The sequence below is a fragment of the Artemia franciscana genome, chromosome 14 (genome assembly GCF_032884065.1).
Source record: "Artemia franciscana chromosome 14, ASM3288406v1, whole genome shotgun sequence".
NCBI classification, from domain to species: domain Eukaryota; kingdom Metazoa; phylum Arthropoda; class Branchiopoda; order Anostraca; family Artemiidae; genus Artemia; species Artemia franciscana.
The window spans coordinates 31,095,512-31,167,600 of NC_088876.1; the positions used below are offsets into that span (position 1 = coordinate 31,095,512).

The following is a 72,089-nucleotide window of genomic DNA, read 5'->3' on the forward strand; positions in this document are numbered from 1 at the left end:
AGATTTGATCTATTTATTTTCAATTTTTTTCAACAGTCCCCTCCCTTTAATTAACCAACTTATAAGCTTATCTCAATTACCAAACAAAGAAGTAGTATTACAGTAAGATCACAAAATACATGAAGTAACCCATCATTGGGTTTTGCTGCCCTCTTACATTAGGAAGGTTTCTTTCTTCTAGGTGCACCTGGCGATTTAGTTGGTTTTGAATTTTAATAAATAGCAAATTCACATGAATTGTAATTTAATCAAAATTGTATCTGTCTAGTCCTTATGTATATAATTCTCGTTTAATTTTTTTTGTACATGTAAGAATGCCCTGGGACAGTTGCATGAACACAGTTGTTGAGATAGTTGTAAGTTAAGATAGTTGTAAGATAGAGACAGTTAAGATAGTTGATAGAGATAGATAGTAAGATAGAAGATACTAAGATAGTAAAATAGAGACAGTTAAGATAGTAAAATACCACGATAGTCAGATACTAAGATAGAGACAGTTAAGATAGTTGATAGAGATAGACAGTAAGATACTACGATAGTCAGATACTAACATAGAGACAGTTAAGACAGTTGATAGATAGTAAGATACTAAGATAGACACAGTTAAGATAGTTGATAGAGATAGATAGTAAGATACTAAGATAGAGACGGTTAAGATAGTTGATAGAGATAGATAGCAAGATACAAGATACTAAGATAGTAAGATAGAGACAGTTAAGATAGTTGATAGAGATAGATAGTAAGATACAAGATACTATGATAGAGACAGTTGATAGAGATAGATAGTAAGATAGAGACAGTTAAGATAGTTGATAAAGATAGATAGTAAGATAGAAGATACTAAGATACTACGATACTAAGATGGTTGTAAGATAATTGTACACACACACAAACACTAATACTTCAGACACAATCTGATTGGAGAATTAGCTGCTAATACTTTTAGAGGGCATTATTAGTTTCATTTTAATATAACAATAAATGTATGAAATTTCATAACACCAAAAGTAACAAAGAGTTATATATTATATAAATATTTATTGTTTTAAGAATGAGCTGCAAGTACTTTCAGAGCCCATTATTAGCTTCTTTTTTAATAGTGAAATTTTAGTGCACCAAATGTATTCTTGGATTTAAGTTATTATACTTAATATATATATATATATATATATATATATATATATATATATATATATATATATATATATATATATATATATATATATATATATATATATATATATATATATATATATATATATATATATATATCGTAATATTTTAGCCCCTATTTGTATGAAGAATTAACTGCCAGCAGTTGCAGACATACAATTAGTTTTATCTTAATAGAATAATAAATATATAAAATTTGAGTACATCAGATGTATTTTTGGATTTAAGTTAGTATATATATATATATATAATTGGTTACATATAAATGTATATGTAAATGCATTCTTTGATTTGAGTTCTTACTCTTGCTTGTTCCCTTTGGTTGTATGCGTCCTTTGTTGTTAGAATTTGCTTCAATGAGATCCTATCAACTTGACGACAGTTCTCGGAGTCGAACCACAATTGCTTATCAAATTCCTGACTTAAGTTAAAGCATCAAAAAAAAACGTATTTATTAATAGCTCAATCCTTACTATCTGATTTTATAAAAATGACATCAAGAACAAAAGCCACAAAGATGGAAATACAACAGATATTAAGAACCGCATCTTCGTCTGTATCGAGATTCCCGACTCCAAAGCCAGGTTGAAACTCGAGCGATTACAAAAAGCCAAAGAAAATTGCTTGTAAGAAATATTAGAAATGTTCCTACTTCGACTAGAAAAGAAATTAAACAGTAGTTAAACAAGCTAAAAATAGTTCCACTTCTTTTAGATATTCGTTAGAAATTAGAAATTTCATAGGATTACTTAATAAAGAAATATTATTTATGCCCTACTGTAATCTGTAATATAAACTAGAAACTGTAAAAACAATAATAATAATAATAATGAAAAATATTTTTATGCAAGGCCGTATCCAGGAGGGCGAGGTACCGGGTCCGCCCCCCCCCCACCGAAAAAAAAACGTACCCAATTTGTAAAAACATAACCATGATAAGTGAGTGTGCTTCTTTTACATATTCATTAGGAATTTATGACAATTTACAAATTTTGATGTTATTATTTATGGATAGATATTATCTATGTCCTACTGAAATATGTAATGTATATTAGAAATTATAAAATCAAATAATTAATTCGATGAAATGCTTTAATTCAATTCCTGGCAAAGTCTTAAAAACCGCTTTGCATACTTCTGGCTTTTATTATTTATCTTGAGTTTATTTAAATAAATGATCTTAGCATGAAAATGAAGAATCTGACTTGGGGGGTCAACAGATGTTGTTTTACAAATCCGAAGACCTGATTAAACAATCTGCACATTCTTAACATAAATTAGTAAGGTTAATAAAATTTATTCTAGTGCAATTGGAAATTCCTTAACAGATATTCTTTTAATGATCTTTTCATAAAGATATAACGACCACTTTTTTTGTAAACCAAGAGAAAACAACCCAAGAAAGATTAAGCACAAATAACGAGTAAATAGAAGAAATAAAAAAGAGAAATACTGCAAACGACTGTCGTTCATATTTGAAAAAATATTCATAAAAAAACTACTGCAATCCATCCTAATATATAACACTTTCACACTTCGTTTCCACTATCATCATTATCATCAATATCGTCATCATATTCATCGACATCATCATCATAGTCATCATCAAAGAAATCAAGATCGGCACATTCGGGCACAGTCTCTGGTTTTTTCGTCTTAATGCAATATTCTTCCCTGGTTGTTGGAACTTTAACACCATCTTTTACTGCCTCAGCTATTGATTGTTCAACTTGCTTTCTAAACACAATTAATACTTTTATATGCTTTATTATGCAGGAAAAATATTAAAGAGAAACTATATTAAATAAGATACGTAATATGTCTTAATAAAATATATTATAGAGAAATATGATATAGAGAAAACAAATGAGAAAGAAATATATTAAAGAGAATGAATTTTATTTCCCATTAAAAGTCATTAGGCCAATGTGGAGTAATATATCTACTCTCTTTAAGCGAGCAATTGTGTATGCATGTATTTATATAATTTTCTTGAGAACAGCTCAATTTTAAAATAAGCGGACTATTAAGATTTTCTGGCCTGAAAATACGATCTAGATAGGTCATGAGTTCGAAAAACTTTGGTTATAGCCATAGTTTTGGACAAAATCATATAAATGACGTCGTATTCATCGATCTTCATATATTGAAAATCTATCTTCATATTCTTCGGATATCGCAATTTAAAAAGTAAGTTACATAATTTTTTTCCAAGGATGGAATCATTTTTGGTATCTGTGACACATGCGAAATTATAGAAGATCATGAATGACTCCAAACAGCTAAGGTAAAAGGCATGGAATAGGCAACAACAAGAATAATATTGAATTGTGACCGATAATGTTGCACATCACAATCTGTGATTAAAAGATAATTCGAAGAGCTAAAAAAAAAAACATAGAAAAAGGTCTGAGGTAAATAATAAAAGAAAATGAAGAACAATAATATCAGTCGTTAGGAGACATGTAATAATAAGCATCACCAAAAATCACAAATAAAATTATGGATAAGGGCATCTGCAGCTAAAACGATGGACAACGACAGCTGCTGTTAAAAGAGAAGCGACAGCGAGAATCACATCGAATCGTAAATGAAATCTGCGGTTAGAAGAAAAGCAACAATACAATCATTACGAATTCTGGGATAATAGAAATCCTTTAAAATGAGTGATTCTCAGGAAGGATATACAGGAAAGAAGAAATGAATTCACCCGAGAATTTCTTAATTCAACTAAAATTGCTGATTTGCGACCTCATGACTTAAAACTAAAGGATAACCTGATAATTATGCCAATAAGCGTGCTGTTGGCAAGTTGCCAGGGTCCGTGCGAAGCTCGGGTGCTAAAAAATACTAAACGCATTACTAACTTATAGAGAATAAAAGGGTATTAATTCAGAATATCACAAATTCAGTTGGGAAAGATAGGAGACGGTATTTTTGATACATTTACAAAAACAAGAGAGAGAGAGTAAGAGAGCAAGAAATTAAGAATAAAAAAAAAATAGCGACGAAGACCACACTGCCTTTCCATAACAAACAAATACAAAGTAGAAACAATAGGGAAAATCTTTTCAAGTCACTGGAATCTTCCACTGTCTTGAAAAGATTTTCCCTATTGTTTCTACTTTGTATATGTTTAAAATTAAGAATTGTGTTTCAATTAATGAAGATGTGTACAAAAATTGTGAGAAGATATTGGGATGACGCAAAATATTACAACATTGCTTGCCTGCAAAAACAATGATAAATTCATTGATAAATGTCTAGAAAACAAAAAGCTATTATTCTGCTAATACCCAATGATACTAATTCGTTTTTTTCAACAAACTACTACTACTACTACTACAAACCACTCACTGCAGAACCAAGACATCTGCGGCCAACACAGCTACCAACGCTCCCCCATCTATTCAAAGCCACCCTCTTTACAACCTCCCATTAAGTTTCCAGTTCCCTTAAATCTTTCCCTACGACATCTTCCCAACCCATCTCCGTTCGGGGACAACCTGCTTTGTGTTTGGCCCTAGATAGTCGAAGGCCGATCTTGTGCAATCTGTCATTCTTCTTCCCCAGAAAAGTCCTAGCCATCTCAGCCTTTCTTTCATTAGTCCAAGAAGAAAGCAGGATTGAGCCAACATATTCTGAAGTTCGAGAATAGGAAAATATAGGTGTAGGGATTGAAAAATTGTGATATTTATCGTCCAAAACACTTCACTGGATGAGTGGAGGTTTATATTCTGATGTGTGTAAAATCACATCATCAGATTCAGCGTATCGGAGAACCCTACTGTACAAGTTTCAAGCTCCTATGTACAAAAATGTGGAATTTTATATTTTTTGCCAGAAGGCAGATCACGGATGCGTGTTTATTTGTTTTTTTTGTTGTTTTTTTTCCCCAGGGGTGATCGTATCGACCCAGTTGTCCTAGAATAATGCGAGAGGGCTCATTCTAACGGAAATGAAAAGTTCTAGTGCCCTTTTTAAGTGACCAAAAATTGGAGGGCACCTAGGCCCCCTCCTACGCTAATTATTTTCCCAAAGTCAACGGATCAAAATTCTGAGATAGCCATTTTATTCAGCGTAGTCGAAAAACCTTATAACTATGTCTTTGGGGACGACTTACTCCCCCACAGTCCCCGTGGGGGGAGGGGATACAAGTTCAAAACTTTGACCAGTGCTTACATATAGTAATGGTTATTGGGAAGTGTACAGGCGTTTTCAGGAGGAATTTTTGGTTGGAGGCAGGGGTTGAGAAGAGGGAGATATGCTGGGGGAACTTTCCATCGAGGAATTTGTCATGGGGGAAGAAAATTTCCATGAAGGGAGCGCAGGATTTACTAGTATTACTTAAAAAAACAATGAAAAAGTTTTTTTTCAGCTGGAAGTAAGCAGCAGCATTAAAACTTAAAACGAACAGAAATTATTACCCATATGAGGGGCTCACCTCCTCCTAATACCTCGCTCTTTACGCCAAAGTATTGTTAGTAATTTCAACTATTTATTCTGCGGCTTTTGTGATTCAGGGGTCATTCTTAATGAATTGGGACAAAATTTAAGCTTTAGTGTAAAGAGCGAGGTACTGACGAGGGGGCGAACCCCCTCATATATGTAATAAAAACATAAGAATACAAAAGTTCTTTACGTAAGCTAATTTATATGTAAGCTAAGTTACGATTATCTTATACTTATAAAAAGATTCGTAAAAAAATTTACGCTAAAGTTTTTTACTGTTTTAAAATGTAGAATTAAGAGAAAGAGTCAAACTTTAGCGTAAAGAGCGGGGCGTTGAGAGGGAAAAGCCCCTTTCATATACGGAGTAATTTCTGTTCGTTTTAAGTTATAACGTCGCTCCTTACTTTCATTTAAAAAACTTGTTTTTTTTAATTTAATATTATTTAGGGATCAAATGAGGGCACGCAGACAATATTCCTTCATTATACTAAAAATAGATAAAAAGCATCTTTTTCGACAATAACATCGAATTATCTGAGAGCCTCCTCCTCCCCTAGATGTAACTATGAATTTTTTTATATCTTGTACAAAGGGGTTTGGAAAATGAGAAGAGGTCTATATACTTGTCCTGAGAAAGTATTTTGAGGCGCATATCAAGTCTACTTTATCACCCATCAAAGAAATAAGCGCATAACTTTGCATTTTAGATTTTGGCCTGAATGTCAAATTCTTGGCCTGAAACTAAAACACTAAGATTCTGAAACGAGCGAATAATGGCCAATTTTTCAAAGCATTTTTTTATTCTCATTAAAACTCCTTCCAAGCTTAAATACTTGCATGACAGGTTAAGTTGAATATGAAGGATTTTCTAACATCGATATAGAAGGCGTAAGTTTAAGTGGGGGGGGGGAGCAGGTTGAAAATAGGTTCAAGTTATATGGAAAAAGTGCAAAACATGTGTGAAGAATAGATTTCCTTTACTATTTTATAGCAAGAATAAAAACCCAAAAATTTAATTGTGGTCAGTGATATTGACCAATTCAAATTTTTCTGCCTTATTAAGTTTAAGACAGTTGAAATTCCTCCTAGAAGAAAGTGGTTTACACATCATTTGCCATCAATAGTCCCATATCACTACGAAATTTGTTTGGGACACCCTCAAGATGTGTGAGGGGTGCAATAGGGCCGAGTTAAATTTAAGCGGGGGAGATCTTGAAAATAAGATGTAGTTTTTCACGTCATAGAAAACTAAATTTAATTTCTTTTTAAGGAAAACCCTGACCAATACTCTCCCAAAAAAGGGGGCGAGGATTATGCCTAGCGCCTAAGAACTATTCCCATTACAAGAGGAGAATGCTACCCAAAATGTGCTCCACATTCCAGAAGATAAAATCGCCTGGCCTTAAAGACCTGGGCCCCATGACAGTAAAGCTGCTGGACCCCCCCATGCAAGGGGGTGATACTGCCCCTTCGGCCCCCCAAGCCCCATGCACGTGAGGCTGTCGAGCCTTCTATGCTCCCCCAGCCCCATAGCGAAGATTTTGGGTCTTCTACTCCTAAACAAGATGGAGCTGTTGACCTTAATGTACGTATAAATTTATTAATATTTCTCGAAAAACTTACCGCTTTTTTCTAGCTAATGTATATTCCTGTTCCAACTAATACTTTCATATTAGGATCTAGCACAAGGCAAGAACCTGAGATAGTAGGACAATGAGAGAGTCCTTGTTCGATGCCTCTAAGAGAGGGGTTTAATGGTATAAATTTGTCCTAAAAATACACCATTCTTTTCAGGGTTAATAAAGGAAAAATAATTAGGCTTTTGCCGCTCCTTCAAGAAATAGCTAAAATAACAAATTCTTTTCAGATTAATAACGAGCAGAGGGGAGAGCCTGGGCCTGTTAGTTCTGAAGGGTTTGAAGCGCAACTGCTCCTCAGATTAATAACGCATTATTTTAGGGTTTAGAAAAGGGGAGCCTGTCAATGTTGCTCTTGCCGGTCCTAAAGGAAAAAGCTAAACATATGACATTCCTTTCAGGTTAATAAAATAGGAAATAACTTAGATCTTCAAGCTTCAAAAACAATGCATTGCACTGTTGAAGAGCGTTTTACTGTTGTCTCTACGAGAAGATTTGAGCATTCAAATCCCAAGATTAATAATGGATTTATTTTTTTCAACTTCATAATAAGAAAAATATCAGGGGCCCTAACTATAGTTTCGAGGGGAGACCCCAGGAAAATAGATAAATATAAGACATTCCTTTCAGGTTAATAAAAGAGAAAATAACTAAGATCTTCAAGCTTCTAAAAATAATACATAATAGTGATGAAATGCGTTTTACTATTCTCTCTAAGAATGAAAATACCGGGTCTAAGATTAATATTCCTTTTCAGCACAATAACCGGCCTCTGGCCCCTAGATTGACATTTTTTCACATCTTAAAATCATAAATGCATCAAGAGAGTAATTTTTTTCCAGGCAGCACCCGGAAAGTATTCAAATCAGATTATAGAGGATTTATTCACCGACCTCCTTGGAGGTCGTAGCACCAATGAATTTCAATACCCCATTAGTAAGACTCTTTAGAACATTAGTAGTAGCTGAATCGTAAAGAGACCACTTACCAATATTTATGTGGTAATTTCTGGTCATTAAATTTATAACTGATAGTGTTGGGGCAATGGACCCAAAGGGTCACTTTGGAGGCCTATGTATGCCCATTAAATTTCCAACTGGTAGTGAGGTGTCAGTAATTCTGAAAGGTCACTTTGGAGCTCCATTTATGATCAATAAACCATTAGTTGGTAGTGTGGTCTCAATGGATCCGAAGGGTCCACCTTTAAGTGTGCAATTCTGTTTCAGCCGAATATAAATTCTTTCAAAGAATGAAATCAAAAGTGTTTCAATCAGCTAACACCTCTTATTATTTTCTAGGTTCACATACTAGCATTACCATCGGAATTCCGCTAAAATCTGTGTACGGCCGAAGTGGAAAAATAAGCTGAGGGGAATTATGGTTTGGGTTGAGCTCAATTAGTATACTTTCCTCACTTTTGACGTAGATAGCTTTGTCAGGGTTCTCAGGCTCCATGCAGAATTTTTAGGCAAACTCTCAGCGCAGGTACTGCCTAAGAAGGTCGAGAGGGTGCTAGAAGAACAGGCGCCCGTCCTTTCGAAAGATATGGGGGAATTAGAACAAAATTGTGCCGACTCACCCCCTAAATTGCCTGATTTTAACCATGCCGATACCACTTAGCGCAATATTTATTTTCTTAGAGCTAGGTTTGGAGACATATACAATACTCTTACGAGTGGTAGTATCCATATGGATCCAGTAGACATGGCACACTCTTATGTCGTCAAGATTCGGACACTTTTCGAAAAAGCCTTTGGGAGGCAGGCGGTCGGGATAGCGTGAAGGCATCCTCGCCAAAAAATTTTTTTAATGAAAAGACGGGTGATATGTACTCACATTACCTACAAACGAAAATGGGGACGCTCCATCCAGACTTGCATAATTTGAGAGAGTTTTATTCAGATTGGGTGGGTAGTTTTTTTTAATAGGGTAGAGAATCATAATGAAAATGGGAGCAGATCAGTTGTTTTATTTATTGAAAATTTAGATGCTAATGTCACAAATTTGAAACAGAATCCGTTTTAAGAGGCGAGAGGGAGAAGAATTAAAGAAAACATAATGCGGATTTAGAGGGTTGCCAAGGTCTACAAAACTCCAAGAGAGTTTCAAGTATTCAGTCCTTGTCGCAGGCCATAAACCCACGGAAATGATGCTACTAAGACACATTTGGACGATTTGGCAGTTAATGGGGATGAGGAGAGGGCAGAGTTTCCTAAGATAGATTTCAATTGTTTGAAGGGCAATATACTATAACACTTCAGGGGATAGACATTTTTGAAAGGGCTAACGAACATTTAAAGATTGGGTTTTAATGTTAAAGTACGATACAGAGTATGAAGAGGGACAACTTGAAGATGAAAAAGGGCTTTTATATCCAGTAAGTCAATTGAATCAGTGAAAACTGAGTATGGCTTCTTTACGAGTCTGCCAGTGAGCCTAATGCAAATGGAATTTTCTTTCCAATTCCTAGTATTAGTTAGGTTTTAAATAAGAATAGAAAGGGACAGGAGCTGAATGCTATTATTGCCCAATGTGTCTCTCTAGATTCCGAACCAAATTGAAACTTCACCTGAGGCACTGCAAGCGTCATGGATACCAGTCCGTGGGGACGGTTTCGGGTGACAATGCCATCTTGCAGTTTAAGAATTTTCAGACTTAGCTCCTGCAGAGCGATAAGGTGGCATTAGATGTCGAGGCCAAACTCATGGATGTGTGCGATCCATCAAGCTCGAATCGTGTTAAAGAACATGAAACCATTGGGGCCTTTTTACTCATAGGCAAAGAGACTCAAGTAATACAATGTAATCAGGTAGAAGTATTTGAAATATTGGGTGTGGAATATTGTGTAGGTGCAGCTATGGCTGCACTTATTATAACAGCTAATAAGTCATTTTCTCAGCTGTGCAATACAAATTATCCAATGACTATCACCAAAAGATGCGTTGGTAATTGAAAATAAAGATATGTGTTGGGCTTACGAGAAAAAATTGTTTAGGGTAGTGGGGATATGGCAGTCCGCAACCATGTTTACTTCACTAATCCTATTTAATTGGGAGGGATAGCTTTTGGGGAGTAGCAAATAAATCTTGTGATTTAAATGTCAGGCAGAACATTTTCTACCGGTTTACATGCACAATACCAACTATGATTTAAAATTCATATTACCAGCGATGGTACGTTTGCAGAAAGATGAAGTTGTAGATGGTACATGGGTAAATGGTTCTTTTTCTTATAACTTCATACCCAAATCATCTGAGAAGTTGCTGCTCTTGGAATTCAATTGGATAACAAATGAAAATAATAATTCGTACTTGAATAAAATCTGTTTTTAGATTCTTATGGTTTTTCCCCCAAATCAAGTTAACTCAATCAAGAACAGAAATACGATTATTTTAATAGCTTCCTCCTCTTAAACAGCAGTTTCCAGATGACGAAATGTATGATTTCTTAACGTGTAAAGGTATATACCCGTATTAGTACTAAAACTCCACCTCAAGGCTACCTGAGGAAAAATTGCCAACAATCGAAGCATTTTATGATTCACTTCATGATCGTCAATGTATCACTGCCGATACAATCGTTTTAATGTATCCCAAACGTTTTAGCAATGTATTTGCTAAAAACATTTGGGGCATGGAAGGGTGTACAAGGGGAAGGATTATTGTAAAAGACACCTGGCAAGTAATGTATTGACGTTGTTGGATATTGTCTGTAAAAACAAGGATAACATTTACAAGGAAGTAGGGATATTATGTTTCAAATCCTCATCTGGTAATGGATTTAATTCTCTAAATCACCGATGAAAAACTAGGTTCGATCACTGACGAGAATCAGCACTTATTTGTAGAGAGATCCATGCGGGGAGGGTATGATTTCCATGGAGATGGTATCCTGGAGACCAACCCCATTGGACAGCGCACCAGTGAAAAATAGAACGCGGTTTTCCTGGATAAGAACTCCCTTTATTCGTCGACAATGTCTCACTTCTCTTTGCCGTGTGGGAATTACAAATCGCTGGACAATCCTTGTGCTCCAAGCTTCCCCGACATATCCACTGTTGAGAAGAATGGTTCACAAGGATGGTTCTTCAAAAGTAATGGTAAAATACCAGTGGAACTTCATGACTCGGTAAATCACTTGGTTTTCCCGCGTGTAAATAGACCAGTGCCTAGGGATTCACCGAGTCCCTATAATTTATCTTTGGTAGAGGATGGGTAATTGCACAGGACACCTTCAAAAGCATATAGTCGACCTTCATTCAAAACAAAATATTGTTGTACATCACGTTCTTCTGCGGTGGATGCTGGCCAACGATTTCAAGGCTACAAAGATTCATAGAGCCCTCCGATTCGATCAAAAGCCATATATGAAGACGTTTATTGACACCTTTGTCAGTAAACGATTTTGAGGCAAAACGATGGTTGAGAAATCTTTAAACTCATTTTAAATTCAGCCTTCGGTAAGATACACGAAAGTGTGCGCAATAGGAGTCGTTGTGACGTTACAACCGACCCAAAAACTGTGCTCGAACCATTGTACACCCAAACTTCACATCGTTCACGATCAGAGCCTCCAATATGGTCCCTTTACATAGGAAAACAGAAACCTAGCATTAGATAAAACATTGCAACTGGCAGTGTCATATTAGAATTTTCAAAAAAACTCATTTTGGAATCTTATTACGATGTGTGTAAGCTCCAATGGCCGAGGGAGGGACAAGTTCAAATTTATTATGGTGATACTGATTTATTATTGTTAAAAGCTAAAACAGAGAACTTATTAGATGATTTGGAAATGGTATGCACATTAGCTCTCGAATGAACTACACCAACTAGGACGAGTCCATTTCCCGGAGCTAGTGAAGCGCCAGGCCCCAACTGAGTCATTATTTTTAAAATTCGAGATGGAGAGCGACTTGATATCTAATCGTGAGCTTGCAGGTCCGAAAGTGTACTGTGTATCAAAGAAGTCTGGAAAGGGGTGCCTTAACACTATGTAAAGGAAAATTTCGATATGAGTGTTTATAGGAACTGTGAAGAAAATAACTTAGTTCCAAGAGCGAGTGTCATGGCCATTCGCTCTTTAAATTTTAAAAATTATACATTTAAAGTCGAGAAAATGCCATGTCAGCCATATCGGATAAAGTCTATGTGCACGCGGACGGTGTGAGAGCAATAACAAACGGCCATTACCTTACTTCAGATCAAGACGCATGTGTAGATTACAGACGGCGTCTCGGTCTGGAATGAGCTTAATAATTGCTGGGAGGGGGGTCCAATCAGTCTCCAGCTCAGCAATGTATGTTTTCTAGTGTTTTTACAGGTAGTGTTTTGTGGAGTTTTTTTTTACATGTTTTTATTTATTTTATATTTGTATATTTTTGCACAAAGCAGAATCAATGTCTGAAAAATTATACTTTGAATTCACCATCATCGCCCTAGTCCGCAGATGGCGGATATATTTAAAATCAGCATTAAAATACAATTCTTTTGATGTAACTATTGTTATAAAAATTCCGCTTTTTAAAGTTTCGGTTACGTTTGACGTTAGACATTTAAATTTGGGAAAAACCTATGTTATTGTTATTTAAATTTGCAAAAACCACAAAATTCGTAATCACGAACTGTTTGATAAGCAAATAGTCACCATTCATTGAAAAGCAAGGAGACTGAAAGTAAATTTATTCTGATGTAAATAAATGAAAATTTTGTTAAAACTTGGCCTGAAAATTTTTGGGAGACAGGGAGGGGGAGGGCACTAATCAAGATTTTGCCTCGTGCACAAGAGAGACCAGAACCACCACTAATGGTTCGAACCATTCCATCTGTATATAATTACGTTGGGCACCTCATCGATTAGCTTAAATCCTAAATTATTTTTAAACAATCTGAAAGAAAACATATCCTCTTATTTCATTAGCAACCTTAATTTGGCTCCATAGTTAACTAGACTCATTCAAAATCTGATCTGGATAGAAAAGCCACACTTTGATATTGATGCAAGGTTGTTCTCGTGAAGGAAACATGTTAAGAAAACAATTCTTACTTCAGAATATGCAGAAAAATTGTAACTAACACATTTTTAAGGCGCTTCCATCATGCTTTACCCCAAAATATACAACAAAAAATAGAGAAAATATACAACTCACACTATACGTCATTGCGTCACTCTTGTTTCAACTTAATGCCCGTAAATTGAATAAACGCTGATGAAACTGATGGAAAAAAACAACACATATTTGGAAATACATAATATGGGCTGTATATTTGCACACCAGGGGGAAGGAGAGGGGTTAGCAGATTCAAAAAGTGTTAACTACAATTCTCTGGATATTATTAAATAAGAATTTCTTTTTTTATTAGCATGTTCCCTTCTCAAGATGCCTTCAAAAGAATCGTATTTTATGCTGATTTTAAATATATACGTTTCATCAAGTTTAGTCTTACCCATCAAAAGTTAAAAACCTGAGAAAATTTGTCTTATTTTAGAAAATAGGGGGAAACCTCCCTAAAAGTCATAGAATCTTAACGAAAATCACACCATCAGATTCAGCGTATCAGAGAATCCTAATCTCATATCTACAAAAATGTAGAATTTTGTATTTTTAGCCAGAGGATAGATCACGGATGCGTGTTCATTTGTTTGTTTACTGTTCCCAGGGGTGATCGTATCGACCCAGTGGTCCTAGAATGTCGCGAGAGGGCTCATTTCAACGGAAATTAATAGTTCTAATGCCCTTTTTAAGTGACCAAAAAAATTTGAGGGCGCCTAGGACCCCGCCCATGCTCATTTTTTTCCAAAGTCATCGGATCAAAATTTTGAGATAGCCATTTTGTTCGGAAAAGTCGAAAAACCTAATAACTATGTATTTGTGGACGACTTAATCCCCCGGGGGAGGGGCTGCAATTTACAAACTTTTACCATTCTTAATATATAGTAATAGCTATTGGGAAATGTACAGACGTTTTCAGGGGGACTTTTTCGCGTTGGGGGGGATGGGTTGGGGAAAGGGGTTACGCTGGAGGATATTTTCATGGAGGAATTTATCACGAGGGAAGAGAATTTCCATGAAGGGGGCGCAGGATTTTCTAACATTATTTTTTTTTTTTAAATGAGAAAATAAATTAAAAAAAATTCAACTGGAAGTAAGAAAGACCACTAAATTTCAAAACGAACAGAAATTATTACGTATATAAGGGGTTTCGTTTCCTCCTCAATACCTCGCTCTTTAAGCTAAAGTATTTTTAGTAATTTCAACTATTTATTCTACGGTCTTTGTGATTCAGGGTCAACCTTAAAGAATTGGGACAAAATTCAAGCTTTATTGGAAAGAGCGAGGTGTTGACAAGGGGGCGAACCCCCTCATATGCGTAATAAAAATATACAAACATAAAAGTTTGTTACGCAAGTTAATTCGTAAGTTACGTATATTTATTACTAGTAAAAACGTTCGTAAAAAAATAAGAAGTTCTAGTCGCCTTTTTAAGTAACCAGAAATTGGAGGGCAACTAGCCCACCATTTTTTTTTTATCAAAGTCGTCCGATGAAAACTATGAGAAAGTCATTTAGCCAAAAAAAAAAAAAAAAAAAAAAAAAAAAAAAAAAAAAAAAAAAAAAAAAAAAAAAAAAAAAAATACAAATTTCGTTTTAGTTATTCATGTGCAGTGAGCCAAAACCAAAACATCCATTAATTCAAAAACTTTCAGAAATTAAATAAAAAAACAAGTTTTTTAAACTGAAAGTAGGGAGCCATATTAAAAGTGAAAACAAACAGAAATTATTCCCTATGTGAAAGGGGATGCCCCCTCCTCAACGCCCCGCTCTTTACGCTAAAGTTTGTATTGTTTTAAAAAGTTGAGTTGTGACAAAGAGTCAAACTTAGCGTAAAGAGCGGGTCGTTGAAGAGGGGACACCTTTTCTTCAGTAATCTTGTGATTTATGTGTAACTTTAGTGATTTTTTTTTGTTTAAGCAAATCACTAGGAATAGTGATACGTCACTGGGGGTGGCGACCCTGATCATCATCCATATCTCCCTCTCAAGAAAAAAAAGAAAGCCAACTAAATTTAAAATAATATAAAAAATAACTTTATAAAGAAGGTGAACTCACTTTATAATGTTTTCATATTCTTTATCCTTTGACTCTTTCCACTTCCTGTACATTACAGAGGCATCTACATTGGCAGGAGATGAACAGTTAGGCTCGTTCAGTAAAGAGATGACGCTTAGCAGAACTGTCCGAACGTTTTGGGTGGGATTCCATCGCTCACAAGGCAATTCACCACTCTGTGGGTCATCCACTGGAGGATGTAGGATTGATATACACAAGTCACCGTTCTAAAATTTAATTTGACAAGACTGTTACAAAAATAGTTGTTATAGAAGGAATTTTTTTAGAGCAAATTTAGTTAAAAATTTACGGAACGCATATAAAATAACACTTATTTTTTGTCAGTTTGAAAAAAAAGAAGAACTATAGGAGCAAGGTTATTTGGACGAGTTTCTTTGCGCAGGTGGGATTCAGGATACATTTCAAATTTTGAGAGATCAGATAAAGATTATGACAAACAAAGAAGAAATCGCAAGAAAAATCTTACGAAAACACTCCCCAAATTGCACACGCATGTGTGTGTATGGGAGTTGTAGGCCTACCTCTAACATGTCCAATTTCTCCTCCATTCTACATTTTTTTTAAATTGTGTCAAATCATAATATATTAACTTGTAAAAATCATAACTACCAGTCTTTAAAAAGATACTGATATCTCTTTTGCTGGAATATTCAGTTATTGTTAGTAGTATTGCACACGCATGTGTGTGTATGGGAGTTGTAGGCCTACCTCTAACATGTCCAATTTCTCCTCCCTTCTCCATTTTTTTTAAAAGTGTGTCAAATCATAATATTTTAACTTTTAAAAATCATAACTACCAGTCTTTAAAAAGATACTGATATCTCTTTTGCTGGAATATTCAGTTATTGTTAGTAGTATTGCACACGCATTAGTACAATTTTTGTACTTGTTAGTTATTTGCCCCCTCCACATACACATTACGTATATAATAACGATATTATTTTTAAATTTGAAATTTGGTTCAATGCAAAATTAAACTAAGAGGTTCAACGCATATTAACGAAACTAACCAGGAGTGAGGGAAGTGCTTGTCATCCCGGACCGGATGCATGTGCCCGTTATAAAGAAGGGTACTGAATGCCTATAAATACTATTAACAACACCCGAATGTTAGTAGAATCACCGGAAAATGAATGGGAGAATCACCCAAACACTGGTACAAAGGATCCAAGAGACAAAACTGGAGTGCAAGAATATACCTGTTGTTAACTCCGGTCCCCACCACTCTTTGAGGGGCACACTTATGTGAACAATGACAAAATTTTATAGAACTTAATTATAAAAATATATACTTCTAGATATCTAAGAACTTTTCAACGATTCCTGTATTATTCTGATTGCTCAAAAACGAAATATAGGTGGAAAAACTAAAACTAAATAGTGGTGAAAACACTAAACACTATATAATAATGCTAACACGAAACAGTAAATAGTGGCGCAAACACTTAAATAGATTGTGCAGACACTAAACAGTCACTTTCACGATTTATTTTCACTTGCTTTCTGTCCAGTATATTGAACTAAAAATAGGTAGAAATAGGCGAAAAATGGCCCCTATGTGGACTTAAATCCAACAATAATAGCGAATAAAGTACAGATTTAAAAATCTGTTTAGGGACAATTTAAAGAAGACTGAAAAAAATTGATAAATTATTTTAAGGGTTACTTTATAGAAGTAACCGTTAGCTGTTTCTTTTTCATATCACTCAAGAATAAATATCGCCGTCTTATAAAAAAACACTTGACACATTCTTTGTACGATGAAAAACAAAAGTTAAAATCCGAAAAATTTATAAATAGAAATTATAAATTAAATCACAATGGCCGAGAGGCTTGGTTAGAGACCCGGGATACGTAAGGCCAGTTTCGAAACTCTGGTTCGATGACAGAAACGATTTGAGGAAGAAACAAACAATGCACATTAACTTAATTAATTGAAATTAACACAGATAAACCTACAACTTTAAAGCAAGAAGGAGATGGAGCAAATGACATTTTAGAGGACAATGTTCTTACATCCAAGCTCGCAAGCACGTACATGGAAATTTTTCAGGAGGGGGAGGCTATCAAAAAGACAAATTTCATTTGATTATTTGAATAGGAAGCACTCAGAAATCCAGCATAATTTACGATTTCCGATAGAGGTCCGAGCTCCCCTCCTTCCGTATATCTCTACAAGGTTATTAACATTTTTTTTCCAGAGTCTTTAGACAGAAGGGGTCCTTCAATTCTCCTTGGGAGAGGGTTTCCTACCCATCTATCTGCTTCAAAACCCATAAACAAACAGCTAGTTTTTATAAGCAAAGAAAATCTTTATCAGCTCGTGAGGGAAGGCAGGGGAGGGGGTTAAAGGGTCCATAGTCTTTCTGGAGTAGCAAAGGATGGCAAGACAAGTGAAAGCATTTTTACTCAAGCATGTTTTCATGGATGTTTAAGCTTTGGAATATATTTTTTTTTACATTTCGGGGGAGGAAGAGTCAAAGCCTTGATTAGTAAGAGCCTAATTCCCCCTTCACCTATCCCAAACGACATTCCTGCCATAGGAAACAAGCAGACTGGCTCATTATCTTGATGCCATCTCGTTTTTGCATTTATTACGCCATTCGACTATTTTGATTTTAGACTGGTAATCTTGATATTGTTCTTTTTTTCTTTCTATGGAATGGTGTCTATGTAACAAACATTTTGAGAAAAAAGGTGTAGAACTGAATTTTAGAGCCCAAACGATAAAAGTTAAATCTTAAAAAAAAAACAAGTAAGTAAGTATGACGGCACTAGACCCTTAAGGTCCAAACCAGCGGTGTGTGATCTTCGCTGCGTGGCCCTTCAGCCAGGAAGTCCAATTGGGGGGGGGAGGTAGGGGGTCAGTCACTTTGTGCTTTCGCACACCCATCCTTCTTACATTCCCTATATTTTTCCAGGTACCTCTTACTATTACCATAAATTATATAAGCATTTCTTTGAATTTTTTTAAGCGACATATGAGGCCAGATGCTTGTAAAGCCAGAAAAAGGGTTGTGAAAAAAGGGTTGAAAAAAGAAAAAAAGGTAGAAAAAGGGTTGCACATCATTTTACTAAATGAAGAGAAGGAAATTTACATGACCGTAGCATCAATGCTTGAAGTAAATGTATTTTGACTCTTGCCTGGCAAGACTAAAATGACTCAAGACTCAATGACTAAAGACTCAAAATGAGGAAAAAGGGAAGGAATGAAGACAAATAAATGGAAATAAACAAAATCCAAATAAGGGTGATTACCCACATCTTTTCTACTTCAACAATAAAGAATGACATGAAAACGGGTACTTACTTCATAAACATTGGGATGCCACAATTTAGTAACAAACCTTACATGTGGCGGAGAATAGGGGTAGTCTGCTGGGAACTTTACCACCACCTAAAACAAAACAAAAAATTATAGTTTTTTTATATTATCTAAAAAAATTGTTAAGAGTTAATATAAAAATGAAAATAACAATTTTTTAGATAAAATTAAAATATAAGATATAAAATAAGACAAAAATACAAATAAAACAAATACCTATAAAAAAATTAAAATAACATACAAAAATTAATATTAGTCGACTTAATACTCAAAGAAAAACATTGCGGAGTAAATAAAACTAAGAGAAAAGCATATCATAGGTAGTTTTTTTTTTTTTTTTTTTTTTTTTTTTTTTTTTTTTTTTTTTTTTTTTTTTTAGACCAGGGCACTTCGTATCGAAGGAGTTGTCGTAGAAACTTCAAAAAGGACTCATTCGATTGGAAATAGAAAGTGCTAGCGCCCATTTTAATAGTCAAAAGAAATTGGTGGGCAACTAGCCCCCTCGCACGCCCACCATTCCCCCAAACATGTTCAATAAAACTTTTGAGATAGCCATTTTGTTCAATTTAGTTGAATAAATCCGGAAATTATGTCTTCGAGGATGACCCCCCCCCCCACAGCACTCAGGGCAAGGGTTGTAAGTTATGCCCTGGAGGCATTTAGAGTATATATAGAAAAGGGTGATCGCATTAATGTCAGAGGGGGCTCATTGGGTTGCTAATCAGAAGTTCTAGTATCCCTTTTAAGATTCAGAGTGATCGGAGGGTGGATATCCCCACATACATATTGTATTTTCCCAAAATGTATCTGATAGAAGTTTTGAGATGACCATTTGTTGTCGTAGAAACTTCGAAAGGAGCTCATTCGATTGGAAACTGAAAGGGCCAGTGCCCTTTTTCATAGTCAAAATTAAATGGAGGGCAACTAACCCTCCTTCCATGCCCACCATTTTCCTAAACACATCCAATCAAAATTTGAGATAGCCATTTTGTTCAACGTTGTTGAGAGGTCCGGCAATTACATCTTTGAGGGTGAGTCTCCCTTCTACCAGAGCCCTCAGGGCAAGGTAAGTTATACCCTGGGGGGCATATAAAGTACATAGAAAGGGTGATCGTAGAATCTCCGGAATGGGCTCATTTGATTGGAAATCAGATGTTCTAGTGGTCGTTTCAAGATTCAGAGTGATCGGGGGGTGGATACCCCCCCAACCTTGTATTTTCCCGGAATGCATCTGATAAAATTTTGAGATGGCCATTTGTTGTCGTAAAAACTTCAAAAAGAGCTCATTCGATTGGAAATGAAAAGGGCTAGTTCGCTTTTTAATAGTTGAAAAGACTGGACGGCAACTAACCCCTCCCATGCTCAACATGTCCCTAAACACATTCAATAAAAAATCTGAGATAGCGATTCTATTCAACGTAACTGAAAGGTCCAGAAATTTATCTTTGAGGATGACAACCCCCCACAGCCCTCAGGGCACGGGCGGCAAGGGTTGTAAGTTATGCCGTGGGCACATACAAGGAATATACAGAAAGGGTAATCGCTTAAACTTTGGATGGGGTACAATGGATTGGTTATCAGAAGTTCTAGTGCCCTTTTTAAGGTTAAAATTCATCGGAGAGTGGATAATCCCCACACCTCGAATTTGCCCAAAATGCAATTTATAGAAATTTTGAGATGGCCATTTGTTGTTGAAGTAACTTCGAAAAAAGCTCATTCGGTTGGAAATTGAAAGAGCCAGTGCCCTTTTAAATAGTCGAAAGTGATTGGAGGGCAACTAACCCCCCTCCCAAGCCCACCATTTCCCCAAACACATCCAATAAAAATTTCGAGATATCCCTTTTGTTCAACGTAGTTGAAAGGACCAGAAATTATGTCTTTGAGGATGACCCCCACCGCCCTAAGGGCAAAGTAAGTTATGCCCTGGGGGCATATAAGGTATGTATAGAAAGGGAGGGGACTCGTTGCATTGGTAATGAGAAGTTCTAGTGCCCTTTTTAACATTCAGAGTGATCGGTGGGTGGATACACCTCCCCCCAAACCTTGTAATTTCCATACTTACATCTGATGAGAATTTTTAGACGGCCATTTTTGTCGTAGAAACTTAAAAAAAAAGATTCAATCGATTGGAAACTGATGTGATTGAGGGGCAATATGCCACCCCCTCCCCACACCCATCAATTCCCAAAACACATGTAATTAAAAATTTGAGATAGCCATTCTGTTCAGTCTTGTTGAAAGGTCTTGAAATTATGTCTTTGACAACCCCCATACCTTCTCAAGACCTGAACATAATTTGTACTTTACTGAAAAAAAATGACTGGATTGTCATTTTAGTATACATATACTGATATACATTCCTTAAAGTTTCAATAATTTTTAATTTATTAAAGTAAGAAACATTTTAAATGTATTTTGTTTATTTAAATCATACAATAAAAAACCGAGTCGAACTCAAAACGAGTAAAAATTAACATGAGTAGGGCTGACAGCCCCCATGCCTTCTCAAGACCAGAACATAATTTGCACTTTAGTGAAAACAAAATATATTTTAAATGTTTTTCACTTTGTTTTTACTTGTTTAAAATGTTTTTACAATTATTTATTTTAATGTTTTTAAACGTTATGAAGCGGGAAGTCCTCCCCCTTGCACTCCAATTACAGCGCGGGTGTCTGGTGCTCTTTGTAAGAGTAACAAGAGATGAGAGGGCAAGTAGCCCTTCTCTCAAGCCGACTCATTTTCTAAACGCACCCAGTGAAAATTTTGAAACAGCACTTTGGTTCAGCATAGTAGAACGGTCCAGCAACTATGTCTTTAGGGACATTATGCATGTCAACCCCCCACAATTATGCAATTGGCCCATTATATTTTAAAACTATATGTTGCTTTAAAATAAATCAAAAGGCATTGCGTTTATGGCTTCCGATAAGACACCTCAGCAATATATCGAGAACGACTCGGGCTATTAAGTTGAAAATTTTGGGATAAGTTGTAAAAGAGCGTAGATGTAATCTTTTTGGAATGATATTAAGTTTTATTTTTCAGATCAATTTCAGAAGCTATAAAATTAAATTAAAAAATACCGTTTGCGCCAGGATTAGGAATTTTTGAAAAAGTTTTTCCAACATACAAATAGCAGCCCATATTATGGATTCTTAGAGAAGATTAAAAAAAAAACAAGTTTTTTTTTAAACTGGAAGTAAGGAACGACATTAAAACTTAAAACGAACAGAAATTATTCCGTATATGAAAGGATTGTCCCCCCTCAACACCTCGCTCTTTACCCCCTCAACACCTCGCTCTTTATTGTTTTAAAAGGTAGAACTGTGACAAAGAGTCAAACTTTAGCGTAAACAGCGAGGCGTTGAGGAGGGGACAACCCCTTTCATATGAGGAATAATTTCTATTCGTCTTAAGTTTTAATGTCGCTCCTTACTTGCATTTACAAAAAACTTGTGTTTTTATTTAATTTCTGAAAGTTTTAAAGTTAATGCATGTTTTGATTTTGGCTCACCCACATGAATAATTAAAACGAAGTTTGCATATTATTATTCTTTTTATAAATGGCTTTCTCATATTTTTGTTCGGACGATTTTGAAAAAAATATCGTTGTCGTTAAAAAACTTGTTTTTTTTATTTAATTTCTGAACGTTTTTGAATTAATGCCTGTTTCGATTTTGGCTCCCCGCACATGAATAATTAAAAGGAAATTTGCATTTTTTTTTTTTTTTTTTGGCTATATGGCTTTCTCATAGTTTCAATCGGACGATTTTGATAAAAAAAAAAAGGGGTGGGGGAGGAGGCCTAGTTGCCCTCCAATTTTGGTTACTTAAAAATGCAACTAGAACTTTTTAATTTTTTTCGAATGTTTTTATTAGTAATAAATATACGTCTTACGAATTAACTTATGTGACGAACTTTTGTTTTCACCTTTCTTACTTTCATAAACGAAAAATTATCAAAACTTTAAAGAAAAATTGTCAGTACATGTCAATTTAATTGACAATCCACCGTCATTTGTTTGTTTTTTCAGTAAATTATAAATTATGTTCTGGTCTTAAGAAGGCATGGGGGTTGTCTACCCTACTCATGTTATTGTTAGCTCGTTTCGAGTTTGACTCGGCTATTTGTTCGTTTTGAGTTTCATTTATTTATTGATAGTTGGTTATAGGACGCCAAAAGGTTAGATTTTGTCTTTATTTTTCGTTTTTTTTCTGAGCACTGAGGACGACTTGGCGGGGGACCTCGTCGAAATACTTGCTTGTTTTCGTTTTCATAGTTTACTACTGGCTGAAAAACCCTCGTTTTTTCTCACCTATTTTATTTTATTTTTCATTTATTATATCCTTTCTTTTCTTTGTTTCATGCGTCATGTATGGGGAGAACTTACGCAAAAAAACTTATTAGTTAAAATTTTACTCAATAGTTAAGAAACAAATCTTTAATAGTTACAAAATCTTAAAGAACCAAAAGAAAAATCCGTAAAAAAGATTCCAGTTTCCAGTTGTGAATAGACTAAACAATAAAACCAGGGGCCTAAAATATTTCATTTTGATGCACTTGCTGATTTAAAGTTTTATTTTATGATTTTGTGATCTCTTCATTTGGTAGCATTTTTTGTTCTCTTTTTGAACCATTGTGGCGATCTCTAGATTTCGTCAACTAGTTTATTTCTGACAGTTATTTTTTACTAAGGAATGCTTGTCATTCTGATATTGTTCATTTGGCCTTGTTTGCTATTTTTTTTCATTGTCATATTTTTTTAATGAATTTTTTTGATTATATTGTTCTGTTACGGCTCCAAAATGTGAATTCAGCCTTTCCGGACTTGTGATAGGATTTTTTTTAATAAACATCTATCTATCTTATTTATATTTTGAAATGTGAATTTTTTTTCCTTCCTGAATAGACATAAAAACTACTTACAACCGTAAATTGTTATAGAAAAACTTGTCAAATTTATCTAGAAGAATCAACCGGTTCAAGCAGCTCAAGGTAATGAGACAAAAACCGGTTTGACAAGAAAAACTTGTCAAATTTGCCCTGAAGTATCAACCGGTTCAACCAGTGATATCAACCGGCTCTAGGTGATGCAAGGAGAACCAGTGATAAGAAAAACCTACCAAATTTACCTTCAAGTATCAACCAGTCCTACCGGTGATATTAACCGACTAAAGGTAATGCAACAAGAACCGGTTTGACAAGAAAACTTGTCAAATTTACCCTGAAGTATCAACTGGTGATATCAACCTGCTCAAGGTAATGAAACAAGAACCAGTTTGACAAGAAAAACTTGTCAAATTTACCCTGAAGTATCAACCGGCTCTAGGTGATGCAAAAGATCCAGTGACAAGAAAAACCTATCAAATTTACCTTGAAGTATCCCCCTTGATACAATGTATCGGGAGGACCAAATATGGCAACGTCCCATTCAAACATATTCTCTTCGTTCATTTTCACTCGGAAACCTTCAACCGGTTCTTCTTGCAGACTCCTATATTCCAACTGCAAGGCTCTTGAGGCGCTGCTGCTTGCCTCCATCTTCTTTCTCTGAAAATAAATTTATATATTAATAGTTACAATTCAAGGCTTACATTGTGTCTCTTGTTGCCTTTAGTATTTTCTATACTTATTTTTTTTTTTTTAAATTCATTCTTGATCCGTAACAGACCAACAAAAAGAAAAATAACATTACCAAGTTTCCTTCTCAAAGGTTTTGAGATACACAGAACACAAACAACAGAACCAGATTGGGCAAAAATAATCAAAATGGGGGTAATGGCGATTTTAGTTTTTTGATAAACAGTCAACAAATCTATTCAAAATTCATTTTGGATCTGTAACAGACCAATAAAAAGGTTTGGGTAGATTAGTATAAGAAAGGATCCACTCAATATTTCAAATATGACAGCATTAAAAGTTTCTTGAACTGAATATGGTTTTATTTATTTACTATTTAATAGATTTATAATATAATTACTTAATATGTTTTATTTAATTTTCATTTATTATGACTTATTTTGCAAGATTGAAATATCAGAAGATAGTTAAGATAACAGACATCCTATCTTGTGCGTTGTGATTAGCTAACTGAAATATATTATTAGACTTTGTTAGATATGTTTTCCTTCGTTTTCATTTTGTTTTTATATAGCATTTGAGTTTATTAAGTTTATATACTATTTGAAGATTTTAAGTTCTTTATTATTATTATTATTATTATTAACAAAAACTTTTTTAGGTACATAATTATGAAAAAATTAACCCGTTTCTCAATTTTTAAATTCTGTTTTAACTCTAAAAATACCAATTCCAAGTGTTCCTCTGATTTATATCACAGGTGCACTAACTTAGAGTTATGACAAGTTTGTACCAAATTACAATGTTTTCCAAACAGTATCTAGAAAACGCCATCTTTTATCTTTTGTCTTAAGAAGGTAGATCAAAGTTAGAAGATGACACCAAGAAAAATACCTCTGGCAACATAGAGCAACAAAACTCTGATATTTGGAGCTTCTATTAAGAAGCTAGGAACACATAAACTGAATTAGTTTGTCTTTGTGTCAATAAATTAATTGGGAGTTCCTCGAGTCCATTTTAATTTTTGAATCACAATTTAATCTAAAACAACATTGGAGCAGACCCAGATCGAATAAGTGCGGGGCCCAATTGGATTTTTTTTGCCCTTCATGTACATGGAATATTTAAATAAAGCGAAGTTCAAAATCTCAGATATAGGAGTACCCCGATCAAATTCAATAAATTTGTCACGAACATTTATGGGTATCAGTTTTCTATATTATAAAGTATATATTATTTGATAGTAAACAAATTAATAAATATTATCCTGCGATGCAAACTTGAGATAAATATATTATTAATTATGTGAATAATTCATAATTTATTCCACATCGTCAAAAACAATTTGTTTTAAATTTCAAACCTTTTTGTTCATTTTGATGGTAACATGGAGCCCTTTCAGATGCTAGGTCCGATTGGGCCCAATCGCTCAAAACACTCTTTATCCGGGCCTTTTTAATTGTTTTTAATTGTTTTAAAAAGTAGAATTGTGGCAAAGAGTCAAACTTTAGCGTAAAGAGCGAGGGATTGCGGAGGGGACAACCCATTTCATATACGGAGTAATTTCTGTTCGTTTTAAGTTTTAATGTCGCTCCTTACTTTCAGTTAAAAAAAAACTAGCTTTTTTATTTAATTTCTGAACGTTTTTGAATTAATGCATGTTTGATTTTGGCTTTCCGTACATAAATTATTAAAATGAAATTTGCACAATAATTCTTTTTTTGGCTAAATGGCTATCTCTTAGTTTTGATCAGACGATTTTGAGAAATAAGGAGAGGGGAAGGAGGCCTAGTTGCCCTCCAATTTTTCGGTTACTTAAAAAGGCGACTAGAACTTTTAATTTTTAACGAACGTTTTTATTAGTAAAAAATATATGTAACTTAAGAATTAACTTACGTAACAAACTTTTATATTCTTATATTTTTGATTATATATATGAAGGGGTTTGTCCCCTCGTTAATACCTCGCTCTTCACACTAAATCTTAATTTTTGTCCCAATTCTTTAAGAATGACCCTTGAATCAGAAAGGCCGTAGAATAAATAGTTGAAATTACTAAAAATACTTTAGCATTAAGAGCGAAGTATTTAACTCCTCCTAAATACCTCGCTCTTTATGCTAAAGTATTTTTAGAACCCCTCATATGCGTAATAATCTCTGTTCGTTTTAATTTTTAATGCTAATCCTTACTTTCAATTGAAAAAACTTTTTCATGTTTATATTTTAATTGTTTTTTTTTAATAGTAATGCTAGAAAATCCTGCGCCCTTTTCATTGAATTTCTCTTCCCCCATGAAATATTCCTCCAAGGAAAGATCCTCCCACATAGCCCACTCCCCTCAACCCCACACCCAAACCAATAAAAATCCCCCTGAAAACGTCAGTACACTTCCCAATAACCATTACTGTATGTAAACATTGGTCAAAGTTTGTAACTTGTAGCCCCTCACCCAGGGACTGTGGGGAGTAAGTCATCCCCAAAGACATAGTTATTATGGTTTTCGACTATGGGGAACAAAATGGCTATCTAAAAATTTTGATCCGTTGACTTTGGGGAAAAATTAGCGTGGGAGGGGGCATACGTGCCCTCCAATTTTTTTGGCCACTTAAAAAGGGCACTAGAACTTTTCATTTCCATTAGAATGAGCCCTCTTGAAACACCCTAGGACCACTTGGTCGATACGATGACCCCTGGGGAAAAAAAACGAACAAACAAATAAACACGGACCCGTGATCTGTCTTCTGGCAAAAAATACGAAATTCCGCATTTTTGTAGATTGGACCTTGAAATTTTTCTATAGGATTGTCAGATACGCTGAATGGGATGGTGCGATTTACGTTAAGATCCTATGATTTTTAGGGGGTGTTTCCCCCTATTTTCTAAATTGAGGCAAATTTTCTCAGACTCGTAACTTTTGATGGGTAAGACTAAACTTGATGAAACTTATATATTTAAAACCAGCATAAAAATCCGACTCTTTTGATATATCTTTTAGAATCGAAGTTCCGTTGTTTAGAGTTTGGTTACTATTGAGCCGGGTCGCTCCTTACTACAGTTCGTTACCACGAACTGTTTGATATTTGTCTTATGACTCTTTTTCACCATTCATGACGATCTGACTTTTAGATTTGACTTGACTATAAGATTTAACTTGACTTTTAGATTTGTGCATTGAAAATAAAACCAAAGGTTTGAGACAAATTGATGGATTTACAGAAATAGCAACAGAAAGTGCAGCACTAGTAGAAACATAACCCTGAATGCGTTTTCATAACTACCGGGATCGTGTGTGCATACTAGATTTTTCATGCACTTAAAAGATAAAAATAAAGAAAAAAGATGAGAGCAGGTTTATTGAAACAAAAGCTAGAAAGGTAGTGCCCTAAGAAAACAAGAGTCAAGAGCTCGTATGGCACATGTGACGGGGTCGGAACCAATAATGTGACGAAGTACGGACGCGGTACGTGACGAGGTAAGGAAACGCGAATTTTGATGTAACTTGGTGTGAGGATTTTTTGGGTCAAGAGTAAGGTCGACTTCGTAGATTGGCTTTTGTGGCCTACAGTTAGAGGTGGTGGGGGAGGGGTTTTAAATTAAGGGACAAACAAAACATTTTCAAACAGCTAATATGATACTCGTCCGATCCGAATTGAAAATGGGGCAGTTAAGACACGAGATCTTTCTATATATCAAGCTTCATTAAGATCCGATCTCCCATTCCAAAGATAAACATCCCTCAATTTTCGTGATTTCTCCTCCCTCCATCCCCCCCCAGGTGGCCGAATCTGGGAAACGACTGTTAACAGGTCAATTTGCGCATGTCCCTGACACGCCTATCAATTTTCATTGTCCTAGCACGTCCATAAGCACCGAACTCGCCAAAGCACTGGACCCCCCCAAGATCCAGTCCAGTTATGTCAATCACGTAACTAAAACTTGTGCTTATTCTTCCCACCAAGTTCCACCCCAATTCATCCGCTTATTCTTCCCGATCTCTCCACTCTAAGCGTTTTTTAAGATTTTCGGTTTCCCCCTACAACTCCCCCCAATGTCACCAAATCCAGCCAGGATTTTAAATAAGAGCTCTGAGACACGAGATCCTTTTAAATATCAAATTTGCTTAAGATCCTATCATCCGTTCGTAAATTAAAAATACCTCTTTTTTCTAATTTTTCCGCGTTTCGACCCCCCTCCCGGTGGGCGAAACGGGGTAGAGACTATTTCTAATTTATTCTAGTCTGTTCCCTAATATGCTGCCAACTTTCATCGTCCAAGCTTATCTGGAAGCGCCCAAACTAGCAAAACCGAGACCGATCGACGGACAGAAATTGCGATCGCTATGGTACTTGGTCGACGGGCAAGTGCCATAAAAAACAATATTTCAAATAAAATCTTTGTATCCATTTTTCACTCCTGAAAGGAGCATCCCATCTGTAAAACAGAAAACTAAGCATTTTCGGTCCGATTATTTTGGGGAAAAAGAGGGTATAAGGGCGCTAGTTGCCCTCCAATCTTTGTGGTCGCTTAAAAGGGCACTAGAACTTCTAAATTCCGTTTGAATGTGCCCTTTCCTGATTTTCTAGGACCATTTGTTCAATACGGTCTCCCCTGAAAAAAACAAACAAATAAATTCGCACCCGCGATGTTTCTTCTGGTAGAAAATACATACTTTTACGTTTTTGCAGATAGGGGTCAGAAGTTCTACAATACGGTTCTTTGATATGCTGAATAAGTTGATGTGATTTTAATTTGATCAAACACTTTTTGAGGGTGTTTACGCCATTTCCAAAAGTCAGGTGACTTTTCTCAGACGTGTAGTCCTTGATGGCGAACATTAAGGGGCGACCGGTTCCCACGCACAACAAGCATACAATTCAACTTTGATAAGAGGTGGATTCGGAAATGAACAGGTTTTAAAGGGAATGACGTACATTAATGGAGGCAGTGTTTTCATGTCTCTCTGTTATGGGTCGCTACTCTGCTGATTAATTTCCGGGTTACCGACTGAATTTTTTACAGAAAATTAAAAGCATAGAGATTACATAATCTAGTGGCAAGAATCTGTAATATTTTAGCAGGAAACTAACAATTACCAAACTCATACAGGTGACTAGTTGTCATCAAGAATTTGTGGTTTGATTAGTAAGAAGGGAGTAAGAATTGGTCGAAGTTTTCATGTGAATGTATTGGAGCAAATTTTTCTACGCAAAATGCCTCGTACCTTGACGGAGGAAAATAAAAAGAATGAGTCAGAGGTGATTTTAAATAAACTAGTAATTTGGCGAAACGAGGGAATTCTGATCGAGGAAAATCTTACGCCGGGGGAGTATTTTTTCATGGGGAACCGTATGAGAAAGAAATTAACTGACACAGTAAATACTTGAGCAGCTAAAAGAAACTTTGGCTAAAAACCGAATTCGAAGCTTGATTTTTCATTGGGTTTGCCCTACTCATTAAAAAATGAAATATGATTAAAAAATAGACAGAAAAGGGGGGGATGGAAAACACCAGCCCCGATGTTTCTCCCTAGACTGTTTTTTTCTAAAAACATTCTTATATATCTGATTCCTATAGGCTATGGTTCGCTCTTTACTGTGGTGTAGCCATCGCTGCAGCCACGATCAATAGAAAAATATATACACGTATAAATTACACGTATATTATTACGTATAAATATATTACACGTATAAAATATATACGTGTGAATTTAAATAGAAAGTGGAAAACTTTATACATTCTAAGAAATCAGCTCATGACAAATTTTTTAGATCCAAAGGATTTCCCTTTTTTGAACAAATGAGAAAACTGTTCAATGGCATTATTCTAATCCTAAGAACTAACTGATAACCTTTAGGGAAAAATTAAGAAAATTTGCAATTACTATCATAATTCTGATTGGATGAATGGATAGATTTTGAGAGTAATGAACCTAGGGATATTCGCAACTTTTCCCCTCTGATGCAAGTTTTAGGTTTTAGAAGATAGAACTTAAACAGTAGAATTTTTATATCAAATGTTTTTAAAGACAATCGGCGAAGGAAACGCCTTGCGATCACCATCTGGGTATATGGTTTTTTTTATACTACAAAAGACTTAAAGTTAAGCATTAATAAACCTTAGCGTAAAGAGCGACTTGAAGTTATTAGGTAATTTCAAGAAACAATGGTTAAGATTATGGGCAACGACCAGATCAAGGACCTCTTGGGTAACAGAAAGTCTTGTCCCCAGACTTTTAAGGTCGATAGCTTGAGCTTTTGGCTTCCAAATAAGTCTGTCCCAAGTTTTGCCAGTTTAGGCACTTACAGATAAGCTAGGACGATGAAATTTGGCAGGCGTATCAGGGACCATACAAGATTAAATTAGAAACAGTCGTTCCCCGATTTGATCATCTGGGGGGGGTGGGGGGACGGTTAATTCGGAAAAATGAGGTTTCCTATACGAAATTTCTTTGTGTCTTCATTTCTCTTTACCGATTCAATTTTACGCGTAGAGATTTTAAGGGTAATTGTCCGGGGTAAATTTTCGCTAGAATTGAATTATCCAGAGGGTATTTTTGTGGGGGGGATTTTCCATGGGGGTGGAGCCAGGAATTCTGACGTTATTTAAAAAACGATCAGAAATTAAACAAAAACGAGTTATTCCAACTGAAAATAAGGAGCAAAATTAAAACTGAAAACGAAGAGAAATTATTACGTATATGAGGGGGAGGTTTGCCCCCTCCTCAACATCTCACTCTTTCCGCTAAAGTTTAAACTTTATCCGAGTTCTTTCAAAACGACTCCTGAAACACAAGGGTCGTTTAATTTGAACAATAAGTAACTTTTTTTTTCAAAGTGCCAAAAAATTGTAGCGTGAAGAACGAAATGTTCAGGAGGGCCCCGTCGTATACGTAATAATTTCTGTTCGTTTTAAGTTTTAACAAAGCTTGGAGACTAATATTTTTCTAAAGGCAATGGAAAAAGTAAATTAATTTAATTAAAAGTTTGTGCAAATGAAAAAAATAAGTAATCACAAAAAATACACAAAATAAGCCTACTTACAAAAAAGTAAGTTATAAAGTTATAAATAAACATTGGATTGATATTTTTTAACGATATCGACAGTTTTGAACTTGGTTATCAAACACCAAAATATGTAATGTTTTTAGACTCATTTATAAAAAGTAACGCACTATCTAAGTAGTTTGTTCAAAATAAAACACTAAAACTAAGATTAAGAATATCAGATAACAATTTTGAAGTCAATATTTTTAATTTAATTTTGAATATCAAAAACCAATATACTGGACACTTTTATACTTCATACCTGTAAAAAATTATAATTTTTTCAAAGTGACAACTAAATAAATAAAATCCCACCTGGAAAAAAAATGAATGATAATAAAACACAAAAAACGTGTCCGTTCAGGGGAAAAAATACAGAAATTCCCAGTATTCCGTTCAGAAGAAACATTCCTGATTATAGTGGCTTTATATATCAGCTCATGGGTACTCTTGCAATGCAAGAAAAAAGTTGACGGCATATTTTTACCGAAATTGCCCTTTATTAAGTTGTTTTCCTTGCTTTCTCTATAATTATACGAACTTTCTTGTGTACTAGTAGCTGCATTAATTACTAATAAACAAATACATATTTAAGATCACCATAAAAAGCTGATTCTTTGATTGAATGTTATCAATAGTTAGGCTCTTATACTTTTATTATTGACAAGGATCGTTATTTACTTACCATTCATTACTATGAATTATTTGAATTTTTTTTGTTGCTCCATCCAAATCATATAGAAAAATGTTTGTGGAAAACTCGAAAGGGGTCACTAAGTCAAAAATTAGAACTTTTATTTTCCTTATTAATGGTCAAAATCTATTGTCAGGCAGCCAACAACGGGGCAATACACATTTTTTCCACGGTTTTTCCCTATTCTGCTCTCTATCCTTATAATTTTTCTATAGTCCCAAATTTCCAGGGGGCCATTGCCCCCTGCCTCCCTGGTGAACCACAATTTGAATGCTGTAATATAACTGTTTTACTAGGCTTAGACGCATCTTTCAAAAGCGTAGAAATAAATTGTAAGAAATTAGCATTTTTAACAAATAGTATATATATATTAAATACATAACGATACCATTTTTTTTCACGAAATAAGTCCAACTTTCACTGTGAGCACAAACTGCGATGCTTACAATATTGATGGTGCGACAGGGCTCGGCAAAAAATACACCCTCCCCCCCCCCCAGAGAAAACCCTAGATCCATCTCTAGAATGGTGTAACTGTAGTGACTGAGTGACCATTATATTTGTAAAGTCTTGAAAAGGGAATCAAACGGCACTCCTGTTTTGCAGTTTCAGCTATTCCTTCACAGAGGGAATGTTCGTGCATGATTGAGGTATCCCCCCATTAATGTTTTATTTTCAGTAAACGATGTAATTTAAAACATTCACGACCACTAGCTCTAAGCAGTGGCGGTTCTGGTCTCTCTTGCGCCCCGCCCGGGCCGAAATCTTGATTAGAATTCCTTGTCTCCCACAAAATTCCCAGGCCGAATTTTAACAAAATTTTTATTTATTAACAAAATTATTTTCAATTAATTAATAATTTACTTTTTAATTCATTTTTTTTCAATTATAACTGAATTATTTTAAGTTATTTATTTTGACGTTAAGTTATTTTGTAGATATAATTAATCATTTTCATTTATCCACTGGACCCTCTACTTCATCAATATATTTCAAAACTAGATAATTATTCATCAAAACAAGATAATTATAACCGTTAGATAATTTTGCGCCCCTAAAATTTCTGGGCCCGGGGTAGGTGTTCTGTCCCTTCCCTAAAACCACCACTGCCTCTGTGAGAGAAAACAACTTACTTTACGCTCTTTGATGGCCATAATTCGCTTCAGAATAAGTTTTTTCATACTTTTTATACAGAGGCAGAAATTAAATCCTTCAAGAACAATACAAAAGGAGCAAGTGACAGAACCAAAACTGACCAATATGATGCCACAGTTACGGTTTCCCGCTGGGATCATTTCCAATTTATAATCATCCTCACTGAATTAAGTTGAAATATCCAATTACCAGGTCAAAAACCATTCAGGTTAAAAGACCGAATAAAAGAAACTCGTCACGCCTCTGGGTCAGTAGGTTCACAACGTAAATCACCTAGCAACAACTCCTTTGAAGAAAAAAAAATCCGGGGAGGCGCGTGCCAAGCGTGAGTTGTGAGATGAGATGTACACTAAGTGACAGATTGAGCACCCCGCCGGAGGAAAGATGTAAGTGAAACACCATAGGGACAGGAACACAAATAAAGTAGGATGAAGAGTTAAGAACAAGGTGTAGCGACTATCAGGGATGGCATCCTAATAACAGGAAAAAGGCTTTACTACATATGTAAAACCAGAAGGCTTTGGGAATGGAAGAGGTCATACCCCCCCCCCATCTTCTGTTGCCATTGCTTGAAGAAAAAATTATGTTCTAATCATAGTATCGTATAAGTAAAACCAAGTCTGGCCACGATCGACTTATAGTAGGTGGGAGGGGAAGGGCGGGACTTTCTGGTATCACCTTCGCAGATCTACAAGAGGTGGCTGCTGGATCTCCACCAAATTTCGTGGGAAGGAAGAGCTATTATACTGTTTTTGCTGTTGAGTGTTTGAACAAATCTAACCTAAACAGGGGGTGCTTAGCTTCTTCCTTAGATTCGCTTTCCAGGTCTAGCCAATTCGTGTCGTCTCGCGAATATCGATCTGGTATCGATCTCCGCTAGTCGTGACTATCATATAAAAAGCTAAGCCGGTTTCCGAATAAAATCCGTACTGTTTAACATTATCTGCAAAATTCTATTCTAAACGACTATTTTGAAAGGTAAAGTTGAAGATAGTTGTATTTCAGATAGTTGAAATTTAAAAATGTAAAAAATGAAGAAAATCATTCACCTGTATGCAAAAACTTGCCGAAATTCACAAAATCTATTGCTTAAGTCATTAAGTGACTTAAGTCATTGCTTAAGTCACTATCTAGGAAAATCAAGCCTTCAATCAAAGATGTACAGTTTAACGGTAAGCAACACCTTACCGTTAAGGTAAGCAACACCTTAACAAGGTAAGCAACACCTTGTACAGTTAAGCAACAGTTTAACGTTAAGGTTAAAATAAAATTCCGAGGGGGGGGGGGGCTGCTATGGATACTGCTAGTAGTACTACTGAAACTAAGGGTATTAAGGTGAAACTTTCAGGGAACATAAAGGACGATGTTAAACTAAACTGAAATACACAGTGTCGATTCAGATTACCAAAAGGGTGCAACAGCAATATCCCAGGAAAAGCTTAGAGTATTAAGCTGAAACCTTTATTGAATGTTGAGGGGTGTTTTGAAGCAACCAAAAGGTAATATATTCATACTACTACTGCTGCTGTTGATACTACTACTAGAGTTAAGGGTATTAAGGAGAAATTTTCAGGAAATGCTAAGAGTGGTGTTGAATTATATTGAAAAAGGCTATGTGTATGCAGGCTGTCAAAAAAGCGCATCAGTATCTTAAGAATGGCTTCGAATATTAAGTTGAAACTTTTAGAGCATGTTCAGGTGTATGTTGAAAGGTATCACCACTACTAAAAGTGGTAGTAGTATTACTGCTATGAGTACTGCTATTATTACGGCTAATAGTATTACTGTGGAACTTTCAGGCACTGAAAGTTGAGCAGGGTCTTTGGCTAAACCATAAAAGCACTGTGTGCATTCGGGTTATTAAAAGACAAATCAGTAACATTTCAATAACGGCTTAACATATAAAGTTGAAACCATCAGGGAATGAGGAGAGGGCACCGAACCAAAAGGCACAATGTGAATGCTGTAATGAGGGGCTATCATGGCGTCAATATGTTAATGAATTTTTTCATGGAAGTACGAGCCATAAAGTTTGTCCATCTCACACAAGGATTTCACCTTTTTGACTTTACGACAATTATTCATAGAAAATAACTAAAATAGTAAGACATGGAGCTGGAAAAAGCTATCTTTTGAACATTTTTTCCTTTTAATAATAAATGAAAATAATTTTTCGTGTGACCTTTATTCTTTCACCAAGCAGAACATTTAAACAAGTATATTATACATATACTATACAATATACTATACATATACTATACTATACAAGTATAGTGTCTATTATATATATAGACACTAATTTGTGCATGATTTGAGATTTTCCGAAAGCCTTTAATTAATTTTAATTAATTAATTATAATTATTTAATTTTAATTCAATCAAAACACAATATTTACTTTGCAGACTTTTCTTGAAAACTTTGCAGACTTTATTGAAAAAGTAAAGTTCAACTTTTTTTCGATAGCAATAAAGTCAACAAAATTATGCGAGGAAAATGGTTTATTAGCTTTTTGGACAGCTTTATTAACTTTATTGAAGCCGTGAGAGCCCTGCATTACTCTTACTGCTACTAATACTACTATTATGATTCCCAGTGCTCCTACTATTACTTCTGCTGCTACGACTACTACTGTTGCTAATTGCAAGGATATCAGTAAATATGTCTTTGAATGGAAGGAACATTGTTAAAGTGAATCAAAACACAGTATTTACATGTTGGTTATCAGAGGGTTATATTAGCGGTTACATGTTGTAACGGATACAGCGTTACATGTTGGTTATATTAGCGGACGAAAATTTACTAGATCGTTTTCTACAGAAATTGCCTACGATTGTTCTGGACGATTGACCGAACTGGCCGTATTTCAAACAGTAGATTGCACGAAAAATGTGGTTCAGTCCCGCTTTCTAGGGCTATAATGAAAGAAAGGTTGACATGGTTAGGCCACGTTCTGCCGAGGAAGGATGACATTTTGCCAAAGATTGTCCTTTTTGGCCAACCGTCTGAGGCTACACGGAAAGCAGGTCGTCCTCGTCTGGTATGGGATTATGTCATAAATAAAGATTCAAAGGAAATGGGAACTTCCTGGCAAGGTGTAAATAGGGAGGCCTTGAATACATTAGGTTGGAGGAGGAATGTGCGTAGCTGTGCTGGCCTCAGGCGGCTTGGTGCTGCAGTGAGTTATTAGTTGTAGTAGTTATCAAAGGAATGTATTAACAATATCCCAGCAACGCCTTAGGGCATTAAGCTGAAACTTCCAGAGCTACCTATATTATTACCACATTTAGTACTACTACTACGACGACTAGCACTACTATCGAAATAAATGAAAATATTTTAGGACTGGGATAGAGAATAACGTAGAAACTTTTGAGTACAGTTTATATTGCTTTCAGGCAACTTTATGCATGATGTTTGTAAATAAGCCGTCTCGCTAATGAGGACGAAAGAGAGTATCAAGTTAAACTTTCAGGACCATTATTACTTTTCCCTTACTATTGAACAAAATCAAAATGGTTTAAGGGCATCCAAGTTGTCAAAATAGCATAGATACAATGTCTTAGGAACAGAGTAAAGTATCAAGTTTTATTTTCCAGGGAAAGCAGAGGTGTGAAACTAGCTCAAATATAAAATATGTATTTAGATTTTCACAAAGGCTTATCTTATTAAAAAAAAAATGTGTCTGACATATAAACAGGAAAGTCATAACCTTGATTCTTACAGAAAAAAGCAAAAAGATTTAAAACATTATTTTATTAGCCAATGAAAGACACTATGTCAGTTCAAAACGATAAGAAATGAATTTAAAAAGAAAGCCAAAAAAAGAAGTTTTTCAAAGAAAAGTAAAGAGCTACATTATACCAAAGACAGGTAGAAATAAAGTCAAATAATTTTTCAAGTTGAAAAGTACCATAAATACCCATCAATAAAGTTTATGTTTATGAAAATAAAGGAATGAAGAGAAAGCAGGGAGAGCATTAAAACATGAACAAAGGAGGTATGAAATGGAGGCAATGGATAAAATTTCTGAAAAACTGGAAGTTGAGCCAGACGCAATAATAGTGTATCATTGTACTGGCATGTTAATGAATTGAGAAGGAATAGTCAATCTGGACTTGTTCCAGTTAAAGATAGGAACGAGGCCACAATTAATGGTAAAGAAAGAACTAAAGGGAGATGGCTGGAACATTCTGAGATTGCAATAAACCATGATAAAAGTCACAGGAAAAGGTAAAAAGAAACATTAAAAAGTTGGTGAGGCTTTGGATATGAAGGAAGCTTATTTTGAGAAGAAAAATCAGTGACAGTACTAAAAGGATTAAAAAATAGTAAAACCCCAGGTAATGAAAGTGTGGTAAATGAGTGTCTTAAATATGTTGGTTATGAGTTTAAAAATAAGTTACTAATGAATGTGATTTTTTAACGTAAAAATAGCAGTTCAGAAGCGACAAATCCTATTATTTGACAGTGAAAATAATTACAAAATATTTCGATATTTCAGTCACATATACAATGACCATCATCAGCGAATAAACTAAAATAATAACAATAAAACACTGACAGATATACGAAAAAAATAATTGTATACTGTTTAGTGCTCTTACCTTTTTCAAACCAGTTATAGATGCAAATCTCTTTGATTTCCTAGTTTCCAGTTCATTGGTTTGATGTGCATGAGATGTATCCCAAGAAAGGAAAGGATACAATAAATGAAAAATAAAATCAAATAGGTGAGAAAATAAAGATTTGTCAGCCAGTATCAAAATATGAAGACGAAAAACAAGCAAATGTTTCGACAAGGACCTCCGCCAAGTCGTCCTCAGTGCTCAAAAAAAAAAGAAGAGGAAGAAGAAACAACAACAAAATCTAACCTTTCGAAGTGAATTGGCCAAGCGGGGAAAAGACACTCAAGAGGTGAGTTAGATTTTGTTTCTTTTTGCTTCTTTTTTGAACACCAAGGATGACTTGGCGGAAGTCCTTGTCGAAATATTTGCTTGTTTTTCGTCTTCATATTTTGCTACTGGCTGACAAAATCCTCGTTTTCTCACCTATTTAATTTTATTTCTCATTTATTATATCATTTCCTTCTTGGTTTCATACGTCATGTGTAGCTAGTGTGGTCTTTGAATGTATTTGTGTATGAGAAAGTCACGCAAACAGAAGTCAAAAGCATTGGGAGGAGTAAAACTTATCGAGTAAGTTCTCATAAATTGAATTTGAGCCAAATTCACCTGTATCTCTATTCAAAGCCAGGTTTTTGAATAATTTTTTTTTAATTTCTACGGTTTCCCTGAAAACTTGCTTTATATCTCGGTAATAAACATTTTCGAACATAATAAATTTGTCCGGGAAATCAAAAATATGTTGATGGAGCTGGTGTGAAATTTTCAGGTTTAAAATTTCGCTTTAGGGTCGACGAAATGGATTCTTGATGTTGCAGCAGTCTCATTTTAACCAACTTGGATAATTGTCACTTATTAGTACTTCCCTCGGAAAACAAAACTCCTTCTCTATTTATTTTGGAGAGCAAATACTAAAAAAAAGTGTGTTTAACTTATGATCAAACCAACTTTTACTTGGCGAGCATGTGCAACTCAACTTTCAGGCTTTGAATAGAGATGTAGGTGACCTTGGCTTAAATTCAATTTATTGCATTACTGCGGAGTGGGGTGGGTGGGGGGCTTAACATACCCAATATCCCTAGAGACATAGTTACTGATCCATTCAACAATGCTGAACAAAACGGGAAGCTCAAAATTTGGATTGGACGTGTTCTCGAAATTAGTGGGCTTTAGACTCTTAAAAATAAACACTTCGAACGCTTAAAAAGACTTTAGGTATTAGAACTTTTAATTTCTAATTGGATTAGCTCTTAAAAATAATTAAAACTCCCCCTATAAGTTTCACTTTAATACACTTAGCAACCTTAGTTACACAAACCGCAGGAGTGTTGATAACATACACATGGTGCCTTCTGGCTAGTTTAAAATCCGTCACAACTTACCCTAAACGTCCAAGTTTTGATAATCTACATGCTCTTAATTCGTTTTGATCTAGTTCAACACCCGTGCAATTATTCCTTGAAAGCTCCACCTTAATACTCTTGGCTCGCGTAGTAACAATAATTGCAGTAACAGTAGTAGCAGAATGCACAGAGCACCTTTGGTTTTCTTCGACATTCCATCAACACCCGCTAAAAGTTTCAACTTAATAACATAAACCACTGCAAAAGCATTACTGATGCATCCTCTTGACAACCAATATGCACATGTTTTTGATTAGTTCAATAGTGTTTCAATATTCCTCAAAATTTTCACCTCAATACCCTTAGCTATAGTAGCAGTAACATTAATAGTAGTAGCCTTAACTATATTAGCAGTATTATAGGGGTGTAATAGGCTATGAGGTAAGAGGGGAGGGGGCAAATACCCCCTTTGGGCCCTAGTTTTCCTTTCACCCCAGCTGAAATTTAGTTTCTGCAAAAAAAAACTTGTCAAAATTAAGATAAGTCTACATAATTCAAGTATCCAGAGAAACAGGTCGGTTTTCTTTAGTATATTTTTGACTTTAGGGTAATATATGACTTATTTTACAATTTTCACAGTTAGTTTCACTTGATTTGGGAAAATTGGCTCCAATTCCCTCCCCACCCCAGGATTTTGACGAAATTACGCCTCTACAGTAGTAGTAGCAGCAGCAGCAGAAGTAGCAATATTAGTATGAGTAGATGCAGTAGCATAAGGATACAAATATTGTCTTTTGGTTAGTGCAACATAACCCACAACAAGGCCTGTAAGCTTAACTTCCCACACCAAACCGTTCCTAAGAAATTGCCGATACGCCCTTTTGACAACCTTCATACAGACGGCGTGTTGGTTCAGTTCACCTACCCCCCTTTATATTCCCTGAAAATTTCATCTTCATATCCTTAGGCTTTGTTGTATTAGTAATCACAGTAGTAGTATTAGTCACTATTAGTAGTATTTATCACTTGAAGTAGTATTAACATATTGTCTTTTGGTCAGCTGAACTTACCCCTCATCAAGTCCGGGAAGTTTCAGCTTGTACAACATGCAGTTACTATATTATTGTCGATATACCCTTTTGACAACCTGCATATTCGTATGCTTCCTGAATCTTTTATATTAATATTCTATTTGGCTACACCATTGAAGAGAGCTTGAAACGCTGCACAGGAGAAAGAATCCTCGAATGCTGCATGCCTGCAGTGCTCATAAGGAACACATGAAAGAGTGTACAACCGTAGAAACTGAAACAGGTACTATACCAAATTGGTTTTAAAGTTCAAATTTTTTGTTCCTTGTAAGTTGTCAAAATCTTAATGGTGCCTATAATGTAATTAATCAAACAAAGACTCGAATGGAGAAGAATACCATCAAGCCTCTGATTGAATATCAAAGATTATGCCAGAGGTGATATTACGGACAATTTATTATCATGTAGGATGATGGCAACTAGTTACAATTGCTAGTAGCAGGAGCAGTAATATTAATAGCAGTAAAAGTAGTAGTGGTGGCAGCATTTGTGGTAGCGTGCAAATATTGCCTTTTGGTCAATTGATCTTCCTCTTTAAATATTCTCTGAAAGTTTGGACTTAATACCCAATTATTCTTTTGATGCACCCCTTTGACAATCTGCATGCACACAGTGTATTTTGATTTAGTTCAAAATTCCTCTGGATATTCTCTCAGGTTTTCACCTTCATATACTTAGCCTTAATAGCACAAGTATCATAGTAGTAGTGGTGGCAGCAGGAGAAGTTGTAATGTTTTGTTAGTCATAGCATTAACAATGCTTGCAACAGTATTTATAGCAGTAGTAGCATGTACATGTTACCTTTTGGCTAGTTGAACATCCCCTCATGATACCCTGGAAGTTGCACCCTGATATGGTAAGCCATTCTGAAGATATTACTGATGCACCCTTTTCATCTTAAGACTCTTAGCCTTGCTAGTAGTTGCAATTAAAGTAGTAGATAGAATAGTGTAGTAGCAGTAGTAGTAGTATTAGCAGTTGCATGTAGTTATTACCTTTTGGTCAATTGATCTTCTGCTTTAAGCATTCTCTGAAATTTCCTTTTTGGAAAATAGTGCCTTTTTGGTTAATTGATCAGCTCCCTTATCATTTCCTGAAAGCTCCAAATTAATATACTCAGTCATTCATAAGTTACACCCTTTTGACAACCCACATCCACATAAAATGTTTTGATTTGGTTCAACAGTGCCCTCAACATTCTCTACAAAGCTCACCTGAATACTAAAATGAATGTTAAAATGAACCTTCAGAAATGGTGCCCGAAAATTGCTTGAAGAACAAAATTTTTTTATCTGACTATACTCCTGATTTGGTGATCATTCAATGCTTTTTTATACTGGTGTTAATAGTATTTTTAATAATGGTGATTAAGAACGGGTCAAGACTGACTATTACTGGTATCTTAAAATTTTGCTTTGCCTTTCTAAATCTTTCCCTAAGGGTAAATTAGTTACTTTATACACGGCAGCAGATATCATGCAAAAATTTTAAACCTGGCCTGGTTTAATTTTAAATTTAGGCCTGGTTTAAACGCTTTGAGTTGACTGGATATAAAAAGTTGGAGCTGTTTCGTGTTGTGAGATGATATGGGATACCCGTCCCATAATAAATTCTTTGCCTGGAAGGGAAATACTGTTTACGTGACCTCGTAGTGGCGTCAGGATGGCCCTTTTGTGAGTTTGCCTTATCAGTACCATGAATGCAATCGTCGCTGCAGGGTGACCCCTCGAGGGGGGTATATTATAGTAAACGACACAGTATTTGCACTGAATTTTGATTCATGGATAATTCCTCTGGGATTTTGTAGCCATGCACAAAGTGGGGTAGCAAAGTAGCAATGGTACTTTTATTTATTTATTAATACCAAATACGGTAAGCTTTCAAGCTTGTCGCACTAAACATAATAAAAAGATGTTATGAAAATGCTGACAACATAATATACACATACAAATCTATGAAAAATAACAACTACAACAAACACTGAAAGTGACACTGACTTTTTTCCGTTTTGACAGTAAGGGGTACAATTTATGTGGGTGATAACGGGTCCTGTTAGTGTCATTAAATGTGAAAAACTCTGATGTACTTATATTATCAATGCCCATGATTATATGGAATGTGTTAATAATGCCTGCCCTATCCCTTCAGAATTGAAGGCTTGGCAATCCTAGCCTGTGTAGTCTATTTTCATACAGAAAATGTTTCAAATATTACAGAAATTGCATCTGAGACGTAATAGCTGATAGTTTGCCTTACGAGTTACTTCAGAGACTTACCTGTCAAACCTAAGACTAGAATCAAAATGAACACCGAGGTCATGGACATTTTCAACAGGTAAAATTGAATTTCCAGCAAGATGGTAATGGTAACTTTGTTCTACTTTGCGAAAGTAATGGACGACCCTATATTTATTTTCGTTGACAGTACACCAATTGTGCACTGCATCCAAGTCTTTTTGAAGTAAAGAAGCTTCATTTGAATTTGTCAAGGAGTAGTAAAGCTTTAAATCATCTGCAAACATTTTAACTGTGGAATGGTGGACAACAAGAGGCAAGTCATTGATGAAAAGACAGAAAAGTACGGGATCAAGACAACTACCCTGTGAACGCTGCTTAAAACCATCTCAGCAGAGGACAAAGCATCACCTACAATCACTTCCTGCGTCCTGCCTGTTAGATAATCACCAATCCAATTCAACGTTCTGGCACCAATGTGACATACCTCACACTTTTGAAGTAAAAGCAGAATGAAAATTTTATCAAACGCCTTAGAAAAATCTACATAAATGCAATCAAACATAAGACCTACATCTGCCATTCTATGGAAGTCGGTTATTACTTCCAAAAGCTGTACATTACATGAACGTTTTTTTTTTATAGAAACCATGTTGAGATGGATGCCAAAAAAGATTTGACTCAAAATAATTTTGTATTATCTTGACAATCAGTTTTTCCATAATTCTGAAAAAAAAAGTGTTTGATATTGGTCTATAGTTTTTAAATTGTGTTTTTGTGCCACTTTTATATAGGGGTTTGATTATTGCTTCTTTTCGATGCCGAAGGGCAAGTACCAGACGCCAAACACAGATTATACAAATATGTCAGTGGCTCAGTGAGTACTATTGCAAGTTCTCAGATCATATGGTTTGAAAATTCATTAATGTCTGGTGATTTATTTGTGTCAAGATGCTCTTAGGACCTCAAAAACTTGTTCATCATCGAAGTCAGAGTCACCAAAATCTATTGTGAAATTGGTAGAAAAAACATGAGTTTCACTCTGATCAGTAGGAGTTTCAGTCTGAGGTTGTGTTAAAACAGATGAAAAAAGTTTATTAAAATATTCAGCTTTTTCATTATCATTGTCTATATTTGTCTGTGTTTCAGGGTCAGTGAATAAAGTTGAGGATGGGGACTGTGAAGTCCAGTTTTTCTCATATATTTCCGAAACTTTGTTGGGCAACTTTGAGGAGATGCAATGATAGAAGATTTAAGTGCCTCACGATTTGACAAAAGGAGCCAAGTTGCTCCATTTCTTGCTCTTTTACATCTTATCCATGACTCAGCGCTTCTTATGTTTTCAAATTCGTTGGCAGATTTTGTCTGAAAATACCCTATATAATCACAAATAAAAACACTTTTGCTAAAAAAAGCTGGCAAAACACAAGTTGTGATGTTAATGTGTTGGCAACTTTTGGAATTCTACTACTGGCAGCTTTGGAACTTTTCCATACCTGATTAATACACCTTTAAACAATGCTGAACAATACAGCTGTCTCAAATTTTGATTGGATTTTGTTGGGGGCGGATGTGATTGGTGTACTTTTGACTTGTAAAAAGGGCACTATAAATTGCAATTTTAGATCAAATGAGCTGCTTTTGAAGTTTCTATGACAACTCCTTGTACATTAAGCATCTTGGTGAAAAAAGTGCATTGTGGCAACATTGTACTGCTATCACTTATTTTAATTCAATAACATCTAGGCTTCCTTCCCTAATATATGGATAAAGGCCTGGGCTAAACAATAGCTTAGTTTTTTTTTCTTCTTTTTTTTAATTGGCATTATGAACCAACTGTCCAAAAAATTAATTAGAAAAAACTTTAAAAAAAGAGTCAAGGTGAGTTGAACCTTCAAGAATGGTCCTAGAGAGTAAATTATGTTTTGGGACAGTATTCCTAAGAGTATAATTCAATATCTCCCCGCCTGTTAACAATACTTATCTTTGATGGACTCAAGGCTGGATAAAGGGCAATTGAGCCCAATCAGGTGCCATAATTGAGTTGGTCCTGTATTATCGCTAAAATGAACAAAAATTTAAAATTAATTGCTTTTGATGATAATATAAAAGTTATGAACTAATCCAATGATCAAAAACGTATTTATTGTAAGTTTGAATTTCTAAAAGGAAAAATCACTGCCTTTCAATACTTTTCAATGACCCCCCAGATACACAAGGAATGAAATAGGAAAGGATGGTACTGGGGAAAGTGCACTAAAGGAGGAAAAGAGAAACATTTTCAAGAAATTTGCAAATTCTCAAAACAAACAAGGAAACTTAACTAAGCAAAATTACACAAATTTTAGTACAAGCTTGCTAATGACAGTAAGAAAAACCTGACGAAGTTCTGAAAGTATGTATCCAGTAAACACCACAGTGAACTGTTGGTAAAAACACTCCTATAGATGGCAGGGAGGTAATTAGCCTTAGGGATATTGCTAAATTTCTTAACAAGCAATTTGGATCAGTTTTTACCAGTGAACCAGATGGTCCTCTTCCTCATAACCCACCCTGACATCCCTAAGCCAATCCTACCTATTCAATTCTTCCCTCCAACTGTCCAAATGCAACTTTGAGTGATAGATGTCAACAAGTTTACCAGTACTGATAATATGAATCCAAGACCACTGACAGAGCATGGCTAAAAAAATTGCACAACCACTGTGTGATATGTTCCAACTGTGGCTTGATTCAAGAAAGAAACTCACAGACTGGAAGCTGATCTATGTCACCCAAATATTCAAGAAAAACCACAGCAAAGCAGAAAGCTACAGACTTATCAGTCTTACTGAAAACATTGGCTAAAACCCATGAGCAGATTGTGAATGCTGAAATTCTAACACATCTCCTTGCCAATAAAATCCTGCCCAATCACTAGCATGGCTTTCAGCCAGGGAAATTGGTTGAGACCAATCTCCTCCAGACACACAGCATTGTAACATATCACTTTGATAAATGAATCCCAGTGGAATTGATTTTAATTGACCTGGCTAAAGCCTTTGACAAGATGTTTCACTACCAGCTCAAATTGAAACTTATGGTAGCAGGTAACCACACAGACATAATCAGTTGGGTCATGGACTTTCTGACTTGTCAGACTCTTCTTAGCCAACAGTGAGAAGGTTTTCACTTGAGTCCCTCAAGTAACTATTTTGGATCCTACCATGTTCCTCATATACATCAATGATGTGCTGAATGTAATAGAAAACAACATAATTTTCCCATGCTGATGATTCTAAACTGTTTGGACATGCAAATCAACAAAGCATGCAGTGTAACATTCTTAAAGTCCAAACATGGGTCCTAGATTGGTTCAACATATCAAAGTGCAGTGTCCTTTGCTTTGGTAGCAACAGCACATATCCAGTACAACATGCCTTATCCCCATTCACTGTCAAACTCAGTACTTGAGACAAGTAGTGAAAAAAGAGATACAGGAGTACTGATCAATGAACAACTTAAGTTCTATGGTCACTGGCAACAAGCAGTGTCAGGAGCAACTTCAAGACTCAGTCTCCTCAAAGGCACCATAACTACCTCCAGCTACTAAGTCTTTGTAAGAGCCCATAAGGTTATAGTCAGACCTGTTTAAAATTTTGGTGCATATCCTAACTCCCCTTCCAATAAAATAAAACTAGTCTCATCAAGGGAGTTCAGGGAGGTACTACAAAGTGCATAGCTGGCCTAAATGATATCCCTTACAACAAGAGACTGGAATGCCTGCAGCTGCCAAAACTTGTTTTCAGATGCTGGCCTACAAGTACAATGTACAATCAAACAACCCCCTCTTTGCCAAACATTCAAGCCAGCAACATACAACAGACCACTCACTTAATCTGCCAAAACGTCATATCAATATACAACTAAAGCAACTTTTCTTCTTTGAGTGTTATCCACAATTGGGAGTACTCTTTAAACTGAAATAGTGGCTGTATCCATAGCTGCATCCTATAACCAGACTTGATAAGGAATGGAATCACAAGTTATGGAAACATGAGTGGGACTAATATCATTTGTCATACACAACCATCTTGTATATTCTACCTGAAGTTGCTATTGTGTAGTGGTGGCAGCTTTGAATTACTACAGAATGGTTATCAAGGGTCATGCTTACCTTGTGGTCACTGTTACCAAGTGGGCTTAAATTCCATCTCTCCAGTAGACCTCATTTACACCAAGTCACTAGGCCTTAACCACTGTGATAAATAAATATTTTATAAGAGAAAAACATTTTAGTCAACTACCTATTGATATCTAATTATTCATAATTCTTTTAAAAGTTTTTTTTTTATAAAGTATTTACTTAACTCTTTTTGGTATTACTGGAATAAAGCTAAATATTTAACTCTTTTTTGCTACTATGTGAAAATAGCTTAAAGGCATGAATGCTTGTCAAACAAATGTTTGATAGTGTTGTCTATTAGAAATGCCCACATCTGCAGTGATGAAGATATGCTTGGGCTACAATTTTCACAAATTTTTAAATTGTAGGATAATTAAGTATTTTCAAGATTCAAATACATCAGAGTATTAAAATATTAGGTGAAGCAAAGCTGTATACAAATTTTGAACCAAATCAAATGAGAAGAAAGGGTTGAAATAAGCATCACAAATTATGGCCTCAGACAGACAAAGCAAGTTAAGTAAAACATGGTGAAAAATTGACCATCTTCAACAAAGAGAAAAACAGATCCAGTATGGACCTTCATTTAGCTCCAAACTGCAAACTAAGGTAATTGTTCTGAGGCAACTTGCATCTCTTAAAGTTGTTATATTTCCTGGTCCTGACTGCTTTCATCCTTGTAGCCTACATAAATGTCAAGCAGCACAACAGCAGTCTTGTCTCAACCACTTTCTTTGCTATTCAGCTTATCACTGAGTCTTTCTAGACTACCAAGGACTAGAAAACTGCCTCATATTTAAGGAAGACAGAAAGGATCAAGCTGAGAACTATCAGCCTATAAGCATGACAACAATGTGTTATAAGATAGGTGATGGTCCAATTATATTCAATAAGATTTTTATTACTTTTAAAAGCAACTATTGCCCCCCATTGACATCACTAGACACTGCATATCCTTTTTTTCCATTCTGAGTCCTGTCTTATACTAAAATATTACCAAAAAGGCACTTTTTCACTCAAAGATTCTCTGGAAAAATATTCTTGAACATATTCTAAAACATTAAAAGGGTGCTGTGATACATAACAGCACTACAGGATAGCATTAAGTGTTTCATGAAATATATATTGAGGTCATGCAGAAAAAGAAAAAGAGGAAACCAAAAGTTAAAAATTACATTAGAAATCAAGCTCAAATTTGATACAAAAATCTTGGAAGTTTCTAGAGGAAACAGGTAAGCATTCCTTTAAGAAATGCAATACACATTTTTCATATCAAACTTGGAAATGAGTCCTGCCAATGAAACTAGAACAGACTGTCAGTGTGTTTTTATAATATATAGTAGAAAATTTTTATTGGATTTATTCATTACCTATTTTACTTTTATTTGAATTCATAGAGTACTGTACCAGTTACAACCTTTGTAAGATGTAAGCAGCTATTATTGGGCTCACAAAATAGCTTTTACACAAGAATTTTACCAGATTAGAATAAGTTTCTGATGATATATTCAGTAAGCTAATTGAATCTATTGACATTTGCAAATGTAGTCCAGACACCAAGTCATCCTATAACATAAAAATTACACAGAAGCTACTCATTATCCAACAATATATGATCACTAAACAACTTGTCAATAACCAACTATAGAGCTTCACAAGGAAGAATCCTTAGATTGTACCATTTTCTAATTGAAGGTAGGCTAAAAGCCTAATAGCCAAGGAATTACATTTGGTAAATGTTTAGTTTCATTCCAAGTGCTCTAAAGTGTGTATTACTGTATATATCAAGATTCTGATGATTGCATATTTTTTCTTTGTCATTATTAGAGATGCACATTGATTTTTTAGGTTTCTAAAATTCCCTCCAATAAGACTAAAAATGTGTAAAGTGTGCTTGCTTATAGGTAAAATTACCTATAGAGTAAAGCATATTAGTCCATGATCCCTGTGGGCAATGGGACAAGGTCAGTATCCTATATTTATCCAATAAAGAGTGACAAAACTCAAAAAAAGAAAAAAACTTAAAAAAGGTTCATGGACTAAAATGCTTTGCTCTATAGGTAATGTTACCTGTAAGCAAGCCCACTTTACACATTTTTAGTTTGTCCCTTGGAGGAGGAGGGTCAACCAGAAATGGATTTGCTTCTAGAATTAGCCTAGCATTTCCTAGTGCTCTAAATTGGAATAAAACTAAATATTTACCTTACATTTTCAAAACCAAAGTCAATGAAAATGAGGTTGAAAGTTGTATTTTCCTAAGTCAACTAGGCCTAGGCCTCTCCAAGGTATAGTGAGCCCCTGCACTAGAACTTTAGCAAAATAAAGAAAAATCAGAGACAGTAACTTGGAAATACTTTCTCATAATATATTTTAGACCCTGGATGTAGCCTATCTATGAAGGTGTTACTCACCTAACTCCACTGCTTACCAAGATAATCAGTAGGCCTATCAAGAGTGCCCTTATCTAGAACTTCACCAGAATCTGAAACCTCTCTGAACCTGAAGCCCCCAACAGATAAACCCCCTCCCCCTAGCTAACTTGAGACTTCTTTAATGTTGTTGTTTTTCTAAACAAAATTTATTTAATCAAAAAGGCTTACCTGTAATAATAGCCTTAACTGAACCTCACTCAATCTGGCTTAGTTTCCTTATCTTTAAGACAGTCCAACTTTGAACCTGATTCTACTTTCACTGAGTTATTAAGTAAACCTTTTTAGCTGAATAGCTGAAGCATAAATCTTGATACCTAACGCAATAGAAATAATTCAAGTTCGTAATTTCGTCCTTGCCTCATCAACAGCACCATCTACAATTTTCGTTGAATCGTTTTCCATTTACACTCTTTAGATTTTATTTCTAGTGCACTGTTTTTCCGTGAATTTAATTGAAATTTTTCGAATCGTTTTGGCTTTCCTCAGCAATCTTATTCAAAAGTTTTGTCGAGATTATTTTTTTTTTTGATGAGCCACCAGGAATGCAGAAACTTGACATTTATAATATCTGAAAAAATTGAGTAATTCATAACGAATAAAGTGTTATATTGGTATTTTATTTATTGAAGATTTTTAATATGAATTCTTATACTTAAAGTAGATTTTCAGGAATTTATAATCCATTTCAACCAAGAATTTTTCTGTTTAACGTCGCTACTGGATGGACAAGACATGTTCAATTTAAAATTTTTTAAAACTATATAAAATGAAAAACGGCTTTGGTATATCCAGAATTGTGGTGAACTAAGAAATGGTAACCCTAAAAGGGCTAGTCCAACCTTCCATCTTGGGAATTTTTATATATCATGTTAAGGTACGTCATGACTTGCTGTGCAGGCGGAACTTTTTTGATATTTTGATTCAACTCACCAGACTGGACACATAAAATATAAATCCCTCAATTCTGAAAAATTGTAAGCTAGAATTTACTTTGTTTGTGTTTACACACCCGTTGCGATTTTTACTTACCATGCTTAACAAGTATGGTAATCTTTAGTTTACTAAGGTATGTAGGCTGAAACAAAAATTCTAAGCAAGGGGGTGAAAAATACTTGCAAATTTGGAGGACAGAAGAATCACAGTAAATTACAAAAGTTATTCAGAAGTCCAAGACTCATCGTAAATCTTAAAAAATAAAGGAAAAAACGCAAATATACAAAAAAAAAATAAAAAAAATACCTACGGCACATTCGAATACCCAACTGACATTGAAACAATTTCTTACGCAAATATTAACTTTATGCGTTGAATTTTGTTTTAATTTAATATTTATTTGATTTAACTTAAATTTTCATTTGTATTTGATGTAAAATACACGCCCTTTCACCAAGAAAGGTCACTTTTTCTTTTACTTTCCACCGTAATTTCAGCAATACTTAGAGTTGAATAGCCCATAATCACTAACTTATGTTAGCCTGTTTTAGAAATTTGAAGTAAGCAAGAAAATATCTGCCAGGGACGAAACCCAAGCCAGACCCCTAGGAGATTTCAAATAAAAGTATACCCTTTATAACATTTAAAAAGGTATCACATATTTCTTCCAAACTCACCTTCTTTTTATCTTATCCCCCAGGAAATATGTTTCTTAGGGATCTTACCTTCTTGTTAAAATTTTGTGCGTAACAAAATGATTTTTTCAGTCCTATCCAAGAAATTTAACCTCCTTATCAAAGTTTGGAGTAATTCTATATAATTATTACTTGTAATTTTCCTTTCATGCACCGGGGTTCAAAGGAAGCCCAAAATTGTTTTGAGTTAAACCAGCTAAGTAATACGAAACAAAATATTACAATAATAGAAGAACTAGCCTACCACTTAAATTTTGAAGGATAAACACATCTCACTTGGAAATTGGCCACGGTAATATATACTTTTCTGAATTCAAAAGTTTCATTAAAAGGCAACTTTTGAATCTGCTGTTAGTAGAGGTGGTCTTGTGTTCAATGCTTTTATTTCGAAAAATATTTTGGCAACACTGGTTCTTTGCAAAAGTTGTACAATAGGCTTGTTAGTTCTGTCTTATATGACAGTATAATACGCTAGAAATCAGTTTTCTCCACCAATTTGGGAACATAAAAGATTAATTATTAAACATTAAAAACTATTAAAAAATTAGAAAATCTTGACAGGGATGGTATTTTCACTAAATTCTTGTGCTGTACCTGATTATTAGCTCATATGCAGTTATCATTTTAAAAATGTTATGTCCAATTTACGGCTCCGAAGTAGCTCTTGGCCGGTCACGTTTCTTCGGACCTGAAGAGTGTTGAGTCCTCATGCGACTACGTACATTGTCGATTACTGTGTCTCATATCATTAACCCAGCTTCTGAACATATCTGTTTGCCAACCATCTTAAATAAGTAGGGTTTTAAACCCTTTCAGCTAAATGTCAAAAAATATGAGTTGTTTTATTTTAAGCAAGCTGGTGAACCACTCTGTTATTAATCACCAATTTTGTTTTGTTTTATCTTATCGATAGATTCAGGCTATGCTCTCGATAATGTTGTTCATTCTCACGCCCTTTATTCGCGATGAAACTTTGGGGTAAGTTTGTCTTTGCCAAAATCGCTGGTTTTTAGATATTGTTTGTCTGGCATGAATGTAAAGTGGGGGACTTATTCATAAAGTGGGGTCAATTCATAATAAATGACACAGACACTCGCATAGTCAATTCTGATATCGTTGAACTGCCTCCCGATTCTGGTTCATTCGAATGTTCTGCTGGACACTTCTGTCAACTAGATTGATTCGCGCGGCAAAACGAGAAAATACAAAAATGACAGGGAAAAGGCAATGCTCTAAATGGACTAGAAATTAAGCAAAAGATAGATGGCTTTAGTCTTCAAGATTTGGGAAGGCTATTTTATGTTGCAGTGATAACAAAAATGAAGGTCTCTTAGAAGGCCATATCCAGAGGTGGTGGTGGGGGGTTTGAAACCCCCTTCGAAATGTTTGCCTGAATCGTGAAAACGGAAGAAAAATGCATACAAACATATTTTTGTATTCTATTTGTTTTGTCAGTGAGTTGTTAGCAGTAATGGTACTACACGGTAAGAGCATTTTCAAAAACAAACTTGTTCAAGTCCAGGTATCTGTCTATGGTCCTAGCCCCTAGGTCAATTCTGTTCAAAAAAGACTTTAAACAGAAGATCTTATATTACCATAATCTTATAAGGTTGACTTAATATGAGATCCTTGAAATTCTTAGGAGCAGAATGTGCTGCATACGCGATGTCTACTGTAGGTAAATAGGAGAGCTGTTTAAGCTGGATTCTGCCCACAAAGAAAAGACTCGTGGAGACCAATTACAATACTTCATCTAGAGTATGCAGCAACCAAACATATTTGCCTGTTGCGAAGATTTCTCAGTACAAGAAGATGGGAGATCATGGAGACCCACTGCATCAAATGTTCGTGTCTGTAAATGATGCAGTTTAAGGTGATGTAGTACCTAGAAATAATTTTACAAGTCTAATCGTCAATAACCGTCACAGCGACAAAGAACAAATTCACGAATTCTGTAAGGCGACTGGTTATCATCGACAGCTGCCGAGAATTTGTGGTTCGACGGTGAAATTTCGCAAAAAAATTAAACAAAAATAGTGACATTTTGCGTTTCTTTTGTCGTTGAGCTTGTGAATCATTGCGGGTAGCACCACAGGAGACTCCCAAAGCAGCCAAATTAATCAAATAACAATTCTTTTTAAACGATTTTTGGCGTTTTCCGAGCAGACGAACTTACAAAAGGAAATTCTGCCCCATTAAATAAACAAAAAACATTTACACTTTCGGATGATGTAACCACTAGTACTACTAACAACTCGCCGCAACACCAAGCCGCCTGAGGCCAAGACAGCCACACACAATACTCCTCTATCCCAATCTATTCAAAGCTTCTCTCTTTACACCCTCTCAAGGAATTCCCATATAACTTTCATTAAAACTGAATGTCTCTATCTCCAACACACTGAATACCTCTATCTCCCCCATACAGCCTAAGAATTTAAAGTTTTTCGAAGGTTTCCGGAAATTAGGTGTCAACTTTTGGTTTTCTGTCATTTACTCGGATCTCTCGTCCAATATCTCTATCCCCAATACACTGAATATATCTATCTCCGCCATAGAGCATGAGAATTTAAAGTTTTTCTAAGATTTCCGGAAATTAGGAGTCAACTTTTAGTTTTCTGTCATTTACTCGGATCTCTCGTCCAAGCTCTACAAGTCATGGCAAGATCACCCAATCAATTCTAAATAGTTTGGCCAAACTAAAAAAATATGATGGACGAGATAGGATCATCCTTTAAGTCACCATATCACCAGAAGTGATTGGAAAAAAAATTCCCGGTGCCAAGAATCGGATTTATTTGGTAACAAACACATTACACTATTTTCAAGTCAGTAGCTATGGAAACATTATTCATTGGAAACACATCACCAATTTTTATTCATTTGGAGGATAGAGCTTATTGAATTTTTCTTTAGTTTCGATAATCTTAAGGCTTGAGTCTTAGCTAATTCAAAGCTTATTAATTCAGATTAATTAAGTCACGCTTTCGGTTAAAGAACAGTCCTGTTTTATATTCAAACGTTCAATTGACGAAGTTTTTAGCCATAAAGATATATATGAATGCAAGAAGTTAGATGAATTAAGGAATCAATGACACACCTGCGGAATCCTGTCTTACGGAGGTACATGTGGAACTAAAACAAAATTTTCACATGCTGACCAATGGTATGCGTTGCGCAGGTACCAATCTTCTGATTCTAAGCGTTCGGCAGGGGGCGCATTGCGTGGTTGGGGGCAAATCATCCGACGCTTCCCGCGTTTTTTACCCAGATTTCTCCAGGTACCCATTCACAGCTGGGTCGACTCTGGCTGAGTTTACAGGATAATACTAATAAAAAGTCTAAACTAAATAACCACCGACACCAGGAACCTCAACCCCAGCCCGTAACCTTAGAATTTCAAGTCCGAAGCGCTAACCACTCGGCTAGGGTGACTCAGAGATACATTGTCTTTTTAAATATGTGCAGCGATCTGACAGTAATCAGAGTCAGAGAAAGGCATACACTAAGTTAAAGGTCTGGTTAATCAAAATAAAAACTTTTTTTACCTTTTTTAATACCAGGTTGGTATTTATTTCCAGAATTTTTCTTTAGTGATTTATTTTTAGCTTTCAGACTGTTATTGTAGTTTTTTTTTTGATAGCTCATGGTTCTAGTCTATCAGAACCCAACCAGTTGAACTTTCATTTTTGCAAAGCTCGAAATCTAATTTAAGTAAATCTTTCTCCCTTGAGGTTTTAGGCTTATTTTTTCAAGCGACAGCGATTTTAAGTTTGGCTCATTTGCATCATCTCAGTCTAAGTTTTTACTACAAATTTCTTTTTCTTTCTTAAGAGTTCTTTTTTTATCCCCAGCTTTAAAAAGGTGACCTTTAATAATACGACTCCTCCAATGATATTTTGTGATTTAGCTTATTCGAAACCTAATCCAAACCACTTCATTTGTTTTAGAATTGCTTCAAATGATGAGAATATTGAAGCTCCTTCTTTTCTTCTACCAAAACAGGTCCAAAAACGTGACAAATCAACTAAACCTGTTCCGACTTTAGATGCCCAAGGCTTACTAAAAGCATTTTTTTTTCTCATTTGGATAATGTAAACAAATCAGTTCAAAGCCCTCCACTAGAGCCGTTTCTAGGATTGGTGGTACTGATTACAGCACCCCTCCCGACTCAAATATAAGCAAATAAAGCCGAGTCAGTGAAAAATTTGACCAAAGTTGGCAATCCCCAGCCACTGCGCCAGAGGCGGCTAATTTGGACCCCCCCCCCCCAGGAACAGCCCTGTCTCCACCCCTGTGAAATACGATAAACCTAGGCCATAAATGCACATGGTTTTTAACTCTCTTCTTCCTTAAGTGGAACAGCCAACGTATATATATATATATATATATATATATATATATATATATATATATATATATATATATATATATATATATATATATATATATATATATATATATATATATATATATATATATATATATATATATATATATATTGATACATAAATACATTTAATATAAATATAAAAAATTCAGTGCTATCCTTGCAGATAACACTGTATAATAGAGCTGTCATTACAAAAGTGTTTTATATTCTGACATATTTATCTAATGTTTACATTATAGTATATTTATATCACTAAAATATATGAGTTTATACATAAATCTTTTATAGATTATTTGAATACAATAAAATTATTGAAATACCGCTACAGATATTATTTACATATTTAATGCTTGTATTCATGTGTATTGATATATAAATACTACAAATATAAATATTTAATATTTATAGTACATTTATATTCTGAAAAAGCACCAACACCTTCAATAGCATATATCCCTTCATACTTGAGATCAATTGCAAATGGATTACAATATAAATTGCATAGAGATTACAAAAAAAGAATATTTTTTTTATTATTCAATGTTCACTTGCTGTCGAAATAAGAAAACACAACAGCCTGAGGTAAAAATTATTTAAACCATTTTTTCACACACAGAGATCGGATTTTTTGTAACGGGGTTCACTCAATATAGAAACAGGGTAGTCGGGTAGTCAGGGTTGTCACGGTATGTAATGCACTTAGGTAAGACTTATAATAGTTTTTCACCATAATGACATTTTGGATTAGCGAAATCAGGGTCGTTTCTGTCTATTTCGAAGGCTGGTTGTCAATTCCCCAACTCGGTAGACACAAACTGTTTTAACCTCTCCAGGTATTGACTATACAGCTCAACGTCATTATGACCTGCTCCCTGAAAAGAACAAACATTTTAAAAATTGTTTTCATCCTTTTTTTTCATTTTCAAACAATAGACAAAATTTTCAAAACCGCATATTTTCAAAAAGTTGCTAAAGAAAACTGTTTAAACACTAGTGGCACAGGCCAAGAGCATATTTAGGATTTTTGTTCAAACGGGGAGGGGTAATTAATTTGGAGTGTTAAAAAAAACTTTACGAAATTTGTTTATATGCATCTTTTTTTACTTTTTTACGAGTCGGAAAAAGAAATTTTCAAGGGAAGGGGTTAAGCCCAGTACCCCACGCCCTGGATAGGGCCTTTGAACGATGACATAAAATCGCTTTCCTAATTACCAAGTTTTAGTCATAAAGACTTCTACCAAAAATTGTGTTCTTGGTAAAGTATTTTTCTATGTCTAGGATGGCAAATTTGTCGTTTTTTCAAAGAAAATACCAAAAATGGCATCTTTAATGAAAATATACCAAAAGAGGTATTTTTCACACTCTAGGCGGGCACAACCACCTTCCTAGCAGACTTTTCTGATTTTCTAAGAAAGACATGGTGTCAGGCAAGGCTGTATCTAGGGGGGGGGGGCCAGCCTCTAACTCCTCCCAAAATTATTGTCCAACTCGTAAAACGTAACAAAAATGCACATAAACAAATTTGTAATGAGTTTTTTAATTTTTTGTACCCTCCATCCAGAAAATATTCCAACATTCACTGAATTGACTCAATAATAATCTATCAAATACTGGAGCGACGATTTTTAGGTCACTTTCTCGAGAAGGGAAACGGGAGGAATACCACAGGCGATAAGACTTTTTTTTGTTTGACGGGACCATCACGACCCTCACGGGCCGAATTCGCATTTTCGAGTCTAACCAAACCCAAAAGAAAACATTCTAAAAACAGGTCCCAAACAGAAAAAAAGGACAACATCAAGAGGTAAAAACGAAAATCCATTAGAAAGATGAATAGGATAGGAAAAAAGGATAACAAACAGTTCGTGGTAACGAACTATAAGTAAGGAGTGACTCGGCTCAATAGTAACTGAAACTGTAAAAAACTGAATTTTAATATCATCGGATACAGCAAAAGAATCAGCTTACTATGCTGATTCCAAATACGTAAGATACATCAAGTTTATTGATACCCAGCAACAGTTACGAGCCTGAAAAAATTTGTCTAATTTTTTAACCCTTTCACAGCATTGTATTCCAATTGGAATCACAGTCTTTGCTGCAGCATAAGTACCATCTAGTTATAAGAAATTGAATCGAAAATTATACCATCAGATAGCAGATACCGAGTTCTTTCGAATGAGTACCTGTATAAACGCACGAACATGTGCTGGGTTTTACCCGTGTTATTTCAATTCTTTGTTTTGTAATGGAAGGAACTCCTGAAGGTAAGGGAAATAAACATTTTTTTTTTATTTTCTTTGATTGGAGTATTACAGCTAAAGAAAAAATTTAGCAGATAAAGAATGATTAAAATATCAATTACGACTAATTATTTGAGGTGAGGGATCTCTGGTATACCGGTAGGGCCACTCATTTGTATTGATTCCATAAGGCATCAATCGGCCATGAAGGTAAAACTAACGATATAATAGTCGGTTTTGTTTTGAGGGTGTTATTATTTTTGTTCATATGTTATTGATTCTTTATTTGTAGCCTTAGAATTTTTAATTGTGTAACTTTGTAGTTGTGTTATCTAGTTAATGACTTACTGATTATTTTTCAAAAAACTAGTGATTTTTTCCGCATATGGGTGATTTTTAATGGTAGAGTGCATAAAATTAAGCGAAATAGATTAGCCTTGAATCTAATTATAGGATAAAATGCATGTCAATAAAAAGTAGGTACAATATCTATAATTTTTATTTTCAGTGCTATCATGTCAGAGAGGGATGAAAGAGAGGGATGAAAGATTATTCAGAAGCCAGGCTACACGAAATGCGAACCAGATCTTTTCGCGGGACGAAACTGTTCAACATATTCTTGAACCAGATGGAGAACTGTCTGATCTAGAGGAGGACCTTAACCATAATGAAGGTGAGAACGATTCTGACTGAGACCCCATCATTTATCCCTCCCTTGAATACGACGATGATGAAGATGATTTACCTTTATCATCGTTGACTCACGCACACATCGTCAACCGAGATGCATCTCGACCACTATCACCTTTGGTTGCCTCTGTCATTAGTGACCCATCTACCTCTGGTACAGCAACACCTTTCCAATCTTCAGCTTCAAGAGAATTTAGATGGAGAAGACGAAACTCTGAATCACCCGATGTAACCTGGAAGTCTCCTCTTCCTCTACCTCCTCCGGAAATTCCAACCAATGTTTGACGATGACATGGTCAAAGGCCTTGTTTTTCAGTCCAATTTGTATGCGATGCAGAAGGAGGGTGTCTAACTGAAAGTCACCCGTAAAGAGATGAGACAGTTCCTGGGAAATCTATATGCTTATGGGCATAATAAAACGCCCAAAGTTTCTCAATACTGGGAGGGAGCTACAAAGTTTCTCCTCATTGCAGATGTCATGTCCAGAGACCGGTTCAAAACCCTTCGAAAGTTTCTTCATGCAAACGATAGCCACCTCCCTGTTCCAAAAGGTCAAGACGGCTACGACTCTCTCTTCAAACTTCATCCGGTTATAGACGGACTGCGAGCAAATCTAAATAAAGTCCCTGCGGAGGAAAGGCAGGGTATTGACGAGCAAATGGTTCCTTATAAGGGAAGGTTAAGCTTCAAGCAATACCTCAAGGACAAACCCCACTCCTGAGGAATCAAGATATTCAGTCGTGCAGGGGCCAGCGGAATCATCTACGACTTTGAGGTCTATACTGGGATAGGTTAGGTTCCGGTCAATGAGCTTGGTCAGGGAGCAGAGGTTGTGCTCAGACTAGCAGAGGCGATTCGAAGACACAAGAACTTCAAGCTCTTTTTCGACAATTATTACACAATTGATTTGCGAGCTCCTTTTACTCGGGATTCATTCAGCTGGCACCATCAGGGCAAACAGACTGAAAGGTTGCGTTATAGAAGCTGACGATGTACTGAAAAAAAAGGAAGAGGAAGTTTTGGCTACAAAGTGGAGACCAATAGCGGTAAGGTTCGACAATAGCTACGAAGTGGTTCGACAACAAGAGCGTCTGCATTGCTTCGTCGTTTGTCGGCGCCGAACCTTCAGACAACTGCAAACGCTGGGACAGTAAGTTGAGGAAGTACGTCGACGTTGTCTGTCCCCTGTGCATTGCTAAGTACAACAAATTCATGGGTGGTGTTGACCTCAGTGACGTGCTCATTGAGCTGTACAGGATAGATATCCGTGGAAAGAAATCGTATATAAGTCTCTTTACTATTTCTTGGACCTTTCGGTTGTCAACGCATGGTTGATTTTTCGGCGTCATGTGGGTCAACACGCTCGAACCAACAAAAAAAGAGCCTCTCAGACTTCAAGAGCGAAATCGCCAACTACGTTACCTCTGCAAATGATGGAACTCCAAGGTCTCGTGGAAGACCCCTCAGAGACCAATCCAAAAAGACCAAAGCTTGTCAAACCAAAGCCATATGATACTGTTCACTATGACAGCATCTAGTTTTGGCCAGAGGCAGTGGCTGACATGAAGTGATGCCGTTTCTGCTCCGAATATGCTCGAATCCAGTGTTCAAAGCGTCGAATTTCATTGTGTCTGGTGCAGAACAGAAACTGTTTCAAAATCTTTCCTACACAATTACTATTGTGTATTTCTTCTTCTTTGAATTGTCATTATAAATTTCTATCTTAGATTAGTATATGGATTTTGCGGCTTGTGACAGCGGATGATGTCAATTGCAGTCATGACTGTAAATCCGGAATGAATGAATGAAATTGATATTTTATTTCAAACTCATCATATGCGAGCTCATTTAAGGTTCAAATAAGAAAATAGATTTCTTTTTTTTTTAGCTCTATCAAAATTCAGTCCTGAAAGGGTTAAAAAGAGGGGAAGCACACCGTAAAATTCAAGGAGTGTAAATGAAAATCACAAAATCAGATTCAGCTTATCAGAGAACCCTACAGTAGAAGTTTCAAGCTCCTATCCGCAAAAATGTGGAATTTCACTATTTTGTCAGAATACAGATCACAGATGGGTGTTTATTAATTTTTTTTTTCAGGAGTGATTGTATCGAAATAATGGTCCTAGAACATCGGGAGAGGGTGGATTCAAACGGAAAAGTTCTAGTGACCTTTTTAAGTGACCAAAAAGATTGGAGGGCAACTGGGCCCCTCCCAAGACCATTTTTCGCCAACATTATCTGATCAAAATTTTGACTAGCCCGTTTGTGCAGTATAGTTGAAAGATCAAACAATTATGTCTTTAGGTTAAAAATTCCCCCACAGTCCGGGGGCAGAGGCCTGTAAATTATGAATTTCACCCATTGTTTACGTATAGTATTTGTTATTGAAAGGTATACGGACTTTTTTTCGGGGGAGGGGGGTTGTGCTTGGTATGGATTTCTATAGGGAGAATCTCCCTTGAGGATCGAAACTTGCGGGGTGAATATTCCTGGGGAAAAGCTACACTGGGAGTATTTGACAGAATTACTGTGCGAAATTCTTTAATTGTCTGTCTTACATTCTCTTTACCAAATTTTTCATGTGGATATGTTCTGGGGCAATTATCCAGGGGCTTTTTTCCGCGTATTTCGATTTCCGGGGAATAATTTCCACGGAAGGGGACATTTCTGGAGTTATCGAGAAACCGATTAGAGATTAAAGTCTTATTCAAATGAAAGCAATCTAAGGAGAATTTTTCAGGCCGAATCGATCGCAAGCAATTTTCAGAGGGTGGTTCTCAGTGAAGATGAAACTGTATGGAGGGAATTTGATGGGGGGGAGGTGCACTTTAAGTTGGATGAAATTTCCACGGAAAAGTTTTCCGTGAGGGGGATGGGGGAAGGGTGAGCCATATTTACTGGCATTATTTGAAGAACGAATAGCAATCATTCCACATATAAAGGGTTGCCCCCCCCTCAATACTTTGCTCTTTACTTTAAAGTTTGACACCTCGTCCCAATTTTGTAAGAATGTCTACTGAAACACAGCGGCCGTTTAACTAAAACAGGAAGTTTTTTTCTGAAAGCGCTAACAGCTTTAGCTTAAAGAGCAAGGTATTGAAGAGGGGGCAACCCTTCATATACGTAATAAATTTTTAAAATTAATATGCAATTTTTTTTTATTTTTCATGTACGGTGAGCCAAATTTGAACATGCATTAGTTGACATACTTTCAGACATTAAATAAAAAAACAAGTTTTTTTAAACTTAAGACGAACAGAAATTATTCCGTGTATGAAAGGGGCTATCCTCTCCTCAACGCCTCTCTCTTTACGCTAAAGTTTTTATTGTTTTAAAAAGTAGAGTTGTGATAAAGAGTAAAACTTTAGTACAAAGAGCGTGGCGTTGAGGAGAGGATAGCCCCTTCCATATACGAAATAATTTCTGTTCGTTTTAAAGTTTTAATGTAGCCCCTACTTTCAGTTAAAAAACTTGTTTATTTTATTTAATTCTTATTTAAAAACGAAAAATAAGCTTTATTTATGCGTGATATATATATATATATATATATATATATATATATATATATATATATATATATATATATATATATATATATATATATATATATATATATATATATATATATATATATATATATATATATATATATATATATATATATGTAAATATATATATATATATATATATATATATATATATATATATATATATATATATATATATATATATATATATATATATATATATATATATATATATATATATATATATATATATATATATATATATATATATATATATATATATATATATATATATATATAATAAAAAAGATCTAGGCGTACTCAAGAAGGGGGACGGAGGATTTCTGGGTGCACAATTAGAAACAAGGCCTATCAAGGGGGAGACGGTCAGGGATTGACCCCCTCCCGCGAAATTTTTGCCCGACTAGTAAAAACGTAACAAAAAAATGTATATAAACAAAATTTTATCTGTTTTACAAATTTTTTTACTCCCCCCCGAACAAAAATCGTGGATACGCCCTTGATTACAGGTGACCTTACAATAGTATTGATAATAGTAATTGTATCAAAAAGAGATCAAGCCACACAAAAAAATTGCTACGATATCACAAAACTAATGTGAAATAAAATAGCGCTAGAAAATGAATAGATAAAAAATATATAAACTAGGTGACTCAATGAAATAGTAATAGTTCAAAACCGAATCTTTTTTTTCAACAAAGTTTAGCCGAAAGAAGTTAGTTACGAGCTAGAAGTTCTAGATATTTCTATCTAGAAATAGATATATCTAGAAGTTCTAGTTGAGCATGATTATTATCCCTGTCAATTTCCGAAAATGGAACGAAGGAGAATGTTAGCCAGGAAATGATTCAGGAAATTTGACATTGATAGGTGACTGTCATGATCCAAGGATAGAAGAAGACATTATAATCAATAAGATGCGGGTCCTATTTCCGATACTTGACTTAGAGACAAATTTAATTCTAAACAGAGCTTCAATTACAAGTGATAATACACTTCTGCAGTTACTTCAAACTTCAGTACACTCAGGAATCCAGCATGGGGTTAGGAGATAAAATATTACTTATTCTTTTCGAACATGTCAAGTAACCAAAAACAGGACTTATGTAAATACGTAAGGGTCAAAATTTTAAAACTCCCCCTCTCCGAACAAAATCATGGATACGTCTTTGGTTTCAATGCAGCTGAGAAGATGTAGCTTGTTTTTAATAAAAATAGAATTGATTAAAAAATATTATCTTAGTATTGATTAATATTTCTAAATACCGATTAATAAAAACGAAATTGATTCAGAATTTAATATCAGTCATCCTTTCTGAACAACTAATTTATGATCAGAGACACCCTTGCAATTTATGATATGAGACCCCCTTGCAATTTATGATATGAGGCCCCCTTGCAATTTATAACCAGGGACCCCGTTACAATTTCATACTTCACCCCAGTCTCAGATTTCGGATATTTTAAGGTTTCACACGGTTTTATAATCAGTAATTTATCGGCCTACGTTTAAAGTTGCGATTTCTAGGCAGTAGACGCATGTAAAGACTATTTGATAAGAAATAACAGTTAAACGACCAATATGTGAGATAAATATATAGAATCAGAGATAAATATAAAAACAGATAAGATATGTAGTCATAAAAGAATAAGAGATACAGGCAAAGGGAAGTTACTGAAGTTTTACTGACTCTTAGCTTGAAACAGTGGCGCCATTTAGGGGGGGCAGGGAGGGGGGCCATGGCCCCCCCCTGATTTCTGGAGGGGCCCAATTTCAACCACGTAATTCTTTGTTTATTCGTCCTTGTTCTACTTTTTTCTCTTTTTTTTACCGTATTTCTACTGTGAATTATTACTAAATAGCAAATTCAAGATACTCGACGATTATTGCATTTCAAGAAAGTATCCTGTTTTTGCCGGTCTCCCTAATTAATTTATGGTCACCCTTTTGGCAGGGGTTTGTAAAGTCCTTTCTGGGCTCGGAGTACTTCTGTGACATTGAAGTCTCTCCAGTGATTAATGAATCCCGTCAGTCGGCACATTTATGTGTAGGCTAACATCTGGAAAAGAGGGTATCCAGACCAGGGTGTCATTCCAGTTTTGTATTTAGTTTCTCGTTACCCTTCATCAAATAAAGAACCGTGAAACAGTGTTGAGTTGTGTTCAAGTTCAAATCGGATTATTGAAACATGAGTTCATCCGGTGCGAGTGGTGCAAAAAAAAGGAAAATAAAAGCCCAAAGGAAAGAAGAAGAAATAAAGATGCAACGACGATTGGCTTCGTTTTTCAAACCGACTGTAAGTAAATCTACCACATTTTAAATTTTGTTTCGTCGACCAATCTCACTGAACGAACCAGAACAAGAGCTACGAGCTCATATGGCACTTGTTACGAGTGTTTTTCTATTTAATTTCTGATCATTTTTTAAATAAAGCCAGGAAATCTGGCTTCACCTCCACGGAGAAATCCCCCTTGGAAACATCCTCTGAACAATACAATCCTGGTTAAAATTTACTGGGACAATTACCCTTAACACTTCCAAGCGTGAAATTGAGCCAGTAAATAGAAAGCAAGATATATAAAGAAATTTTGTATAGGAATTCTGGAAAATTTTTCCAGTACACAATTTCCCCTGAAAAGTTCATCCCCTAGAAAATTCATTTTCCATGGAAAATTCTCCCCGAGCTAAGTCCCCCAGCCAAAAAAATCGTCCTCCCCTTCCCACCCTAGAAATGTATGCATGCTTTTCCCAAGAGCTCTGGGTTTCATGTTATCTCCAAAGACATTATTATTAGGCCTTTCAACGATGTTGAACAAAATAGCTATCTCAGATTTTTGGTCAGGGGAATTTGGGGAAAAATGGCGTGGGAGGGGGCCTAGTTGCCCTCCAATTTTTTGGTAACTTAAAAAGGGCACAAGAACTTTGAATTTCCGTTAGAATAAGCCCTCTCCCGATGTCTTGGCCCACTGGTTCGATATGATCACCCCTGGGCAAAAAAAAAATAAATAAACACGCATCCGTGATCTTTCTTCTAATATGAAGTACAAAATTCCACATTTTTGCAGATAGGAGCTTGGAGCCTCTACAATAGGGTTCTCTTAATACGCTGAATCTGATGGTATGATTTTATTATGATTATATGAGTTCTAAGGGTGTTTCAGCCATTTTTTGAAAATCAGGCACATTTCTCAGGCTTGTAACCTTTGAAGGGTAAGACTAAACTTAACAAAATGTATTTAAAATCAGCATAAAAGTTTAGTTCTTTTGACATATCTATTGGTATCAAATTCCGTTTTTTAGAGTTTCGGTTACTATTGAGCCGGGTCGCTCCTTACTTACAGCTCGTTACCAAGAACTGTTTATAAGATAATGCTCAGACAAATCTTGTTGAGTTTCTTCTTTTGAAGAGGAAAGATAGAACAAAAAGCGACAAAGATAAGAAATTTCAAACCTAATAAGTTTTCGTCCGCATGAATTGCTATGGCTAGCTTCAAAAAGTGTTTAATCACCCGACAGCAGTACTCGTACATCATATTTTGTGTTTATTGATTCTAGGTTAAAATATAGAATCAAGGGAATGATAGCTTTGCAAGGTAATCCTACATAAACAAAAAATAAATAAAGAAGTGTATCACAGAAACCTATAAAACCTATAAAAACCTACAAAACATAAAATTGAATAGCACATTGGACTTAATTGAATGAAATAAAAAAGACATGTTTTTTCAACTGAATGTAAGAAGAAACATTAAAGCTCAAAACGGATAGCAATTTTTAAGTATATGAAGGGGTTCACCCCCTTGTCAATACTCGCTCTTTACGCTGTTCAAATTTGGTTCCAATTCTTTAAGAATGACTCCTGAATCTCAAAGGCCGTTTGATTAGAATAAACATCTCTTTTGAAAGTACTAAAAAAAAAACTTTAGCGTAAAGAGCGAGGTATTGACGAAAGGGTGAACCTTCTCATATGTAATAATTTCTTTTCGTTTTAAGTTTCAATCCTGCTCCTTACTTTGAGTTGAAGAAACTTTTTTTTCATTTAATTTCTTATTCTTTTTTTAATAATGCTTGGAAATCCAGTGCCCCCTTGATCGAAAATTCAGCTCCCCTATGAAAAGTTTCTCAATGGAAAGATCCTCCTACATAACCTCCTCTGCTCGAGCTGCCCCCCCACCAAAAAAAACTGAAAACGTCTGTATACTTCGCAATTACCTATACTATTTATAAAAAAGGGCAAAGTCCACAAATTGAACACCTTCCCCCAGAGACTTTGGACAATTAAGACATCTTTAAAGACATATTTATTAGATTTTTCAAATATATTAAACAAAATGGCTGTTAAACAAAATGTAAATATATTTAAACAAAATGGCAAAATGCGGAGAGAGTTCTACGAGGTTTTGGACAGAGTGTTAAATGAGTTTGAAGAGCGTTTTTCTGTCCAGCTGCCAGTGCTAGAAGCCACACGTTGCCTTAACCCCAAATCCAAAGATTTTATGGACTCAGATTTACTTCTTGTGATCGCGACATACTTCGACCAGGCGGGAATCGATACTATGCAGCTGAAGTGTCAAGATTTAATAGCTCGTGCATTTGTGTCGCAGCTTCCACAGAAACCGGCAAACGCTTTAGATGTCTTCGAACGCCTCGGAGGATTGAAAGAAGCTTATTCTGAGCTTCTTAAGGTCGTCAGGGTAGTCCTCACACTCCCGCTCACAACGTGCTCAAATGAACGTTTTTTCTCTGTGTTGACGTTTGTGAAGGACTACCTCCGGACAACGATGGAAAACGAGCGACTTTCGCATTTGCTGCTTATATTCTCTGAGAAAGCTGCAGTGAAGGAGCTCAATTTTGAGAAGCTTGTCGACGACTTCGCAAAAATGAAGCAAAGGAGATATCCATTGCTGAAGTAACTGTACGTAAGTTTCTGATTTATACAGTAAATGTTCTATTTTGGTACTGTTTTTGGTCCCTAAATAAGCTGCAAAATGCGAACCCCAAAAGTAGTACGGTACCTAAAGGCATGTTCGAAAATTTTAAAATTTTTAAGGCTGGATGGGGGCCCAAAATCGATTTTTGGCCCCCCCCTAAGGTTTTCTGAAATGGCGCCACTGGCTTGAAAGATTTAAGACATTTCCAAACAAGGATTATTGTCAACATGGTCAAAATAAAAGATTTTAGCCATCAAGCAGGCTGCTAGACAAAAAAAAGAGAATTCAAAAAAGCCAAAATTTGCCAAAATTTTGGCAAAAAAAAGAGAATTCAAAAAAGCCAGAATTTGCCAAAATTCATGTCAGAAGGCGATTAAGTGCAAATGGATATATAAACACAGGTTCAATCCTTGGAGAGTGGTCAAACACGAAAAAAGTGCGTCTTTAGTTACTATTTTCAAATTTTCCAGTAATACAGTCTTTAAAATTAATTTCAGCATGGGATCCACCCCCCCCCTCACGGTTGTGTACAAGTACATTCCCAACACTTCAAAACAATAAATTAAGGATTTTTTCCACCAGGTGAATGTTAAATTTCTTTCCTGCGAATGCATTTCCAGTTTTTTTACTTTATGAATTTAAAATAAATAACAAATTGTCTTTTCTCGACCGAACAGTGGCTTTGAGTTATACTAAAACCTATGAACCATCATTAACGCACTATCTATAAAACTGACAAGTAAATTCGAAATGCTGAATAAAAAAATAAAAAATAAAACCGTATATAGCAAGATAGATGCCGTATCTCTAATTAACTATCCATCAAAGATTATGACCCCACAAAAAACCATTTAAAGTACTGGCTAGTATTAAGAATATACCATGTGAGCACATTCCCATTCAATTTCCTCAGAAAATGAGATTTCAAAGTGAAAAATAATACCGTGCGAACATTTTAATGTGTTTCTGATATATTCAGTGGCAAAGCGGAACAAGGCTATATATCACAAAACTAGCCAGCGAGACTATTTTTTCTTTTTTTCATTTCTCGTCTACCACAGAAATTTCACGGTAATATATCCCCAGCCAATCGTATAACGTACGCTATTTACGGCTCAACAGGGGGGGGGGGGAAACAAAACTCGTTTACAAAACAATGTGAGCACCATAGTAATAGCATTTTAGAATATTAAAATTTTTCCTCGTTTCAAGATGCGTCTCCTCAGCTTTTCGGTGAAATTTTACTACATTAAAACTTGGTAAAATGAATATAGCAGTATCAAATAGTTCTCTAGATCGTCAGCCTTGAACGCAGGGTTGCCACCTGCTCCTGTCCAAAGTGTGCTATTTTTCTCGAGAACAGGGTGCTACATAAGTGCTACACAAAATTTTTGCTAAATATGCAATTTTCGCGTAATCCTGCTTGGTGTTGATCAATTAAAACTTTTAGTCGCGTTTTCGATCACACAAAGATTACAGCATTTCTACGAATACCTTTGTTATTTTCACTAAAGCATTGTACGCACATGCGTAATAAGCTGCGTGGCGCTTTGAGTTGCCAGCGATAGAAAAATTGTACTCTGTTTAGTAATTTTTTTTTCAAAGTAGTGAGTTGATAGTACATTTGAACGTTCAAGTTGAACGTCCTCCTTCAACGACGGAAGGCTCTCTGGAAGCGGGGCGAAATTCCGACACGGACGAAGCTCCGAGTGTATATAGCTAGGGTTCTGTTCTCCTCTATGGATCTGAAATGAGGTCACTGAAAGCAGCTGCAGCCTTGATCTTACATATATTCTTGCTTATATTCAAATGCCTTCGTCATATCCTGGGCATCCGCCTCTCAGCAGCGTTTCCACACTGACGGGTTTTCCCGTCAAAAACGGATTTTTTGGGTCTTCGACGGATGAGAATTTGATCTGTCGGATTTCCGGATTTTTGACAGATTTTCAAAGATTTTACGTAAGAATTGAATTTAGTTGTTTTTATTCTCAGTTCTCAAACTTAAATCAGATCAGATCAGATCAAATCAGAGAGGATTCTGTCCTCTCAGACAAAATCTCGAACGATGGGGTCAGGAGAAGATGCGGGATTCGCCCAGTTGTCTCCGATTTTGTCAAACAGGGGAGACTAAGATGGTTTGGCCATACAATGCGCTGACCAGATGACCAAATAAGCGAATGACACCTCAAATGTTTAGTACTACCGGCATGGAAGAAGAGAACAGGAAAGCAAAAGAAGACGTGGCTCGCTACAGTGAAGTCCGATCTGGAACCAATCGGAGGATTCAGAAAATAAGGCCATCGTTGGAATCGTCAGTGGTTGGAGGTCGTAGAACCTGCGACCCTCAAACGAAACTCTTGGAAGGAGACATGACGTCGTCTGCTGGGCGCCACAATGAGCCTGGATGTGGCTTGGAAGTGCAACAAGTGCAACTAAGTCAGTAAGAGTGGTTTCAGGTTAAAAAAAGAACAAAAAAAAAAACAGAAAAAGAAAAAAAAAGAAAAAAGAATCAACGAGTACAGTTTAAATTCATTATAGTGTCCTAATTAATAAATACCAATTACATTAAATGTTTAATAGTTTTTTCTATTATTCAACTTTTTGTCAATTTATTTCTTCTTTCTCCTTGTAAATTTTTGTTTTTATCATGGCATCAAACAATGATAAGATGGCATCATGACAATTGACAATCATGGCATTAAAACTTAGGGCCTGATTTGACACTGTTCAGACATTTATCTAAATCTCCTCCCAATGATTACGTCTGTTGAACTTCCATTTTAAGGAATCATCAGAGGGGTTTTTAGCGTTCAGAGGGGAACATCCCTGATAATAAACACAAAATATGGATAAACAGTACACGAGTTACAAACACAAGATGTCATTGTCTCGTATATACATGATAGATGTCGATATCATTAGTGAATTGTCTTGCTTTAGATTCATAAAAGTTTTGGGAATTCTTTAAAACTAACCAGGGCCAAAAACATATATAAATCCTCTTATGGAGGGAAATATAATCCCTATATGAGTGGGTTGGATCTGAAGCAAGATCATAAGATCACAGGTAACATCAGAACCAATGCAAGCAAAATGAGCCCTAAGAGATTCCCCAGCATCTTCCTGATTGTTGTTCGTTTTTGGTTTATTTATTCTTTAATAGTAAAAGATTTTTTGTTCGTTTTAAGCTTGATTGGCATGTTCAATTTTCGTTTTGGGTCTCATTTACTCTTTAATAGTAATTTCTGGTCGTTTTGAGTTTGAGTTAAAGGTTTTATTTCTGCGAATCTGAAGTTTAATATGGCCTTTACTTTTCTTTGAAAAACTTATTTTTCAATTTTTTTTTTTTTAATTAATCAGAAGTAACATCAGGATCAATGCAAACAAAGTGAGCCCTAAAAGATTTCGCAGCATCTTCATGTCCCTCATGCCAACTCAAGACTATTTTTAATAGGAACATTAATGTTAACAGTAATTAATAGTAATTTAATAGTAATTCAATTACTATTAATAGTAATTGAATCCCACGTTTTTTAGAATCCTGAAAGACTTTCAGGCAAAAAGTATTTTAAAACAAAATATAATTTTTGACTTATTCTAAGAACATATTTTTATAATCTTTAAATCGTATAATTATTATCAATTGACGGATATTCCTTTCCTAGAACATATTTTACATATAAGAACATATTTATATATAAGAAACAAAAAGTATTTTAAAACAAAATATAATTTTTGACTTATTCTAAGAACATATTTTTATAATCTTTAAATCGTATAATATTATCAATTGACGGATATTCCTTTCCTAGAACATGTTTTACATATAAGAACATATTTTTCTAATCGTTAAATCGTATAATATAATCAATTGATGGATATTTCTTTCCTATTTTATATAGACGATTGTTTTTTCATTGATTTACCTCATTAGTTTTTCTTTGAAAAAAATTTTATGATAAATTTTTTCATAAGGTGATGATTTCATTGTTCCTTTGATACTCAGTAAAAAAAAATAGTGATCTATACGGATCTCTGATTTCTAGTAATTCATTCCAATCTAAATCGTCAAGTACTACGTTTGAATTATACATATTCGTAGTTAATTTTTTTTTTGTACTATTTTCATTATACTAAGTCTCTTGAATCTTATAATCAGACTGTGTAAGGTGAAAGAATGTATCAAGTTTTTCTTTTTGATATGAAAAATACAGCAATTGCAATAATTACCGTTTGCATAGCGTGTATTAATGATATCATGTCCGTGACTAATTCAGTCACGCTAGAATGAAAGAATAAGGCTCACGTCAAATAAATTAAAAATTTGCCCGTTACAAGCGCGACGAAGATTCAGTCTCTCCTTTATATATATATATATATATATATATATATATATATATATATATATATATATATATATATATATATATATATATATATACATATATGTATATATACATATATGTATATATACATATATGTATATATACATATATACATATATATATATATATATACATACATACATATATATATATAGATATATATATATATATATATATATATATATATATATATATATATATATATATACATATATATATATATATATATATATATATATATATATATATATATATATATATATATATATATATATATATATATATATATATATATATACATATATATATATATACATATATATATATATATATATATATATATATATATATATATATATATATACATATATATATATATATAATATATATATATATATATATATATATATATATATATATATATATATATATATATACACATATATATATATATATATATATATATATATATATATATATATATATATATATATATATATATATATATATATATATATATATATATATAGGTGCGATATGAAAGAAAATCCAAGGAAAACTCCCTCCCCAGAATATATCCACTATAAAAAACTACCCCCCGGTGTAAAATCCTCCACGTATTAATAGCGGTCATATTCTTAAATTTAAATATTAGAAAAATTCCCCTCATGGTTAATTCCTCGCTATGCAGAAAATTCCCTCTGTGCGGAAAACTTCTCCTCCACGGGAAATCCCACCATGGAAACTCCACCCCCCCACAAAATTCCCCTTTATTGGGGAACCAAGTCCATAAATCAAAGAGCATTATAATGTACTGAATAAATAAACAGATAATCGATTATTCCAAAAGTCATGCTTTCCGAAATGGAGTTATTCCCAGACAGAATAAAGGTGTCCTTTACCCAAAATTTACATAAATCACCAATTTAATATATTATTTTTTACATATACAAAATCGGAAAAAAGATATGCAAGTCAAATTCCTTTTAGAACACCTCCCCCTCCCTTGCTCAGACATTTTCCCCTGAATATTTGTCCGTAATCAAATAATTCACATAAGGTAGTATCGTAATATCATGAAGGTAATCAAGATCTACAAATAAGAACTACTACAAATAAGGATGGGGTTAACTCCTCCCTCTTTAAACTCTCGATAAGACTTGAATGTCATTTATGTTTTATTTAAAAAGATA

At 35.0% G+C, this 72,089-nt stretch overlaps 2 protein-coding genes across 4 annotated transcripts in view; both read right to left on the reverse strand.

The window, feature by feature from the left end:
- Window positions 1-1,610: 1,610 nt before the first annotated feature.
- On the reverse strand, window positions 1,611-49,409 carry LOC136035571 (ubiquitin-conjugating enzyme E2 R2-like). Of its 3 annotated transcripts, none has more exons than XM_065717446.1 (5): window positions 49,246-49,409; window positions 24,092-24,268; window positions 18,703-18,789; window positions 15,372-15,598; window positions 1,611-2,910 (listed from the first exon to the last, which is right to left on the reverse strand). In XM_065717446.1, the coding sequence occupies exons 2-5, from the start codon at window positions 24,257-24,259 to the stop codon at window positions 2,703-2,705; spliced, it is 690 nt and encodes a 229-aa protein (XP_065573518.1). In that variant the 5' UTR covers window positions 24,260-24,268; window positions 49,246-49,409; the 3' UTR covers window positions 1,611-2,702. The 3 variants fall into 3 exon arrangements, with proteins under 3 accessions (XP_065573518.1, XP_065573516.1, XP_065573515.1); XM_065717444.1 differs by lacking the exon at window positions 49,246-49,409 and adding an exon at window positions 33,291-33,344; XM_065717443.1 differs by lacking the exon at window positions 49,246-49,409 and adding an exon at window positions 33,168-33,318.
- Window positions 49,410-55,606: 6,197 nt separating this feature from the next.
- The window catches only part of LOC136035572 (alpha/beta hydrolase domain-containing protein 17B-like), a 78,205-nt gene continuing 61,722 nt past the window's right edge, over window positions 55,607-72,089 (reverse strand). The window contains exon 4 of the mRNA XM_065717447.1: window positions 55,607-55,970. Within this exon, the coding sequence (XP_065573519.1) occupies window positions 55,887-55,970 (84 nt within the window). The 3' untranslated portion in view covers window positions 55,607-55,886. The remainder of the gene's footprint in view (window positions 55,971-72,089) is intronic.

What these genes read in the sequence shown, in the direction of transcription:
- LOC136035571 (XM_065717443.1), bottom strand. Translation starts at nt 33,215, where the DNA reads ATGAAAAAACTTATTCTGAAGCGAATTATGGCCATCAAAGAGCGTAAA. An exon ending in ATCAAGGGGGATACTTCAAG is followed by an intron (nt 18,790 to 24,091) that starts GTAAATTTGATA and finishes GTTTTGTTTTAG; the next exon opens with GTGGTGGTAAAGTTCCCAGC. An exon ending in GAATATGAAAACATTATAAA is followed by an intron (nt 2,911 to 15,371) that starts GTGAGTTCACCT and finishes AATTGTGTTTAG; the next exon opens with AAAGCAAGTTGAACAATCAA.